This window comes from Daucus carota, chromosome 1 (genome assembly GCF_001625215.2).
Source record: "Daucus carota subsp. sativus chromosome 1, DH1 v3.0, whole genome shotgun sequence".
NCBI lineage: Eukaryota > Viridiplantae > Streptophyta > Magnoliopsida > Apiales > Apiaceae > Daucus > Daucus carota.
Genome location: NC_030381.2, coordinates 18,313,290 through 18,383,277, shown reverse-complemented (window position 1 = coordinate 18,383,277; position 69,988 = coordinate 18,313,290). Strand labels below are relative to the sequence as shown.

Genomic DNA, 69,988 nt, shown 5'->3' with positions numbered 1-69,988 from the left:
GATAACGCCTTCAAACCTTCGATTGAACTTCAAGAACGCGAAGAACGAATAACTAGTTTCTCTCGATTCTCGTGTATTGAAATGATAATTATGAAAAATAAAATAGTAATTATCCTATTTATAATTACGAATAACTGGCCCCCATTTGGATCATATCGGATATAAAATACACTTCTTAATCATTAAGTATTAATAAAATTGATCCGTTCGGGACCGACTTTAAAGATAATTATCAAATACACACATTACGAGAAACGTATGGGGCTCCGAGCTTTGTCTGGCACGAAGTACGAGAAATATAATGCTTTAGTCAAAATAATGTGGGGTTAAAAATATCCGGCGTACACGTTTATCGATAATAATAAAATATTCATAAAATCGTTCCGAAACTCTTTCACGTAAATCCGTACACCAGATGGGAAAAGTTAAAACACGAAAGTTGTTCAGAATATCTCAAATAACAAACCGGCAAAATTTTCCCGGAAGCCCCCCGGGGTTTAATTATCGAGTAAACGGGTTTAAAATCAATTTAATAATAATATCTTATAATATACTTAATTAAACCCTTAAATCAAATATCAAATCATGTAATAATCCATAATTTGCCAAATGAGTGCCTAAATTCTCCATATTTTGATCTGATCATATAAAAATTATCAACTCACAAGTCATAACACACATAGACGATCATACAGCAAGTCACTTAATATATAATTCACAATTAATTCACATAATATTCACAAAATATCTACATACTGGTATAAATGAATACATGCCGAAATCCCGGATATTACAGATTATACACAAATAATTTAATTGTTTATATATAATTTTTAGTATAACAATTTTTATTCTTAAAATGCAAATATTCTTACTAAGTTTAATTTATAAATATAATTTACAAACAGTTCTAATATGATTTTTACTCGATCAACATATGTACACTTATTCTCATCTTACATCTTTTTCAATCTTGTTAAGTTTAAAATGATAATGGTCTCTAATTTTTATAGAAATATTATCACTAGAACAGAAGGTTATACGTGTGATCTATTTTTCTCTCTGATTGGACAAATTTAAATGGCCGGAGAAACTGGCGACCTTGTGGGTTATCTCGATTTATAGACAGTCAAGTAAGACACCTCTCCTCGATCCTCAGTAGTCAGTCATACTCGATCAAGCTCTTTCAATGAAACATTCTACCACTTTCACACTGACTTGGCTTTTAGTACGAATCGAAGCTCGTGACCGTACAGTATTAGGTAGAATACGAGGAGACATTTCTAACATATCTAAAGCAACAGTTTCCTGTGATTGGATTACATAAACCCATGAGGTCTCATGTTGCATTACATTCTAGGACGCGCCCCACTACTATCGCCTAACAATCTTACATGTGCGGGCGGGCTTGGAACCATTCTACTGTTTGGTGTCTGTCACTATAATATTGTTGACAGAATTACAAAATATCACCAACACATGCAGAATGCATGCAAATCCTAAAGCCATTTCGAGTAACTGTTCGTGCAAGATTTTGCGGGGTTAAATGCTAAAGAATTAAACTAAGAATAAAATGAACAAGTAACGAGACAAAGATTGGTTACGCGGAAAACCCCCGAAGAGGAAAAAACCGCGGGAGGGTCGATGCCCTGCCAAATATGTGTTTCACTATGTAGATAATTTGCGTACAATGTTTTTGATATGAGGCTGCTTATTGCTTGCCCTTTACAGCTTGAATCTAAGCCCTATTTATACAAGTCATATTGTAACTACTACTCCTACTAATGCTCCACGTGCAGCTGTAACTTATCTCTCCTACTTATCCGCATATGACCACCTCAATGCTTATCTTCCGCCTTTGACTCGTTCTCCGCGAATTCAAACAATCGGCATGCCGTCACGTGCACACGTCCCGTCTTGTCACCCTTCTGTGATGTCAAGCACCTTCACGTCAGCCACAGTCATCAAGCACGCACCAACAATTAGCCCCATGATTTTGTGATTAATTATTTTACGTAGTATCTATAAATTTCGGATATAACAATAGCCCCAGATTTTATTAATTAATTTGTTTAATTAATAAAATCTCTCCAAATCATACGAAGCGTTTCCTTGTTTGACGTTAGCGTGTGTATCTGAATTCCGTCCAAGGTTGACAACTGATATGCTCCGGGTCCAACTACAGCGTCAACAAGGTAGGACCTCTCACATGTGTCAGCAAACTTGTCGGTCGTCATGTCCATAGTATTCTGAAATACCTCCCGCAAGACCAAGTCGTCAATGGTAAATGTCTTGACACGAACATGTTTGTTGTAAGCGTTTGCTACCCTCTGTCACTATGACTCTTTCTGTATCTTCTCCATTTCTCTTAGTTAACCCACAACGTCAATGTCATGTGCTAGTGCATCGTCATATCTTTGCAGCCCATATCTTGTCGTCGGTGTCATGACTTCTGGCGTCAGGACACCTTCAGTTTCATAGACAAGACTATATGTCTGTCCCGTCGACATCTTCAGTATTGTCTCGTCGGACCACAAGACCCATGGAAATTCCTTAGCTCAACGTCCCTTACATGTCGTCAGCCCCCTCTATAGATTTATTAATGATGATCTTGTTGCTTGACTCTGTTTGCCCGTTCGCTTGAGGTCATGTTGACAAATACCTCTCAAAGTTTTTGTGCACCTCTGAACGATGTGATACATGTAAGTTGTCATCTTCTCAAACCATCACGTGTTGTAGATTGAAGGCGTCGACCATATATGGACAAGTTGATCAACTTGTCAGGCAGTCTCATGAAATGTTGTAATGTTGGACGTGTCGATGTAATTCCGAAATCTTTACTCGTAGATGGCTTTCATAATGTGTGTAGAACGATTATTGTAGACGTCCATTATGTGTGTTGAGCAACGTGTTTTTTTTTTAACTCAGCCAACCCGTCGGACAGCCCCATGGTATCAACATGTCAATTAAGTTGTGACGTTGTTTTGCATTATATTTGTAAAGCCCCTTATAGATAATTCTGACATATACAAGATGTTGTATATAATCTTGTGATTGTCGGCTGCGTATTTCTATGTGTCCGTGACTTGAATTTGTTTCATGTGACCCCTGAATTTGGAGTGATTGTGACGCAATGAATAGGAGTACCAACACGTAAAGTACTTTGAAACATGTCTTCCATCCGTAACATGTAACTTGTAGACATGAAATGTATCTTGTCATCATAACGTGATATGTTTGTAAATTAATATGTCACTTGTAATTATAACGTATGACATGTGGTCGATGCAATATGTCGCGACACGTGTAAGTGATGACATGTAAGAATGTATGTTGTAGTTCATGTGTCCGACCAAGGGTCATGACATGTGTAATTTCGTAGAGCTTTCGTCGACATGTATGTTAAATATGTCGATGTATTTCAACTTGTAATATGCGTAATTGTAGTTGACAAATATATTTATTTTCAAACGTCGATGCATGCATTCGTAGGCTAGTTAAAAGGCCTTTCCCTCTTGAAACTTAGCTCGTAATTGTAATTGTGATTATGTAATGTTTAAGTACATAATGTTTAAATGCATCATTTTTCGTGGCGTCGTCAGTTATTTGTGTAATGTGTAGTATTGTCGTCATCATCTTTCGTTAATGTTCAACCGTAGTAGGATGGGTGATCAGCCCTTTAGATTTTTATGTAGAAGCAATTTAATTTTACAAAAGTATAAATTATCCAAGAAGGTAAACACATAAACATAAATATAACACATAGATGGCAGAAGAGTATGGACACGCGAACATCATGCAAGCATATAAGTCTTCATGGGCGAAGGTACGAGCATATCTTATTAATCAAAACCAACCGGAGCATGGTAGTTATAGCACACATCAAGCAAATCCTAGGTGGCGAAAGGCCAAGCAAAGACAATTCTCCTAACTTACTTACTGAAACACGACATAAAGAGGAAAAGATAGCAAGGAACATTACACGTGATATGCCTTCAAATGAAAAGCATTCCAGCTCCTTGGTACTTGCGACCCGTCCATTGTAGACAATTGATAAGCTCCATGACCAACCACTACGTCTATAAGGTCAGGGCCTTTGTAGGTGTCAGTTGTTGTCGCGTCCATGGTGTTTTGAACCGCTTTCAACACTAGATGATGTCCTGTCGTATGGTTTGTAATCTCTTATTCTGGCCGTCGTGATCTTTCTACTTGGACGGTAGTACTCCTCGTCGTCTTCCTCCAATCTTACATGTGCCATAGCCTTGGCCTGCACGTCCTCCATCGTCTTACAGGGGTACTTCGTCAGCTCATCATACATCGGTGAATCCCTCTTCAGTCCACGTCTGAAGGCCTCTATGGCCGTCGGGATGTCGCAATTCATGATCGTCACCTTTTCTTTGTTGAATCTTGTCAAGTAATCTCTCAACGGCTCCCTGTACCTCTGAACGATCTTGTATAAGTCACTTGTAGTTTTCTCGAACACTCGACTGCTTGCGAACTGGAGGTTGAAGGCGTCTACCAGATCAGCAAATGTCTCAATACTCCCGTTGGGCAGACTTACGTACCACTGTAGGGCTGGTCCTGTGAGTGTTGAGCCGAAGCCCTTGCACATGCATGCTTCTCTGAGTTCCTTCGTGATAGGCACAGTGAACATTCTTTGTTTGTACTGCGCGACGTGTTCCTGTGGGTCAGTCGTGCCGTCATAGGCCTTCATGGCTGGTACTGCGAAGCGCTTCGGGGTCTCGACCATAGCTATGCTGTCACAGAATGGCGAGTCTGCGTAGCTCAGGGGTGTGGCTTTTTCTAGGGGCTTTGGTACTCCCGGAATGCGCTGCACCAAGTCCTTCAGAGCTTGTAATTCCTTTCGCATCGTGTCGTGGCTTCGTGACTTGGAGGACTTGCTGTCTGTCTTCTTCTTCTTCTTGTTTCCCTTGTCGCCTCCCTTGCCTTCGCTTTGTCGTCTAGAGCCGTTTAAATTCTCACCGGCGTTATTGGCGGTTGGGACCTCTTGTTCAGGGTTCTCCACCTCAATCTCTTCGTCGTACTCCTCTTCCTCTTCATCGTCCATGTTCAAACGCCTGGCGACACTGTTCAAGACTCCCCTTGACGTAGGATTAGACTTCGACCTGGCCGTCGTAAGTTCTTTCTGTAGTGTCTCCCTCTCGGTCCTCCAAGCCTCCTGTTGTGAACTCATATCATCCTGCATCTTGCGGATTGTCTCCATCAGCTGTTGTATTGTGGGATTGTCTCCCTGGCTCGTAGAGCCGTGTTGTTGTTGATCAGCCATCGTCATGTGTTTCCTCGTAGAATCTTTAGCAAGTTTCCCACAGACGGCGCCAATTGTTCGTGCAAGATTTTGCGGGGTTAAATGCTAAAGAATTAAACTAAGAATAAAATGAACAAGTAACGAGACAAAGATTGGTTACGCGGAAAACCCCCGAAGAGGAAAAAACCGCGGGAGGGTCGATGCCCTGCCAAATATGTGTTTCACTATGTAGATAATTTGCGTACAATGTTTTTGATATGAGGCTGCTTATTGCTTGCCCTTTACAGCTTGAATCTAAGCCCTATTTATACAAGTCATATTGTAACTACTACTCCTACTAATGCTCCACGTGCAGCTGTAACTTATCTCTCCTACTTATCCGCATATGACCACCTCAATGCTTATCTTCCGCCTTTGACTCGTTCTCCGCGAATTCAAACAATCGGCATGCCGTCACGTGCACACGTCCCGTCTTGTCACCCTTCTGTGATGTCAAGCACCTTCACGTCAGCCACAGTCATCAAGCACGCACCAACAATTAGCCCCATGATTTTGTGATTAATTATTTTACGTAGTATCTATAAATTTCGGATATAACAGTAAAAATATAAGAGGCGGTTTGGACGGTAGACTGAAATGGAAATTGAGACTGACAATGAGCGGTATAAGAATGAAGGATATAAGATGGTTTCCCAAGAGGTGTCGAATGCATGATTTACCTATGAAATGGTAATGTGGTTCACATTCCGATCTTGCTAATTCAAACAACACGTGGGTTTGATTTTCTGATTCCTGTTTATTAGACTCATTAACATTGAACCAAACACCCTGACACCGCAAGTAAGTTGGAATGTGGTCCAGACGTCCAGCACGAACAAACTTTTGGCAGCAATCAACTTCAGTTTTGAACACGGAAATCATGCATGTAACTTATTTGAGAGGCACAGAATGATAATCCTTTAACATCAAACAGCTGCTATAAATATACATCCACATGCAGCAGCTGTGCTCAGATTGAGCATTAGTTATAAGTTTTGCAAACAAGACAGAATGAGTAAGAGTAAGATACTGATATTTGGAGGGACTGGATACTTAGGTACGTACTTGGTAAAGGCAAGCGCTTCAGCTGGTCATCCCACATTTGTTTATGTTCGACCCGTGAAACCCCAGCACGATTCCAATAAGCTCAACCTCCTTGAGGAATTTCAATCCATGGGAGTCACCATTTTCCAGGTATATAGAGATGCATGCAGGTAACCATGTATATATCCCCGACTAGAACATTCTTCTTAATTTGTACCATTATGATAGTAATGTTATATTAATTTATCATGGGAAGGCTTGGCTAGTTAAATCCAGAAGTAACACGTATATGAACAGGGAGAAGTGAATGAACATGACAAGCTTGTTGAGGTGCTTCGTCGGGTGGATATTGTAATCGTGACATTCGGAGTACCTTCATACCTTGAACAACTCAAAATAATAAGAGCCATGGAAGAAGCTGGTAACATAAAGGTGATAATTGAACTCATATATCAATGTGCTTTGCAATATCATAGATTTCATTAGCTACATATATAATGGTCTTTCTCTCTCTCCAATTTGCGCGGATCAGAGATTTATTCCTTCAGAATTTGGGAATGAGGTGGATAGAATTAGTCCACTTCCACCATTTCAAGAATGCTGCGACAAGAAGAAAGCGGTGAGAAGGGCAGCTGAAGAATCTGGGATACCATATACTTTTGTTTCCGCCAACACATTTGGAGCCTATTTTGTCAATTTCTTGCTTCGTCCTTACGATGAAAAGTCCCAGAAAGTTACTATCTATGGCACTGGGGAAGCCAAGTGTAGGTCTTTACTCTGTTTTTCAGAATGTAAGGACTTTATACGTCGCAAACTTTCTTTTCTTATATTGTTGGCTAGTGAAGGTTTCAAGCTTTGATTAATGGAGACTTGCTAATTTATGCTTTTTGTGATCAACCAATTATCTCCTTAAAATTTTAATTGTAGTTGTGTGCAACTACGAAAAAGACATAGCTGAATACACAGTGAGAGTCGCAACAGATCCGCGAACAGAAAATGGTCTAGTTATCTACAGGCTTCCCAAAAATATAATTACTCAACTAGATTTGATTTCAAGATGGGAGAAGAAAACTGAACGTACTATGGAAAAGACCTACATTCCCGAGGAAGAGATTATCAAGCTCTCTCAATGTAAGAGGCTACACACCAATTAATTTGATAAACTTACTTTTCTTGATTTCCAACTTTTTCCATGTAAAATTGCAGATTTATAAGAGTGCCTAAAACATTAAGCAACTAAAATTTTGAATTGGCAGCATTTCCATCAGAGAATGCTGTTGGGAACTCCATAGTTCATAGCATCTTCGTAAAAGGTGAACAGATGAATTATGAACTGAAAGAGGATGATCTGGATGCAGTCGAGCTTTATCCAGATTACAAGTATACATCAGTTGATGAACTTCTTGATATCTTTATGGTCGATCCGCCAAAACCAGGAGTAGCTGCTTTGGAGTAGTTAATTTTAGTTTGATTTTTGAAAAGATGTCCAATAATCTGTACCTCTCAAGTATTTTGTTTAGACTACTAATGTCTGTCTTACATGTAATCTATGATTACTGATATCTCCAATCATGTTTGAAGTTGCTGCTTTTAGTATTTTATTCACACATAATTTTGAAAACTTTGGCAATATATTTTCTTTAATCTTGTGCTGGCTTCTTTGATCACTTGTTGTGTTAAAAGCTCTTCTGCAAGAACTTTTTTGAATTGTGACACCGCTGGCTGGCATAGATTATGACACCTCTGGCCTCTGGCATGTGAAGAAAACAAATGTTGAATCAGGGCCACGGCATAAGTTGAATACTGCATTGGCTCTGAATATATAAGACAATGACACTGCATCTTAGTAGCTTCATTGGGTGATTGTAGATGTGTATGTAAAACCAGCTCTCTGAATGATCTGTAAGCAATGAAATACAGTTATAGTAACTGTTCTACTCGCCTTTTAGGACATGAGTAAAACCTAAAAGCCATGATATCTTTGTTTACAAAGTCAAATGTACTTCAAAGAACAAATATTACGTATGTTCAAGCTACATTTACAGTCAAGAGACACAACAATCTTTCACCATCTCTGTTGATCACAATCATCAAAATCAAATGTGAGATTTCGTTGTCATTAGCTTCATCTTTCGATTCAAAATCTTCTTCATCAAGTTCTCGCATAATCCTTCTAGTTACTTCACCAATCTCCTCACTTGTGATGTTAGAATCCTGAGAAAGCTCTTCTTCATCATCACCCCCGTCATACATCATTAGCTATTAATACATCATATATTTCTTTCATTTTCTTTTCCTTGGTAAAAAGTTTTAAATTAAATTGCACATATACTAGATGGCTCATTCTTGCATCATCTAATCCATTCCTCGTTTTGGTATGAATCTGTAAAAATAATATAAGAGAGCAGTCAATTAATCCTTGTAAGTTATAATTATAAGAAACTAATATAATAAATTAGTTCTATGAAATCATTCAACCAACTTACTCCATCAAATGTACTCCAATTTCTTTCACATCCCGAAGAACTTGAACTTAAAGAAAGTACTCCTTTCTTCCCTTTTTAGTTGTCACATTTGACTTTTGACCAGTCAAATTGACCAAAATTTTATTGAAATATATTAATATTTTATCAATTAATAAAATAAAAAAAATATGTCGCTGTAAATAATCTTTAATCTACTTTAATATGTAATTCTCATGTTTTTAAAATAATATAAAAGTGACTTATAATCTTTTGTAAAAAATTAGTCAATTTGACCAACAAAAATAGAAATGTGACAACTAAAAAGGGACGGAGGAAATATCTTCATGGCCATCATTTGCAAATTTGGAGTTTCAGCACCGTAATTTGGCCACTATCCAACTAAAATAGGAGATATGAAAGTATTAGTGAAAGATCAAATAAGATAGATATTCAGAAATTTAGAAGAGAATAAATATTTACTTACCAACATCAAAAGTATCATTATTACCTATTTTGGCTAATTTTTTTCCAAATATTCTTTTATATTTCAGCAACTCAATATTAGAAATCAGGTGCTGGAAATGGAAATTATCTGGGAAGAATGCTTCAATGCATGTTAAAATAGCTGTCGTACATGCCGGATCTTTTTGTGCCTCGTCATCTCGATAGTAGGAATAAGGATTTAACAAGGAGCCGGCTAAGTGTAAATGACTATCAAGTCGGTCCTTAGCCTCGAGTCTATGATTTGGATAATGGGCTCGTACATCTCTTTTGTATCTTTACAAAGTTTAATAATTTCTTTCTTGGCAACTTTGAATTCACCATATACAAAAACAATGGATGGACGCCAATCTCCGTCAACAAGTCTTAAAACCTTTACTAAAGGTTTGAACAACTCAAAACACATTGCAAGATTAGTCCAAAATGATTGATTAACAATTGTTGCATAAGAAGCCACACCTTTTGCACTAGTTAAGAATTTGCACTGACCCCATTCCTCCGAGAGAAACATAAATTTTAGCTTTTCTTTTTTCTCCAATATACTTTGCATCGTAAGAAAAGAACTTGCAAATCGTGTTTTTCCCGGCCTCACAATATCTCTTTTATTAGTATACTTTCTCGTCAAGGCCAAGGTCTTATGGTGCGCATAGATAAAAATGGTCAGAGCCTTTGCTTTGTCAATCACAAACTTAAATTTTGGAGTTTTTCCTGAAATAAGAAACAATAAACAATGAAATTCTGCTCAAATATGCCACAATTCTGCACAAAAACTGCAGGAAAAGTTTGCCACAGATTCTGCAGAAATTCTGCTCAAAGACAATTATGCAGAAACAAGGCAAATCTGCAGATTATTGAACAAAAACTGCCTAAATAAACCTGCAAAAAAAACTGGATAAACAACCTGCAGGAAATGGACTTAAACAGCAGCAAACCAGTGTAGAAAACAGGACACGAAATAGAATTGAATAGCACATGAAACTGCAGAAAACTCGAAAAAAAAAACTGTACAGAAAATGGACCAGAGCAGCACAGAAAGCTGGAAATTCTACAGATTATCGAACAAAAACAGCAGCAAACTAATGCAGAAAACAGGACACAAAACTGGTGAACAAAAACCTGCAGAAGCAATACTAAAATAGCACAGAATATTGGATAAAATTCTACAGAAAACTGAACAAAAACAGCAAGAAAAATATGCAGAAAACAGGAAAAAAATAGATCTGAATAGCACATAAAACAGCAGAAAACTCAATTAAAATAACAGCAGAAAAGTAAATAAAAAAAACTGTAGAGTTACCTATGGCCTCAAGCATAAGATTCAGTGTATGTGTAGTATATAGTCTAATATCAAAACATTAAGACACTGAAAGTTATCAGTAGATAATGTGTGTACAACTATTCACTTCCATGTTATACATTCTTATCTGCACTTATTAACCAGGTACCAAATCTTACATTACTTTCACAGGGATAGAGGCTGGCTTAGTTACTTTCACAGGGATAGAGGCTTAGAAAGGACTTCCCTCCAGAAAGAACTTCAGGCGAAAATCAGATGCACGCTGGCTTCCATAATTGCAGAACTGACATAAAAACCCCTTACCACTTATCAATTATACCACATCAAGTTATGAATTGTACTTCATTTTGAAGTGTTGATCTTCGTTTGATGTGGAAAGGTTAACATCCCAACGTCATGAAGCAATGCAGTTGTCATGGCTGCGGATGATCCAAGTCCCATTTTTGCTACTTCAGGCTTGCGGTTCTCTCCTTGGCCTTTTCTGACTGACTTCAGGGATGATCCAGGGAAGGCGGACAAGCATTTAAAATGATCACAAGTTTACAACTAAGGTAAATACCTGGTAAAGCTCATAATAATCACAAATATATATCCTAAGATTTACCACCGTTGTCACTAAAGAGTGAATATTCTGGACAAAAAAATGAAATGAACAGTAGTTGTTATATCATCCAATAATATTTTTAATTTGGAGTCTGATTTGTAAAGTTAAAACAGATTTCAACAGGCTGATGCAAGATGGAACACTATGTTGTGGTGTATCAACTATCCACCATAGAAAATGCGACCAAATATTAGTTTTACATAATAAAAAAAGATGATATAGAAATGAACTGATTCCTATTATCTAGGAAACAGGAAAGATCCATACTACAGATTAATAAATTTAGAGCATGTAATGGCATGAACAAAGCAATCAGTCAGTTAACGGCTCTGTTCATAGTACTTCTATCTTTTTCATAATATCCCATACTTTTCCCTCAAACATCCCAAACAAAGTTAGCTAGCTACTTAGAATGTACCAGTGATAATCCAAATCATATGTGAAAATCAGAAGCACGCACTTAGTAACTTTGAAACATTCATTCTAGTGTTCTGATAAGTACATGTACAAAAAAACACATAATCCATCTTTTTCCTTGGTTTTGTGAGAGCAGTCAATCATCCTTGCATGCGATCTGTTGTTACATTTGCATAATTAAATTCACGTTATGTGAATTTGAATGATACTTAATGTGCTCGCATAATAACAAGAAAACCTAATAATAATATAATAAGCAAGGCTGAAGCCTTGCTTACAAACATAAAAGGTTAGAAATATGGGAAATACATAGGTAAAAATTATTTCTTGTCACATTAGAATCATATATATCGAGATGCCTTTATTTATTAAGTATAGAGATTGCCACTCTCATCCATCTTACTGCCTGCGCTGCAGAGTTGTGTCTTCTGCCGCATGTAATCTGTTAATATGGGAAATAAATAGGTACAAAGTCTTTATTTTCACATCAGGATCAACATATAGATCCCTTTATTTAGAAAGTATAGAGATTTCCACTCTCACCCAACTTACTGCCTGTGCTGCAGAACTGTGTCTTGTGCTGCCTGTAATCTCTTAATAGCAACATTAATGTCTATGCGTTTTTGTGGCAACTCTTCAGAGCATAATATCCCTACTTCAAATATTGATGTGAGGCATACTTTCATGGAAGCCCTGCTGTATGATTGATTTACAGTCAAGCCATGTTCTTCTTGATCAAGTACAATCTGCGGATCAGCAATATCCATCACTCTTCGTGGGAGTGCTGCCCTCACATAATTATGAAGATTACTATAACCGTCTTTTAATATGCTGCTTTCAGTAGGGCATTTCCCTGAGAAAATTTCTAGTAGAAGAATTCCATAGCTATACACATCACCCTTTGTAGATACCTCTCCACCTATTCCATACTCTGCAAAACTAAAGATTATGAGTTTGGCAATAACATTTTACATATATACAATAAAGCCAATCTAAATATTAATGAAAAATTTGGCATCAGAAGCCGCACCTGGAGGAACATATCCAAATGTTCCATGTACACTTGTTGAACTCGTCTGTGTTTGATTGACATCACTTGTGGTACCATGAGAAAACCTCGCGAAACCGAAATCCCCAATATGAGCAACAAAATCCTCATCAAGAAGAATATTACTTGGCTTTATGTCACAATGAATGATACTTTCATGGCTGTGATGATGTAGGTAGTCCAATCCCATTGCAACATCGATGGAAATATTTAATCTCTGTAGTAGAGTCAAGTTTCTTTCATTCCGCTGATGGGAAGGGCTTGGATGCAACCAGTTGTCCACACTCCCATTAGCCATGTACTCAAAAACCAATGCCTTGAAGTCATTGCCCTTAAAATCAATGGTAGAGTATGCTGTAATGATCTTGATAAGATTCCGGTGTCGAATCTCTCTCAATGTTTGACACTCTGCCAAAAAAGTTTTCTTTGCTCGATGTATTTCAACGTTTAGTACCTTCACAGCAACTATTTGCTCCATTGCTTTGAGAACTCCTTTGTAAACTGAACCATATCTTCCTCTACCGAGCATATTATCTGGAGAAAACTCATTTGTAGCAAGCAGAAGATCTTGGTATGAAAGTTGGGGAAATTGGTTGTCCATCAATACTGGGATGAGGTCTTTCAACTTCTTGAAATTTCGACGTCTATAACAAATTAAGGCAAGACATAGTAACAAGAAACCAAAAGGTAAAAGAACCAAGAGTAATATTTTTCTCAGGCCAAATATTTTTTTCTTATTCCTCAAAACATTTGTTGGACAAGAATGCAAATGCAATGCTTGAATACCTCCACAGAGCTCCAAATTTCCAATTATTGAAAAAGCACTAATGTTTGAAAATAAACCGTCTTTGGACACTTCACCTTCAAGCTTGTTGTGTGACAGGTTCAGGAACGTAATTAGATGAAACGTGTCAAAAAAGCTTGGAATACTCCCAGAGATATTATTGTTCGAAAGATCTAGAAGTGAAAGACTTTTCAAAGCTTTAAAAGAAGATGGAATTTTACCTTGAAAATGGTTTCCTTCCATATGCAGTTTCTCTAGCATCACACAGGCCGCAAGATTGGCGGGTACATCTCCTGTTAATCTGTTGTATGAGAGGTCTAGTGTAGTCAAATGCTTCAAGCTTCCAATGTTTGATGGAAGTGGCCCAGTAAACAAATTTTTGGACAAAATAAGGAAAATACATTCAGAAGAAAACATGATTTCCTCAGGTATTATACCTATGAGCCTGTTGTTATCAACGGACAATGATTGTATCGTGGAGATTCTAAACAATTTAGCAGGAACGTTTCCTTGGAGCATATTATGACTTAAAGCCAGATCAATTAAATGAGTAATGTTGCTAATGGAAGTTGGAATCACTCCTGATATGTTGTTTTCTTGCAAATCTAAAATCCCTAAATTTGCAAGCTCTCCAATTGATTCTGGGATGCTCCCTGTAAATAAGTTGCGAAACAATGAAATTACTTTCATGTTGACAAGTTTTCCAATTTCGCGAGGTATGCTTCCGTATATGTAGTTTTCATACATATACAGTTGCTCTATACTGATGGAAAGATTCACAATGCAGCTTGGGAGCTCCCCTGTTAAACCATTATCGTATAATCCCAATTCATTTAGATGGGTACAATTGACCAAAGAATTGAAGAAGCTTAAGTCATCGGAGCCCAAATAGTTTCCAAGTGGGTTGAGACCTAAATCTAGAAGTTGAAGATTGGGAAGGCTACCCAAATTGTTTGGTATAGGCCCGGTAATATTATTTTCGGCCATATCAATTATAATGAGATTAGATGCATTAGTAATTGATGGCGGAAGCAGGCCTGAAAATCTGTTCCCTGACAAGGAAAAGTGTTCCAGCTGAGGGAAGTTGACACCGAAATCTGGTGGAAGTGTTCCTTTTAAGTCATTCTGGTATAAGCCCAATTTATACATGGATGAAATGTTGTAAAGTGGTGGGGGAACCGTACCTGACAAATCGTTCATTCCCAAGACGAGAGTCTCCAATTTAACAAGATGAGCAATTTCCAAAGGTATGCCCCCAGCTAAATTGTTTTCATCAAGATAAAGAAGAAGAAGGGATGATATGTTTCCTATTGAAGGCGGAATGGAGCCAGTAAAATGATTCTTGGCGAGGTCAATCCGTTCAATCTTAGGCCAGGAAGCAAACTCAGTAGGAAGTTTGCCTTCTAGATTGTTGTTGTACATACTAATTTCTCTCATAGCCACACAATGACTCAAATTGGCAGGTACTCCACCCTGGAAAGAGTTGTTCCTTAGAATAAGATATTGCAGACGAAACAGGCGACCAACTTCATTTGGGACAGAGCCGTGAAAGTTGTTTCCGTAGAGGTAAATTTCCCTGAGAAAGGAAAGGTTTCCAATATATGGAGATAATGTACCCACCACCAGATGTTTCAAGGTGAGACGTAGTGATGTTACCCTCTGTCGTTTGTGGCTGCATGTAACGCCTGTCCAATGACAGAAGTGAATGGAATTGTTCCATGAAGCCAGCACACGCAATGGGTCATCTGTTATGGAAGCCTTGAAAGAAAGCAACGCCTCTTGATCAGTGTCATTGCTTGGAGATGCAAATACATATTTTTTTGATGTTGTGACAACTAGTATAGAGAGAATGATGAATCGGGAAATCATGGGTTCAATCTTGAATTGCTGATGTACACTGAAACGAGAAAATGGTGAGGGGATGAATTACTGGTACTGGTAGTGCACATACATATAGTAAAACATTCCTTAAAACTGTAGGTGAGTGGAATTTTAATAATTACTAATCAAGTACAAGTTTCATGGTGTCTTTTTGCTGAACTCCACAGACTAAGAATATTGACTAAGAAAGCAATATCATGCACAATCTGCGCATAAATGGTCTGCGCAAAGATCTACAGACCATTTATGCACAAAGTTTATGTTGTGTTCTTGACACGTACCATTTGTAATTGGGTTGTTAGCCAGTTTCTTTTTGCAACTTATATATATATTCGCTAAAACCAGACAAACTTTTTTCATTGATACCAATATATCAATCAACCATCAATGCAATATATATTTAAAATAAAGGAGAAGACGAGGACGGTTATGTGGCACCTCTAGCTAATCTGAATCTAATTTTCTTAATTTCTAGAATTTCTGGCAAGCGTTATTGTCTATTGATATATTAACTTAGTTGATGATTTCCAAAGTAACCCAATTTAAATTCATAGGCATGATGCCAGTGTAAATTATCATCTTTTTATGTGAAAGTGTTCTCCCACTATAGCTGATATTGACTTATCTTTTATTTATATGCAGTAGTGGAAAGACTGGTGTTTGAATGACTAGGTTCGAGAACTTCTCATGTTAAATCTAAAGATTTCAGCCCTGCAAAATATGATCGCATGCCGATAGGTTATTCAGAATAAAATCCTAGATTGTGAAGTTTCTCTGGCTGTAAATCCTATAAATTCTTTATAGTTTTTGATGTTTTCCTGTTTGATTCATATATCTACTTGAAATGAAAGTGATATATTGATTGTGGGATAATGTGCTATTAGGTTATTTTGAATATATTTTCTGATTGTAGAGCTCATTTTGCTGGTATATGCTTTTAATTGTTGTTTGCATGTTTTTTCCCTTTTGTTTGACATGAAAGTGATTTCCTGATTGCAGTGTTTATTGTTTAAACTAGGTTTTCATACAAATTTCATTGTGACTGAAGTGAATGGAACTGTTCCTGAGGCCAGAACACCAAACGGGTCATCTGCTGTCGAAGCCTTATTAGAAAGCAATGCCTGTTGATCTGTGTCATTGCTTGTGCTGTCATATACAAATATATATATATGATGATGTTAAACCAGAATAAATAAAATGATAATGAATTTGAAAATATGATGATGGTAGTGCGCATAATTACTGTAGAACATAATCCTTAAAACTTCCAGGCGAGTGGATATTTTATGCTCACTGATCACGTACTACTTTCATAGCTAGTGCTAAACTCCACTACTCCAGAAACAATAACCTTACAAGTCAAACAAAGTCAAGCAGGCAGGCCTAAACAAGATCAGCAGAAACCAGGGGTACTTGATATTGATTGTGATGGCTGAGATGCAGGGCCGGTTTTTGAGGCGTGCAAGGTGGGCGACGGCACAGGGCCCCAAAACTATAGGGGCCTCAAAATTTAGTAATCAATGTTTTATTTAATAAAATTAAATTTCGAAAATGAAATTGAAAATTAAAAATTATATATTTATTTTAATTCTGTTTATTTATAGATAAATAATTACATAATCTAATAGATTAGTTTATTATGTCTATTTGCATTTTAAATCTTTTATGTTGTATCTTTACTTTTTATATAATAATTTCTCTTTTATTAAATGTTTTCATAATGTTTTTTACATATGATATTTTTTCATATGTACTATAAATTTCATTCTTTTCAATGACATATAGATATATCTCATATAAATTCATATTAATTTTGTTTAAAATATTAAAATTACTATTATTTAATAACATTATTTATCTTATTTTAAGTGACATGTTTTAATTTTATAAAAAATTAATATTTTTATTATTTATTTATTTTTATAATATACATATTTTTTATTATTATTTGAGGCCTACTTCATATTATAGCACAGGGCCCCAAAATTCTCCCAGACGGCCCTGCTGAGATGTCCACCAATCTGTGCTAGCAGCTACAGATAATTTATGAGCTAACAGTCTATGCTGTTTAGTGTTTAATGTTTTGACACCCTGAGGGGTGCTTGTGTTCTGAGCAGAGATCTCCATAGATGTGCGTCATTACCAACCAAGTCAAGACAAGTTGCTTTTCACATTCAACATTTCCTAGCCTCCGTTGGAGTATGGAAACCTCTTCAATATGAGACTCAAACTAGGAAAGTGTAGGACGACCAACTCATTGTACGAGGCTGCACACCAACTCATTTAATAAAACTTACTTTACTTGAATTCCAACTTTTTACAAGTAAAATTGCAGATTTATAAGAGTGCCTAAAACATTAAGCAACTAAAATTTTGAATTGGCAGCATTTCCATCAGAGAATGCTGTTGGGAACTCCATAGTTCATAGCATCTTCGTAAAAGGTGAACAGATGAATTATGAAATGAAAGAGGATGATCTGGATGCAGTCGAGCTTTATCCAGATTACAAGTATACATCAGTTGATGAACTTCTTGATATCTTTATGGTCGATCCGCCAAAACCAGGAGTAGCTGCTTTGGAGTAGTTAATTTTAGTTTGGTTTCCGAAAAGATGTCCAATAATCTGAATCTCTCAAGTATTTTGTTTAGACTACTAATGTCTGGCTTACATGTAATCGATGATTACTGATATCTCCAATGATGTTTCAAGTAGCTGCTTCTAGTATTTTATTCACACATAATTTTAAAAACTTTGGCAATATATCTTGTTTAATCCTGAGCTGGCTTTTTTCACTTGTTGTCTTAAAAGCTCTTCTGCAAGACCTTTGAATAATTTGATTCTAGCTGCCAAAAAATTGGTCATTATACTAATTAGTCTAATAGCAGAAACATCAAGACACTGAACGTTATCATTAGATAATGTGTGTACAACTATTCACTTCCATGTTATACATTCTTATCTGCAATTATCAACCAGGTAGCAAAACTTCTACTACTTCCACAGGGATAGAGCCTTAGAGAGTAAGAGAGATAGAAGCCTGATCTAAAGAAAGAACTTCAGGCAAAAACCAAATGTAACGTTGCATGCGAATACCAAAGTACTTGGTAATTTTTGAAGATTTATTGTTATCCATAAAACCAGTTGGTGTAGAAAATACAATAATGCTACAGAATATGCAAAGACCAAGTATGAGAAAAAAGCCGTTTAAATAGAAAGCAAAAGTAGCAAGGTTCATCAGACCTCTGCAAGATTAAGGGGTGCTGCAATGTGTGGATTCATATGCATATTCACCAATTAAATAACAACCTAATGTATTTGTGTGCGGATTATCGTATAAAAATAACAATGTACACCTATTACTTTTCGACATCTATTATTGTATAAAAATAATATATTTTGTTTATAATAATTTAAAATAATAATAATATATTATTTTTTTAATATAGCCAATCAATATTATCAATATTGTCAAAGTTGAATGTGTTAGGCAAATTTTATACAATATAATATGAATCGAATTTAGCCCACCATTTCTAGGGTCAGAGATATTACGATGTTTATTAGTTTAGCTAAATGACAAGAATATATTCCGAGCAGCTAAAATATCTTGACAAGGCAACATAATTTTTTTATTTTACATGCGGAGATAGATATGTTTCGGACCTTTCCATATTTTCCCAGAGGGAGGGAAAACAAAAATGTGAAATAAATTTTTCTCAAAGATAACCGAAGATTGGAAGTATCTTTGAGAAAGACAAGTCACATGTACACTCCTTTTTCTTTACTCTTTCATCAATATTCTGGCTTCTTTGTCTTTCGTTGAAAAAACTCCAGAAGGTGGTGCGAAAATAATCTACGACTCATGTTAGCGACCATAATAAACAGAATGTCTGAGGCGGAGCTATTGCGTAACTATTACGCTGTCCGTCCCATTCATTTGTATACAGTTTCCTTTTTGTGACGTCTCACCAATTGTATTGTATACATATCAAAACTAGTAAACTCTACCATTATACCCATTTTTCATGTTTTTATTGGTCTTCATGTCCCAACCAAATGTATACAATTGGTTGGGACGGAGGGAGTACCGTATTTCCAAATAATTCGACTAACTGGTTCTTTTATATATTTCAAGAACGGAGGTGCGTAGAGATTTTAAACAAGAGCAGGAGGTTGTTTGTAAAGAGAATGGGAGACATTGAGAAGAAGAGCAAGATACTTATATTCGGAGGAACCGGATATTACGGTACATACCAGGTGAAAGCATGCGTCGCAGCTGCTCATCCTACTTATGTTTATGCTCGACCCGTGAAACCTCCTCATGATCCCTCCAAGCTGGACCTTCTCAAAGAATTTAAGTCCCTCGGAGTTACCATTTTTGAGGTAAACATGCACCGTTAAAGTTCTCATTTGATCCTCACCCTATAAAATGGGGAGAACTCTTCATGGTTGTACATCTGATACATTTTTTCGTACAACAGGGAGAACTCGATGAACATGAGAAGCTTGTGGAGGCGATTCGTCAAGTTGATATTGTTATTGTAACGCTGGGACTCCCCTTGATCATGACTCAACTCAAAATAATAACAGCCATGCAAGAGGCGGGTAATGTAAAGGTAACTGCATGTTAATTAAATACTAGTAGCATGTTTAAAGTATCTTTCAAGATAATTTTGACTTATTAATAACTTGCAGGTTATTAAAAATTATAATAATAAAATTAAAAATGATTTATGGTTAACTTATAGCTTATGGGTATTTTTATATAAAAAAAGTTCAAAAAATTAAGTCACGCAAAAAAGTATCTTAAACCAATTTCCGGTTTTAAGTCAATTTCCGGCTTATTTCTTACTTTAAGCCGAATTCTGACTTATTTTACGAACATATATTTTTCAGTTTAATGTCAAAAATGACTTAAAACCCGGACTTTAAGCCCCGGCAAACAGGCTGTAGTACTGTTTCCTTGTTTTAGTCTAGTTTGCGAAACTAATGACATTACTGTGTTTCTTAGAGATTCATTCCTTCAGAATTTGGTAATGAGTGTGATAGAATTAGTCCACTACCACCGTATCAAGCTGCATGCTGTGGCCCGAAGAAGATAATCAGAAGGGCCGCTGAAAAATCTGGAATACCGTATACATTTGTGATTGCAAACACATATGGTGCATATTTTGTGAATTATCTGCTACGTCCATATGACAAAGAAAGCAACAAAGTTACCATCTATGGCACTGGTGAAGCACAGTGTAAGTCTTCAGCTCCACTTAATTATACAACCATTCTAATTCAATTTTTCGATGGAGTGGCTTAAATATATTAATTAGTTCGTTGTGAATTTAGTCAGCCTTAACTATGAAAAGGATATAGCAGAATATACAGTGAAAGTCGCAACAGATCCACAAACAGAAAATGGCTTAATCATCTACAGGCTTCCCAAATGTATAATCTCACAGTTGGATTTGATTTCAATGTGGGAGAAGAAAACTGGACACGCCATGGAAAAGACCTACGTCTCTGAGGAGAAACTGATCAATCTTTCGGAAAGTAAGATTTACTGATCAGAAGCGAAATTTTCAGTTGTCATTTGCATATAGTGAAAATACATACTCCCTCCGTCCCAAATTAATTACATGTACCTTAACAACCGAATTACATTTTTTACTTTTCGAAAACCGAAAGGGACACATAATTTGAGACGGAGGAGTATTACAGACGAATCACATTTTTCTTAAATGTGTATATGCAGCCTTGCCTTTCCCAGAGAGTGCACCAATGGCGATACTTTACAGCCTTTTCGTAAAAGGTGAGGAGATGGCTTATGATCTGAAAGAGGAGGACTTGGACGTTGTTGAGTTATACCCAGAGTACAAGTACACAACAGTTGAGGAACTTCTTGATATTTTTCTGGTTGATCCACCGAAACCTTTTCAGGCTGCTTTCTAAGTTTTAATTCTGGATTTTGCTTGCGAGAAAAATGTAATAATCTGTTATTGTATCCATGACAATTAGCATGTACTTTGTTTGCACCAGAGCTCCCAACTGAATCAATGAGAAGCAAATAATATTCTCCAGAAGATTTCTTCAAATGAGTAAGGGATTACAAGGCACGAGATAGAATTAAGTAATAAATTTAATTAATATAAGTAGTAATATCATTAAAATTGATTTCATTTATCTTCTAATTAAACACACTCCACACTCATTTTTTGTCTTTCAAAAGATTCAATCTCAAGCCTCACAATGTAGTAAAACAAGAGGTCATTGGTGTTTTATTGAACTTCTCTTTAAAAATTTCCTTTAAGAGTGTAGATTTGATTGATGGCACAAATTTTCAATGGCCGGAGAAAGTCGTGAATCATATACATAAAAATACTCGGGCTGAGCTAGTGTCGAACCCTGGGTGTCCCGAGACAACAGCGGATAAACTCATCACTGGGCTATCCAATCGTGCTTAAATATTTCTAACAGTTAAAGCTACACTCCTGTGGAATATACAGTTAAAAGTCGCAACAGATCCGCGAATAGAGAATGGTCTAGATATCTACAGGCTTTGAAAAACGTAATTACTCATTTAGATTTAATTTCATGCTCTTTGGACTTTGGAGTAGTTAACTTTAGTTTGGTTTTTGAAAAGATATCCGGTACTAATCTGTATTATCACTCAAGTATATTATTTGGCTTAATGACCTTTTAGCCCTTGAAGTTTTGGTGGAAGTTCCGATGCGGCCTCGAAGTTTAAAAACGTTATTTTTACCCTCAAAGTATCTTTTTCGTACCTTTTAGCCCTTATGGCGCATACCGGTATATAACAGTGTGGACAAAGTTGACATTTCACACGTGAGGGTTAAAAGGGACATTGAACATTAAGGGTTAAAAGGAACATCTAATGTATTTTAATGTATTCTTTAGGGTTTAAAAGGAACGAGATGTATACTTTAAGGGTTAAAAGGTACACCCAAACTTTACCCCGAATATGAATTGTCAAGTTTATCCTCCGATTTATACCGGTATTTTTAAAAAAGCGCTAAAAGGTACGACAAAGATACTGAGGGTCGAAAGATACATTTTTAAACTTCGAAGCCGCATCGGAACTTTCACCCATACTTCGAGGGCTAAAAGGTCATCAAGCCATATTATTTAGACTATTAGGTCTGACTTGCATATAACTGAATAATGAATACTGATCATCTTTCATAATGTTCAAAGTAGTCTAAACAATATACTTTAAATGGCGCGAGAATTTTATCAAGATGGCTCTCTCCCTCCAGGCCTCAACTCCTCATTTGTCTCTCTAATTCCAAAGAAAGACTGCCCTCTTGTGGTAACTGACTTCCGCCCCATTAGCCTTATAAATTGCTCACTGAAGATAATTCTCAAACTATTAGCAACCCAGCTAAGTAAATTCTTCCTAATATCATCTCGGAGGTTTAGTTTGGATTTATTAAAGGCAGAAATATTTCAGAAAGTTTATTAATTCTCCAAGAAGTGGCCCATAGTTTGAAAAAAGGGGAAGTAGATGGATTGATCCTAAAATTAGATTTTGAGAAGGCGTTCGATTCTGTTAAATGGGACTTCCTTTTTCAGGTGTTGGAAAATTTTGGTTTTGGTAATAAATGGAAAATGTGGATTAGTAGAGTGCTCAAAACCTCCAGGGTATCGATCCTCTTAAATGGTAGTCCGACAAAAGAATTCACTGTAGAACGGGGGCTTAGGCGGGGGATCCTCTCTCCCCTCTTCTCTTCAATCTGGTCGGTGAAGTGCTTCATCTTTTGCTAAGCAAAGCTGAGGAAGTCGGGCTAATCTCAGGTCTTTCTATAAGTTCTGGCCCTACTTTATCTCACGTTTTATTTGCGGATGATACGGTCATTTTATTGAAAAGCTGTTGGAAGTCATGTAAGGGAATCAGGGTTGTTCTTACTCTCTTTGAAGTTCTCTCGGGGCTAAAGATTAACTACTCCAAGAGCAGTGTGTATTCTAGTAACAAGTCCAGGTCTTTAAAAACTTATCTTGCTAGCACTCTAGGTTGTTGTAGTGGAGAATGACCAATGACATACCTAGGCCACCAGATTAATTCTTCTCCTAGAAGGAGAGTGTTCTGGGGCCCTCTAGTCAAGCGAGTACGTTTGAAACTAAGCCTCTGGAAAGAACAAATGCTTAATAAGTCTGGGAGGACGGTGCTTATCAAATCAACTATCAACAGCCTTCCACTTTACTGGATGAATTTGGCAAAAATTCCAAGAGGTGTGATTAGAGAAATTGATCTTGTTCGAAGACGGTTCTTTTGGAAGGAGAATGCTTCTGGAACCTCACAAATTAAGAAGATGCATTCTATTAATTGGAGGGTAATCTGTCAACCAAAGGAATTGGGTGGTCTTGCATTGCATTCTATTCATGATCGAAATGTTCTTCTGCTCTCAAAATGGTTGTGGAAGCTTAAAAAGGACCGTACAAGCTTATACTCACGAGTCTTGGTTGGCAAGTATGGTGAAGAGCTGATCGACAGTATCTACTCTGGTACATTTAACGGTCGGTTAAATTCATTATCTGATTTTATTAGGGATCTAGCAAAAATCCCAGGAGAATTCAGAGATGGCACATGGGACCATGCTAATTTTAAGTGGCAAGTACAAAATGGAAACACAATCCGTTTCTGGACAGATTGGTGGATTGGCTCGGAGTCCTTGAGCGCAAAATTCCCAGAGTTATTTGGAATATCAAAGTTTAGGTACATCTCAGTAAAGGAGATGTCTGCTAAGTGGAACCAGGCAGATTTTGATTCTTACTGAAGAAGGGAGCTTTCAGGTTTTGAGACCCTACAATGCCACGAGCTGACGGACATCTTGAAATCAATTAAGTTCTCACCGGCTGAAGATCATCTCCTATGGCATAATAATGATAATTTCTCTACTAAAATCTGTGCAGATAAATTACATAATTTTTGTTCATTCCCAGGCCCATGGGTTCAGCTGTGGAAAGTCAAGGTTCCCCATCGTATTAAATTTTTCTTGTGGCAATGCGTGCATAATATTCTCCCATCTCTTGTGTTTCTCTGCAAAAAGAATATAGTCACATATTGACGCAGAAAATTCAGAATTCTGAGGATATTTTGAGTCAACTTCGAAGAATAAACTGATTTTATCTAGGACGTTCTGGGTGCAGTGTGATATATCATTGGAAAGGTATTGGAGTCTAGTTTTCAACAAATTTTACGGATCAAAGAAATACATTTTCTACAAGAAGTTATCTCATTTTTAGTCAGAGGTGGTCAAGCTGTCCAGCAGGGTACATTCTGAGTTAAAGTATTTGCATTGAGATTATTTTCTGGTATTCATATCATTTACTAGGCTAGTTCATGTATTAGCAAGTCCCTAGGAATGATATCAGTTATATCTTTTAATAGTCCAAGTCAAAGAATATCAAAAGATTAGCATTAATCTCATGTTCATTGCACCTACCTATGGCAGAAGGGATGTTTCTGGCCAAGTCTATATAAAGACTATCACAACTATGTACCTATAAGCTGAAATTGAAAATACAAAAATTAAATATTTCTTTTGTTAAAAGAATATTGATCTTTATACTCTTATCCCTGGGGTTGGGTTCCTTTGGGTGGCGAGTTTGCTCTTATCTCTAGGGTGGATTCCTTAGAGTGGCGAGTATTAAACCCTGATCTACTTGTTTCCATTGCTTCCGGTGTCACATATAATAAGTGTAAGAGGTGTCTAACTGAAGATGAAACGCAAGATCACATTTTATGGGAGTGCAGCTATGCTAAGGCAATATGGAGAGAGTGCAGTCTCTGGCTAGACGCAAAATTCTCACTGCAAGCGAGATTCAGAATTGAGGATTTCCTGAGCAGTAAACATGTGAATCATAAGGAAGGGTGGCATATATGTATTGTGGCGTTGTTATGGACGTTATGGAGGTTTAGAAATTTATTAGTTCACGAACAAAGAATCATGTCAGTATCTCAAGCTGTTCATTTCATAAAATCAACCTCCTTTAGCTGGGCAAAAAATTTCAACCTCACTTCAGATAATCTCAGTAATCTCTGGTGTGTAAGTCCTCTTGCAGCAGCTGATATTCACAGGAAGAAGAGGTTATCAGACCTCCTCGCTCATTGGTTTCATATGGTGGATTTTATTGGCCTCATTGATGGGTCCTAGAAATGTAAAGAAGGTATTACTTCTGCGGGTATTGGTGGATTTATTCTTAATAATTCCAGAGAAGTATGCTTTATCTTTTCCGGCCCAACAGCGCAACAATCAGCCCATGAGACGGAACTTCAAAGTTTAGTTTTCCTTCTACAGACCTTTTATACCAGTGTTCATGCAAAGTCCAGGTTGGCAGTGTTCATGGACTCCAATCTCTTGATCCATCAGATCCAGGAGAGCAGATCTAACACCAATGGATCACTAAGAAATTGGACTCATAATATCTAAGCTGTTTACATTTCTCGAGAATTAAATTATATAGCTGATTACCTAGCTAAAGAAGGGCGCTCCCGGCACCTAATGATTTTCTCCTGGCTTAAGTGAAGGGTACATTTATTAAGCAATTCATTTAGCTTTCTGTCTTGACTTTTGAGTTTGTTCCAGCATCAAAATTATATGGCAAGATTTGTAATCCTCCTCAAAGTCATAGCTTGAATGGTGATTGGGTGCATGGCCTTCTAGCATTAATTTCGGAAGAAGTAAAATCTAAATTGCTTCATTGGTAGCCTCGGTCCGAATCAGTCTCTCCTTTCTCGTGAACCCCCCCTTCAGCGATCTGGTTTAAGGATGCATGCATGGTTAGCTGCTGCAGGAGTCTATAGTAGTACTCTCAGTTAGCCTGCTTCTTTAGGTTTCTGTTTAGTTTGATGTTTATCTGGCTTCTATCATGGTCATGTTCCCCGTTTAGCCTGGTGTTAACCCCCTGTATGGGATTAATTTTGTATCCGCCTGATGCAGTTATTGATAACGCCAATCTCCGATCCCGGTCCTTCCTCCTCCTTGACTGGTGGTTCCGTGGTGCAGCTGCTGGATGGGAGCCTACAAAACAACGCCGGCGGGGGGGTTTTGCCCCGAAGCGCCTCCGGCGTGAGAGTAAGCGTAGGTTTCGGAAGGATAAAGACTAGAGAAAGTGCTATCTATGTGTGGTGGGTGAAGGTGTATGGTTGGTGGTTGCTGGTGGCTGGTGGCTGAGAGTGTTTGAATATATGCTGAGTGTAAGTGTGTGTGAAAATGAGTGTAAAGAGAGAGTCACCCTTAGACTCTTGATCCTTGGTCTATTTATAGGCCAAGGATTAGGGTTTAAGGGTGAGTACCTGGATCCTGGTCCTACACGCGTAGGGGTTCGATCCCCTACACGTGTCCAGGTGTCAGCGTAGGAGTAGTATTTTGGAATGTTCCCTGGCTTGTCTCTATCGTCAGTAGTTGACCGTTACATTTGTCTTCATCGTGTCAGTCTGTGCCTTGTGCAGTGGTTGTCGGCCGGTACATGTGTACCCGGGTAGGGTGGATTAGGTGCCTACCCGGGTTGAGTCTCCTTCCAGGGTTGACGTCCTTGGTTGTAAGCCGGCGAGGTACCCGGATAGTGAAAGTTGGTGGGTCCGGATTGACCTATCCGGATCTATCCTATCATTTGCCCCCCACTCCCTTATACAGGTTCCCTGTGTGAGGGAGTAGAGTTTGTCTGTTTGTATGTCCGGGTTTGTTGCTGTACTCTGAGGTGTCCGGGAGAGAGGTAATTGTTTTTTAGCTTTGCCCCCCTATCCGGCTAGATTGCTCTGTCTGGGTAGATCGGCTTGAATCATTGCTATTCGCTTCTCTTCCGGGTTGGACCCGGGTAGGGGGTGTAAGATTTCTTGTGCAGGATGCTCGGTTGAGGTGCCCGGGGATTTGATGAGGGGACCCGGGTGGAACTGCCCCGTGTTTGGGTTTGGTTCCCGGGTTGTGTGGTATACCGATCGCTTTGGAGTCCCTTAGGATCTGAAGAGTCTTCTTAACTGCCTATTTATTTTGAAAATTGAACCGTCGAGTTTCCCCATGCATAATGATTACAGTTGTAATGAACGGCTGGGGCCAATGGGAAATTGCCACGTAACCTACCATGCTGCTGCTATAAATAGGGGTCTAACTCCACTTGTTTTCATTTTCACTTCTTAGCTTCTCCATTTTCTCTGTTTCTTTCTTGCAAAACCCATTTTCGAGTGCTTTACTGCTTTTCACCGGAGTTCGGGCGTCGTCGCTTCTTCGTTCTCTCCGCTTCTCCGTCGTTGCTTCAAGTAAGTTTATTCCCTTTTCGTCTCCCCTTCTTTATTATCCTTGTCTTCCTTTGCTGTACTTCGAATGCCATGCTTAAGTTTATGAAAACTTTGTTGATTTTGGTTGCTTTTTGTGTTTCGATTTCGACTCGGTATATAAGTGTATTTGTTCGACTGTTTATAGTTGTGGGTTTTTGAGTTTCGGATGCGTAGATGTGATGATTGGGAGTGTATAAGTGTGGGTTTTGGTCGTCGAAGATTTCGGGTTTTGGTTGGGTTTTTGGATGGCTGTTCTTGGGTGTATGTGTATGTATATTTGTATATGGCGAGGGGTTTGAGTTTGATCTTTGTTTTTGATTTGAAATAATGAAGGAACTGTTTGTGGCTTTTGGGTTTCTCGGGGGTTTGAACTGAGCCCGGGTAGGAAAGTTTTACCCGGGTTGGGTAGCTTTAGGATATGGTTGCCTTGGGTGTTTTGAGGCTTGTATATATGATTGTGAAGGGTAGGGTTTGAACTGAACCCGGGTAGGAAAGTTTTACCCGGGTTGGGTAGCTTTAGGATATGGTTGCTTTGTTTTCGTACTTGGGGGAATTTTGTTGTGCTGTAGTATGTATGTAGGACCCGGGTGTGCTTTTTAATATGTAGTATTCATCTCCCACATAAATCTGAAAAAGGAGAGGACCCGGGTTGGTTTATAGGATGTGCTTGAGTGCTTCTTTCCGGTTGGTATTCTTCACGTAGATTTAGGATGGGATCCGGACCTTAATAAAACGTGGAACAATCTTTGAACTCTTAAAATTGACCCGGGTTGTTTCTTTGTTTAGGTCCATGGTCCGGATCCCCGAGCGGCCAAGACAAGAGGTTGCTGCTCGTTCCCTATCTTCTGGGGAGTCTTCTAGTGATAGTGAGTCCGACGGGCCTCACGTCCTTGCTTATCGTGCCCGGGTCCGTGCTGCTAAAAGGCCGAGGCAAGAAATTGTTGCATATTCGGCAGTACCCGGGGAATTTTCGGGTGATTCTGAGTCCGACGAGGTCCGCTCACTTGCTCATCGTGCCCGGGTAAGGATGGCCGATCGTGAGGTTGAGGAGTCCGGGGTGGTTTCTGCACGCCAGAAGGTGGTGGTGTCGGTCGGGCGACAAGTTATTATGACCCCGGAGGGTATTTGGGGTGATAGCAAATCGTTCTTCATCACCAAAGGCCCGCTTGTCGAGGAGAAGGGCTTCTATGTCAATATGTCGGGGTTTTATAGGTCCAAACATCCGAATGGAAAACTGGCACCTTATAATAAAGAGAAATTTGATGAGGCGTTCCGAGAGTTTCCTGGGATCCGGGCTCCGTTCCCGGTGAGGAGTTACATCAAAGAGATGGCTCCGGATATGGCTGACCGGATGATCCGGGCAGCTTTTCAGCTTCCTCCCGAAGTCGAGTGGAGGTGGCCTGAGCCCGGGGAGATGATATATCATCGGCCCGAAGATGGTTTTGTTCCGGTATGGATGGAGCACCTTCGATCCGGCTGGAACCCCCGGTGGCACATTTTTTTCAAGCATTTGTGCAAGTACGAGTGGAAGATTTCTCCGATGCAGCTGACGCCGAACGCGGTCAAATGGATGACCTGGTTCTTGTGGGCGTGCAATAAGATGAACTATTATCCGACGTTGAAGCTGTTCCATGTTCTGTTTCAATTTAAAAAGTCCGGGGTGAAACCTTTGTACGAGCTTCGTTTCCGTTCAAAGGAGTGTGGCCTGGGGTCCGGGCTTGTGAGTCCGGTAATCCACCAAAGTTCGCTGAAGCTGTGGAATGGTGAGGTGCTTATGCTTAAGGGTTTGGATCTGTCCTTTATGCCTTATATAGAAACTGACGATAAGAAGGTGAGGACCGACTTTGGTGCCCCGGGTGCTGATGGGGAGTTCCGGGCGCAGTTGGTCGAATTCTGTACTTGCATCGGGTTCCAATTAACCCGGGACACATTTATGCAGCATGATAAGCTGCACGAGGGTGGTTGTGAGTTGTCTTCTCTTATTACTTTCTTACTTTGCTTTTGTAGTGTCTTGTCCGGGTCCTTCTGTTTATAATTTGCCTGTTCCTCTAGTCATGTTTCCTTAGTATGATATTGTTGCCTTTATATCCTTGTTTACTTATTTTTGACCCGGGTGTTCTTCTTTTTGTCAGGTCTTCCATACTTTGATCCGGAGCTTTGGGCTATTATGTCTGCGAAAGATTCTTTTGCTTCTGCTCTTCGGAATTTGGGAGGCGTGCATGTGGCCCCGAAGCCTCAACCGAAGAAGAAATCAGGGAAGAAAGGGGACTCGAAGAAAGGGGAGTCCGGGTCGAAGAGAGGGGAGTCCGGGTCTTCCCGTCAAGGGACGGAGGGTACTGGGCATTCCAGTGCTAACCTGGGTGCAACTCCGGATCCGGAGTTGATCGCTGATGCTGAAGAGGTGGAGAGCCCGGATCAGGGGCCGAAAAGAAAGAGGAAGAAGACTGATGCTGATTCTTCTGAAAGGGAAGTCATTGATATGACAGTGGAGGGTCCGGGTAAGGCAGCTATGGAGGTTGTGGATCTTGGAGTCGATGTTGGGGGCGGTTCCCGGCCGGCTCCTAAGTTTGGCAAGTACCCGGTTAAGAAAGTGCTCGGGTTGATGTCCGAACTTCCCTCTGACCAAGACTGGGAAATGATGGAGGATGAGGGTCTCGCCACCAATTTCAAAGAAATCGGGAACTTGTGGGGTCAGGTATCTTACAATCCGACTCCTCTCTGTCTCTCTTCTTCTTTTTTTTGTACTTTGCTTTTCTTCTTCATTTTCGTTATTTCCGGTTTTATTGACCCTGGTGTCCTGCTTCTTTTTCAGCTCGGTGGTCGTCTGGCCGGGTTCAATACCCATGCTTTGAACAGCTTGAAGCAGGAGAGGGATCTTTCCGTGAAGAGCCTCGCCCGGGTCACGAAGCTGGAGAAGGATCTGGATGTGGAGAAGTCAGCCCGGGAGGCTTTGGAGTCCGGGGTAGCCTCTAAGATCAAAGAAGCTGAGATCCGGAAAGAGGCTGAGCTGAATCAGAAGATTAAGGATGCTGGGACCCGGGCTGACAGCGCTGAGAAGAAGGTTTCCGGGCTGGAGAAGGAGGTGGCTGATCTGAAGAAGCTCTTGGAAGGGAGAGAGGAACCGGAGAAGGTTATTGCGGAATTCCAAAAGTCCTCTGCTTATGCGGATGCCTTGGCCGCCGCTGGAGCTCTTGAAGTCGTCCGGTGTTGGCATGTTGCCGAGCGGCACATCAAGACTGACCCGGAGGCTTCCTTGCAGAGTTTTATAGAGCTCTATCTTGCTGCTAAGGATGAGATCAAGGCTGGCAAAGGAGAACCGGAGCCTTACGAAGGCCCCTCTCCTAGCTTTCTCCCTCCTGCCAATCCGGGTGCTGATGCTGATCTGGGCTCTTCCTCCGATTCTGAACCGGTTGATGGGACTCCGGTTGAGAAGACTCCGGCTGATGAAACTCCTGCTGATGAAACTCTTGCTGACTGATCCTCTCTTCTCCAGTTTATTTGATTCCAAAAACAATGTCTTGTAATTTAATTCTGTCTGTGTCCGGATTTGAATATTTTGTTGCGGGTCTGGCTGCAGTACTTGTTAAATATTGCTTATGAATGAATGCTTCTGTTTGTTTCATATGTTTCTTACCCGGGTAACATATGCCCGGGTATGATTGTTTAGACAGCTTTTGCACTTAGAAATTTTTCTAAGCAAGTATGCACAGGTGGACTCGGGTAACGTCTGCCCGGGTATGATTGCTCAAATAGCTTTCATACTTAGAAATTTCTTAAACGAACCAGATGGATCCGGGCAAAGTGAATCCGAGTCTGATTGCTGAGAATATTTTTCTAAGTACATAGAATAGATGGATCTGGGTAATGCTTACCCGGGTTGATTGCTTTTAGATGTGTTTGCCTTAGAAAACTTTTCCAAGTAAATTAAATAGATGGACCCGGGTTGATTGCTTTATATGTGTTGGCACTTAGAATTTTTTCCAAGCAAAAGAAATGGATGGACCCGGGCAACTTCTACCCGGGTTGATTGCTTTAATATGTTTGTACTTAGAATTTTTTCCAAGTAAACGAAATGGATGGACCCGGGCAACTTCTACCCGGGTTGATTGCCCGGGTTGATTGCTTTAATATGTTTGTACTTAGAATTTTTTCCAAGTAAATGGATGGACCCGGGCAACTTCTACCCGGGTTGAGTGCTTTAATATGATTGCACTTAGAATTTTTCCTAAGTAAATGAAATGGATTGATCCGGGCAAAGTCTACCCGGGTTGATCGCTTTGTTGCCTTTGAAATTTTGGAAGTAGATAATAAAGCAGATTCATGATCAGCAAAAGACTTCATTGATATTTAAAATGATTACACAGCTTTGAGATTGATCAAAATACATGGTTGCTTTTTAGGTATGCGTAGCTGTTTTTCTAGGATTCTTCTTTCTCGTCTGGTCTTTACTGATAGAATTTCCTTAGCCTGAGTCCGTGCCATGTGTTGGACACTTCTGACCCGTCCATGTTCTCCAGTTTGTAAGTACCCGGTCTTAGGACTTCTTTCACTTTGTATGGGCCTTCCCACTTAGGCATCAGCTTGCCAGTGTTGGTGGGATCAGAGGCCTCGGTGTCTCGTAAGACCAGGTCTCCTACTTGAAAATTTCTAACTCGGGATTTCTTGCTGAAGTGATCCCGGGTCTTCTCTTTGTATTTCTCCATTTTTGCGATTGCCTGGTCTCGAACCTCATCTACCAAGTCCAAGTTGACCCGGAGTCCTTCTTCATTGGTGATCTCGTCAAAGTTGATTGCCCTATGGGAGGGTGACCCGACTTCAATTGGAAGCATTGCTTCAGTTCCATAGGCTAACTTGAATGGAGTCTCGCCGGTGCTTGTCCGGGGACTGGTTCGATATGACCAGAGAACATGTGGCAATTCTTCTGGCCATTTGCTCTTGCTTTCTTCTAACCTTTTCTCAATTCCTCTCAGGAGGATCCGGTTGGTGACCTCTACCTGGCCATTTCCTTGAGGATAGGCGACTGAAGACTTCTTGTGCTTGATGCCTCTTTCGGCCAGGTAACTTTCAAAGTCCGACCCGATGAACTGGGGTCCATTGTCTGAGACCAGGACTCTTGGTAGCCCGAATCTCATCAGAATGTTGTCCATGAACCGGATGACATCTTGTTGATTGATCGTCCGCATTGCCTTGGCTTCAACCCACTTGGTCATATAATCAATGGAGACAAGCAAGTATCTGAGGTCTCCTTTAGCCCGGGGGAAGGGTCCCATAATGTCTATCCCCCATACAGCAAAGGGGATCGGGGATAAGACCGAAGAGGGTAGGACAGGGCTTACCCGGGGTACGTTGCTGAATAGCTGGCAATTTTTGCACTTCTTAACAAACTCGACGGAGTCTTGATGAATTGTTGGCCAATAGTAGCCTTGCCGGATGATTTTATAGGCCAGGCCTTTTGCCGACATGTGATCTCCACAGATCCCTTCGTGAACTTCCCTCAGACAGTATTCGGCCTCCTCCGGACCTATGCATTTCAGGATTGGGGATGAGTAGGTCCGGCGGAAGAGGATCCCGCCTTCTACGAAAAACTTTGCTGCCTTAGCTTTTAGTCTTTGAGCTTTTCCCTTGTCCTCGGGTAACTCTCCTTTTTCTATGTAGTTGATCAGGGGAGTCATCCAGGTAGGGTCGTTGTTGATTTCAAAGACTTCTTCCTGCTCTATTGTGGGTTTGTGCAATTCTTCGAAATACACTGAGCTATCCAGGTCTGCCGAATTTTGGACCAACCTGGAGAGGTTGTCCGCCTCCGCGTTTTCTTCCCTGTTGACTTGCAAGATTTTGCACCCGGGGATCAGGGTAAGGTAGCTTTTCACCAAGGCTTGATACCTGGTCAGAATTGGGTCTTTGGCGAGGTATTCCCCGTTTGTCTGCCTGACCACAATTTGTGAGTCGCTGTAGATGGTCAGGTTCCGGATTGACAGGGTTCGGACCAACTTTAACCCCGCCAACAGGGCTTCATACTCTGCTTGATTGTTGGTTGCTGCGAACTTGAAAGAGATTGCTGTTTTGATGGTGAACCCATCCGGGCTCTTCAGGATTAGCCCGGCTCCTGACCGTTCGGTTGTTGAGGAGCCGTCAACATGGAGTATCCAAGACTCCGGATTGGGTTCTATTGGGGCTTCCGGTTCGGTTTCCATAGGAGTTGACTGGTTTTCTGGGAAGTTGCATTCCACAACGAAGTCTGCCAGGACCTGGGCTTTGACTGCTGTCCGGGGTAGGAAGGTTAGGCTGAACTGGCTAAGTTCAATTGCCCAGTTCACCAGTCTCCCGGAGATGTCTGGCTTGTGAATGATTTTCCTTAGCGGTTGGTCCGTGACAATCCTGATTTCTCTTCCTTGAAAGTAGTGTCTGAGCTTCCTGGATGCGGTGATCAGTGCAAATGCAAATTTTTCTAAGTTGGGGTATCTGGTCTCCGCATCTTTGAGGACTTGGCTGACATAGTAGACAGGTTTCTGTTGCCCGGCTTCTTCCCGGATCAAGGCTGCCCCGACAGCAAGGGGACCGGCCGACAGGTACAGGTATAGAGGCTCTCCGGGTAAAGCCTTTGTCAGGATCGGGGGCTTGGATAGGTATGCTTTGATTTCATCAAGGGCTCTTTGGCAGTCCGGGCTCCATTCTACTAATTTCTGGTTTTTTGCCCCTTTTAACAATTCGAAGAATGGTAGACATCTTTCAGCGAGCTTGGAGACAAACCTTCGGAGTGCCGCTAAGGACCCTGCTAGCTTTTGGACCTCCCTCTGAGTCCGGGGTGGTTGCATCTCCTGCACAGCTTTGATCTTCTCCGGGTTGGCCTCGATACCCCGGTTGCTTACCATAAAACCCAAAAACTTTCCAGCCTCTACTCCAAAGGTGCACTTGTCCGGGTTGAGCTTGAGCTTAGTTCTTCTCATATTCTCAAAACATTCTCTAAGATCTGAAATGTGACCCGGGACCGAAGTGGATTTGGAGATTATATCGTCGACGTAGCATTCTAAGTTCCTTCCAAGTTGGTCTTTGAAAATTTCATTCATTGCTTTCTGGTATGTAGACCCGGCGTTCCTTAACCCGAAAGGCATCAGTTTGTAAGCATACACTGCCCGGTGAGTTATGAAAGCTGTTTTGGCTATGTCTGCTGGGTTCATCTTAACCTGGTTGTACCCGGAGAAGGCATCCATAAAGCTTAACATCAGGTGTCCTGAGGTGGCATCGATAAGCTGGTCTATGCTTGGTAGAGGATAAGGGTCCTTCGGGCATGCCGCATTCAGATCCGTGTAGTCAACACACATCCTCCACTTTCCGTTTGCTTTCTTTACCATGACTACATTAGCTAGCCACTCCGGGTATTTGATCTCGCAGATGATATCTGCCTTCATTAATTTGCCAACTTCCTCATCTATTGCCTTCTGCCTTTCTGGTGCGAAGTTTCTTCGTTTTTGTTTAACAGGCTTCTTTTTGGGATCGACGTCCAGGCTGTGCATTGCCAATGATTCATCCAGCCCGGGCATGTCGTCCGGGCTCCAGGCGAAAACATCTGCATAGCTCCGGAGTAGTTGGATGAGTTCCTCTTTAAAGACAGTATCCAAGCCTTTTCCAATTTTGATTTTTCTTGTCGGGTTGTCTTTTCCGATCAGGACCGACTCGGTCTCTACCGCGGCTTCGACCTTGGTTAGTTCTTGTGCCGAGATCATCTGCTGGATCCGGGCGTCAGTGTTCTTTTCCGCAAAATCTTGAGCGGAGCTTATGGTTGCTTTTTGGTTGCTTTGTTCGGGATCAGCCGATCAGGGTTGGTTGCTCCCGGGTTAATGTTACCCGGGTTGAGGTCGATCACCTGGACCTCCCCTTTGGGATTTGTTTTCGGGTAAGGTCGGTGTTTTTTGTTGCTCTTCTGTTTTTGAAAAACGGTTGCCTTTCTCTTGTTGTCCAGGTGTGTTTCTGCCATGACCAGGGCTTGGCTATAACATACCCCGGCTGTCTCCGAGTCTCCTTTGACTTCTCCTATCCCGAACGGGGTTGGGAATTTGAACTTTAGGTGTGGAATGGATGTGATGGCTTCAATCTTGTTCAGACCTGGGCGGCCGATGATCACGTTGTAAGGGGAGGGTGTATCGGTGACATAGAACTTGATTGTATGTGTGACTTGGGTTGGGAGGGTTCCGAACCGGACCGGGAGGTAGAGTGTGCCCAGGACCGGGACGATGCTGTTCCCGAATCCGTACAGAGGGTCTTCCCTGTAATCGTTCATCCGGATACTCCCTAGCTCCATTCGGTCCATGGTGTGTTTAAACAGAATGTTGGCTGAAGAGCCATTGTCCACCAGGATCCTCCTTACTTCGTTTTCGGCCATGTCAAGGGTTACTACCAGGGCTTGATTATGACCCCGGGTGACTCCTTCAAAATCCTTGCTGCTGAAGGAAATCACTTGTTCGGGGTAGGCTTGGATGGACATTACTTCTTGACAGGAGCCCGGGCTAGGGGGAGGGGAACAGGATCCTCCCAGCACTACGTTGACAATGTTTTTCTGCTTCCCGGATCCTCCTGTTTTGTCGGCTGTGTTCCGAGCTACATATTGCCCCATGTTTCCTTTGCTGATCTGTTCTTCGATGAAATACTTGAGGGATATGCAGTTCTCGGTTTTGTGACCATGGGTGCCATGATAGTCACAGTGCCTGTTGGTAGGTCTGCTTTCAGGAGGAGTTTGCATGGGTTTTGGTGGGTAGTAGAAGGGTTTGTCCCGGACCTCCTTGAGTATATCCTCGCGGGACCTATTCAGAGGAGTCCAGTCAGGCTCTGGTTTCGGTTCCCTGGTTGCTTTGTTTGGACCGTGGTCACTTCTGGACCCGGATCCTTGTTGGCTGGTTCTCTTAGAACCTGATTGCTGGATGAAGTTGGTCTGTCTGTCTGGTTTGAATTTCTTATCCTGGTGATATTCTTTCCTGGGTCTATCTTCGATTTGTTTTCCTTTTGAACTGCCCTGTCGGGTCATCCTCATTGCTTGGAGCACATCGGTCTCCTTAATGAATTTTGCGGCCATGGCATAGGCAGCTGCCAGGCTCTGGGGTTCTTTGTTGATCAATTCGACCACATATCTCTCATTTTGTTCCGGGTCCAGGTTCCTTCGGAATATGCTCAGAGCCTCACGCTCATCCAGGTTGGAAATTTTGTTGATTGCTTCCTGGAAACGTTTCATGTAGTCTGAGAGTGCCTCATTGTCATACTGTCGAACCGTTTCCAGGTGACACATATGAAGTTCATGTGTCTTGTTTGCTCGGAACCTTCTGAGGAAGGCTTCCCTGAAGTCTTTCCAAGACCCGATGCTCCGGGAGGGGATCCGGCTGAACCATCTCTGGGCCCCTCCCTTGAATGTGGATGCGAAGAAGCGGCATTTGGTCAGATCATTGTAGTAGTAGATCAAGGCTATCTGTTCAAAGTAGTGCAGGTGTTCCTCCGGGTCTCCCAGTCCATTGAAAGATTCAAAGTTATAGTGTTTCATACCCTTTTGTCGGGGTATGGATTCCAAGGAGTGGCTGAAGGGAGTCAGGGTTCCCCCAATTTCAAGCCCGGCATCATTCCCGATTTTCCGGTTGAGTTCATTGATCATGTCTCTGAGGTTGGTTTGCCCCGGTCTCTCATCCTCTTCATCCGAGATGAGTTCGGGTGTTGTTTCCTTCCGGTAGCGCTTGGACCGGGATCCTTTTGTCAACTTTTCCTCCTCGAGTTGGATCCGGAGGGCGATTTTTTGCTCAAGTTTTTCTTCTTCCTCTTTTCGGATCTGTTCTTTTCTTTCAGCCAAAATTTTCAACCGGGTCTCCTCACTCTCCTTTTGTTTCTTCTTCTTTGCTTTGTCTCCGATCCGGTCGAAGACGGAACCCCGGGATTGACGGCTGTTCCCGGAGTCCTCGGACTCACCGATGTCCTCAAGTCTGCGGTTGCTTTCCCGGCGATCATGGTACTGCCGGATGGCCTCGGCCAACTCTACATTGGTGAGCTGGGACAGGTGGAGGGTGGTGACCGGGACATCGGTGTACTTGTACTGGTTTGCTTCGATCGTGACCCGGGCATCATTGGGGTTGATTGCTTGGTTCTCGTCCGGGTTCACATGGGTGAAGAGGGGTCCTGAGGCATGATCCTGGTTCGGGTTGTCCTGGTCTGTCTGAGGGTTGTCCGGGTTCTGGGGAAGACCCAGGTGGGAGCGTGTCCTTTTTGTCATGGTTTCAAGAACTCACACAGGGTGTATGGTTGCTGTTTTTGTGACAATGCTTGCAAATAGTATAGATAGTGACAGGGTGACAGAAATAGTGTGTACAGGTAGTCAACTCACTATTTTCAGAAGTATCACAAATAGTTAAGTGACAAAATGTGTGCAGGTGTGAGACAAAAAGATTTTATGTGCTACAGACAAGATTAGGGTTTTGCTCAGACAGGGCTTGCTATCATGCACACATCAAGAAAAACCATGGCTGAAGGTTTTGAGGAGCTGGGTGTTTTACAGAAGCTTACTGGTGTGATTTGGACCCCCGTTTCGGGGGTTTGTTGAAGAAGATGAGTCCAGTGGCACCGTGACCACAGGACAGAGGACACCTTCCCCTCCTTCTAGCGCCAAATGATAACGCCAATCTCCGATCCCGGTCCTTCCTCCTCCTTGACTGGTGGTTCCGTGGTGCAGCTGCTGGATGGGAGCCTACAAAACAACGCCGGCGGGGGGGTTTTGCCCCGAAGCGCCTCCGGCGTGAGAGTAAGCGTAGGTTTCGGAAGGATAAAGACTAGAGAAAGTGCTATCTATGTGTGGTGGGTGAAGGTGTATGGTTGGTGGTTGCTGGTGGCTGGTGGCTGAGAGTGTTTGAATATATGCTGAGTGTAAGTGGGTGTGAAAATGAGTGTAAAGAGAGAGTCACCCTTAGACTCTTGATCCTTGGTCTATTTATAGGCCAAGGATTAGGGTTTAAGGGTGAGTACCTGGATCCTGGTCCTACACGCGTAGGGGTTCGATCCCCTACACGTGTCCAGGTGTCAGCGTAGGAGTAGTATTTTGGAATGTTCCCTGGCTTGTCTCTATCGTCAGTAGTTGACCGTTACATTTGTCTTCATCGTGTCAGTCTGTGCCTTGTGCAGTGGTTGTCGGCCGGTACATGTGTACCCGGGTAGGGTGGATTAGGTGCCTACCCGGGTTGAGTCTCCTTCCAGGGTTGACGTCCTTGGTTGTAAGCCGGCGAGGTACCCGGATAGTGAAAGTTGGTGGGTCCGGATTGACCTATCCGGATCTATCCTATCAGTTATAATATAATGTTGCTTATAAAAAAAAAAGTGATATTAATACTGGAATTATTTCTTTTTAATTTATGCGAGTGCAACATGTAAAACTTAGATTTATTGGAGTCATTACAAATTTCTGCTTCATTTAGTAACTTGTTCTTGATCAACATGTGTTTCATGTTTGGGTGCCTGCACACCTGTGTGGGTTCTGATTCAAATAAAGTTATGCTTAAATCAGTGTTGTAAAAAACGCATTAAGCGGCCGCCTAAGCGGAATCGGACCTGAAACGCTTCGATTTTGTATTAAGCGGGTAATTAAGCGTTTTTGAAAATTAAGCGGACTACTAAGCGGATTAAGCGGTCAAAATTATGTTGACTTGCAAATTTTTATTTTTAAAATATTTTTTTTATTATATAACTATAATTATATTAGAAAATTATAAATATATATTTTATTAAAAAATTTAAATTCTTACCATAACATTATATTATTTTTAAATATATTAATATTATAACTAAATATTTAATTATATTTTAGTAATCCGCTTATTGACCCGCTTAAAATTCCGCTTAAACGTCCGCTTTACCGCTTAAGCGCTAGAAGGTTTCTCCGCCGCTTGGAACCGATTTGCGCTTTTCACAAACACTGGCTCAAATCATAATCGGGGTACCACATTCCAGGCTTCCTGCAACATTTTTTCCGCTAAGGTGTGCTATTTATACTTTTGTTCATATACCTCTGTTAAAGCAAACAATCGGACTTTAGCTATATCTTCAAATGTTAACAAGAGTAGAAAGAGCATTGCATGAAACATGTTTAACTTATATTATTTTTTAAAAGTAAGTCATTTATTTCTCAAAAAAGTACGTAATTATATCCTTTTTGGGAAATAAATGACTGATTTATACAACTAAAAAATCTTAAGTATCTATTAAAATAATTATCACTAAACAATTACTATATAAATAAGATTTTAAAAATAAAATAGGACTTTATTTTCATCAAATAAAAGGTGTGTCAGACAAACCCATTATCTGTGTATTGTGAATGTATCTCTGTGTAAATATGAAAGAGACATAGCGAAAAATTTATGGCGGTTAACGAACAGAGTCGAGTCGAGTTTTGACCGAGCCGAGCCGAGCTTTCTTATAGAACAAAAATTGTGTTCGTGCTCGAGCTCGTTAACTAACGAGCCGAATACGAGATTGTTCACAAGCTTTAACGAGCCGAGCTGAGCTAGAAGAAAATAAGGTCAAACCGCTATTTGACTCTTAAAATAACAAGCCAAATAAATTTTATTTTTTTTTGAAATTTTGGTCATTTCACTAAAATGTATATATGTTAACATCCATGCGGTTGAATAGGTAAAAAGTTTTTTTTTTAAAATCAAAACACTAAATTAGGATTAAACACTTGTTAGCCATACTAGTCAAACCTCCATTTGACTGTTAAAATAGCAAACCAAATAAAATTATTATTAGCTGAAACTTTGGTAACATCACTAAAATATATAAACGTTGACATCCATACGGTTGGATCAGTGAAAAATATTTTTAAAAAAGTCGAAATACTAATTTAGGACTAAACACTAGTTAGTGGTAATAGTTAAACTAATGCTTGATGCTTGATGATAAATTTGTAAACCAACACTTAGTACTTGGTGTGTTTTGATGGTCTCATATTATAGTTAATATTCTCCTGATCGATTTGATATACTATATGTTGAGTATTAATACCGAGTTTCATAATATGTATATATTATAAAATTATCCTGAAAAAATTATATTTTTCAAGCTTTAACGAGCTGAGCTTGAGCCGAACGAGTTCGAGCCGAAAACATTAAAAGCTCGGCTCGAGCTCTTTTTCTTAACGAACACATTTATGTGTTCAAGCTCGAGCTTGAGTTCTTAACAAAACGAACCGAGCCGAGCCGAGTTTTTATCGAGCCGAGCTAGAGCTTGTTCGCGAATAGCTCGGTTCGTTAATAGCCCTAGCGAAAATTGCAGTGAAAGTACCAAAAGATCCGCGAATTCAAAACCGTGGGCTCCGTCACATTTATAATCAGAACATTCAACCACTTTTCAAAAACAACCAGTTTTTTTTCGAGTTTTCAAAACTAACTAGTTTAATTGTTTTGAGTTTGGGTGACCCAAACTGAAATTTTGGATAAGTGAGGGACGCCCTTGCTAAGGGCGACCCATACATGACGCTAAGGGCGCCCCTACCAAAGGCGACCTGTATGGGTGTGGTTTCCCCCCACCCACAGGTCGCCCATGGCAGGGGCGACCCAAGCTGGACGGGTTAAAATTTTATATAATATATATATTAATTAATGTTTATAATGTAAATAATATATATATATATATATTAATATTTATATATCTAAATATATAATGTAAATAATATATATATATATATATATATAAATTCCCGATTAAATAATATAATCTAAATAATATATATATAATATATATATATATATATATATATATATATATATATATATATATTAATTAAATTTTATTTTGAAGAGTGTGAAAAAAAATTAAAACGTATGGTCAAATCATCTGTTTGCAGCAGCTTTTGCATCTATATATAGCTCTTGCACTGGAGAACAAGGAGGTGAAATTACACACCTAGAGGGGGTGAATAGGTGTTATCGCTTATATACCCGATTTTTATAAGTTACCAAATAATTAATCTGTCAAAGACAGCCTGCTGTTAAGTTTCAGAATAGACAGTCAGCTAGCTAACAATATAAATGCAATGCAGAGAATATAAAGCAGTATGCTAGCAACACCAAAAATTTTAGCCAGGTTCGACCCCTAACCCTAATGGTCTACGCCCTGGTCCCCTACCAACTGGTAAGAGATTATATTATTAATCAATAATATCAACTATTACAAGATTCAATAATATAACTCCCTTCAACCCTTGTTCCTGTTATCAGCCTGCTGAAACCCCTGAACCACGAACCAAAAGCCTACCAAGACCTATACTTCCAAAGTATATTCTCATAGCTAACTAGTTCCCTATTTCCCTTGTTTCACAAGCTGGATACACAACAACAAAACATTACACCTTGAACAATACAATGGATAAGTGTAATACAACCGAAACTATGAATTCTTAATATAGATATATATGCAAATATAAGCACTAGAGCTCAATGAAAGATTTAGCAATGTAAAGAATTGTATTTCAGAAAGCTTGGTGTGTTCTCCTTGTTCTCAAAACCGAAACCACACACAAGTATATATACATCACACTAACGGTCATAATCCAACAAATTTCCAACGATCTTGGTAACAACCTCACGTTTAAATTTGATTTGAATAATGAGCGTTTGCAGGACATATGTTTACTGAGTAAAAGATAATCCACGTTTGAAATCATCTCAGTAAAGTATTTAAATAAAATCCGTTTGAATCAAAATAGGAGTTGTTAAAAGATAAGATTTCTTTGAGAGAAAATCTCCTATTAGTTAGGAAAATGTTTTTGAATGAAAACTCTTTATAAACTGAGCTATAATATTTATATAAGATATATACAAATATTAGAATCCTTACAATTCGTTCCCTATTAAATCTCCATGAAAATAGACTTTGATCTTTATCCGATTGTTCTCTGTTCACGCTGTTAGCCTGCTGATAGCTTGAAAATATCCCTGTAAGCTTGCTGACAGTTATAATCATGCTAACATCCTGAAATACTGTTAATCCGCATAAACAACCTTTGATAGCATGCTTACACATATCAGTTTCATGTTATTAGCTTGCTGTTAGTGTCATCATCAAAACCTTGAGAGTATCAATCTCCCCCTTTTTGATGATTACACTATATTAGGAAAAGTAGTAAACTCCCCCTAAATATAGCAATCTAATACAACTAAACTTTCACAAATATCACAGAATAAAGTCTAGCAGATATTCACAGATATGCAAAAATTTATCTAACACAGAAAACAATTAATCAAAGCAAATTGCATAGATAAACCAGGATAAACCACCTGGTATCCAAAATATTATCCAAAATAAATCCTATCAGGATAAACCACCTGATTAACCAACCAAATTCAAACCAAACAACTTAGTCTTAAACAAATCAAGATCAAAACAAACTTAGGGCCAATAATGTACTTAAGCAGATAACACATAAACTTAAGTAAAGTCTTATTTTCCTAATTTCCTCCCCCTTAATCATTAAAAAGGTGAGAAAATCAAGCTTCTTCATTGTCCTTCTTAAGCTTCCCCTTTGCAGCCACAGCCGCAAGAGACTCCGCAACCATCACATTACCAGCAGCATCCGTAGGAACTGGTCCAGCAGCCTCCTTAAGCGCATCAAGAGCTGTTCTTGGCCTTGGACTATCAGTTGCATCGTCCTCAGAAGTGAATGTGAACTTCACATCGGAAGAACCGCCAGAACTGAACATCCGCTTACGAAGCTCATAAGCAAAGCTCCCAGAGCTGCACTTGTCAGGAGAGTTCCCAGTCTTTCCTCCAAAAACAATGTCTTTCCAGAACTGGAACTGATTAGCAAGCTCTTACATCTGTTCAGATAGCTGCTTTTGACCATCCACCAGCTGCTTGTGGTTTGAACGTAGCTCTTCCATGTAGTCATGAATCTCTTGAGCAGAGATTCCCAAATCAACCACATTAACAGACTGTGCTGGAGGTGGAGGTGGAGGAACTTCAACAGCCACTAAGTTCCCATCCTTGTCCAGTTTCAAATTGGACTGAGCCAAAAACTTAACATCAAGAAACTCTTTCGCAGTAACAGTCTCTTCATCAACAAACGAGACCCCAAACCACTCAAACACCCGAGTTAACAACAACCCATATGGTAAACCACCAGATGACTTACCCTTAACAGAATCCAACATATTCTTCAAGATTAAATCAGGCAAATCAAATTTCCTACCAGCCATAATCATAGAAACCACAACAACGTCTTGCGAAGACAAATTCGAACGAGTTCCAAGCCTAGGACTAACATTTTCAGTTGACAACTTAAATAATGCATGAGCCAAAGGAATCAATTGAGTAGTAGATGGAAATGCATTCTCAGGAACATTATCAAGACCCGTGAGAACCTTTAACTGATCTTTATGAGTAAACCCTTGAACATCTTTAGGACCTCTCTTAGTGTGGATAGTGAGTGTGGAGGGTGGGATTTTAAGAATAGCCCCCAAAAACATGGAAGACAAACATATCTTAACATCCTACACATAAGAAACATACTGATCAGACCCAATCAACTGTAAATTCGCATAAAACTCTCTAACTAAAGCAGGGTAGCAAGTTTTAGGCAAATCTAACAAGAACGACTGAAACCCCAAATCTTCAAAAAGCTTAACAATACCGCAAGTATAAAAAGCTTTCCCAGGAATAGGCTTACCCAAAATGACCTTGCGACCGGCGAGGCCACGAACAGCAAGAACCTCTGGTCTGGGCTTCTTTTGAGTTGACTCGATCCCGACCTCATCACGATTAACCCCAGATAGCTCATCGCCACTGTCAACAGTCACCAGTTCATCATCATCTTCGTCAATCAACTTGCGCTTTTGAGATGTAGGAGTAGGCTGAGGAGTGTGAGCCTTGACATTTGCCCTAGTCTTCTTCCTCATCGCGAGTCGCAAACCGATTGATGCTATTGTGATAACGAAGAGTTTTCGAAAGAGGAGAGATAAAACCCTAGCGTCTCGGGGAGGAGAATATATGTAGCTGAACAGTCGTGGTGAAAGGATTTGTTTCAAACACTTTTTAATAATTATCAGGGGAGTAGTTTTAGGAATAAAATTAAACGAACTAAAATGCCTAAAATAATTTATGATAATCTATTAGATCTCGAATGATTTAAAACTACTGAACACATATCACTTATCATACCTTTATATACCCATTGTAACTAATTTGAATTTTAAAACTTATCATAAATTTCACAGATAAGCACATAATCACGTATCAAAATTTAACACAAAAATCCAACTTTCTACGCACACAACGGTAATATCATTTATGAACATAACTTTCAAATAAACACTTAAACTAACCGGCATGCAAAATAAATAAAAATTATGTAAAATTCTAGGAGTAAGCTGATAGTACCCGGACCATGCTTAAGAGCCTGCTGACTGCACATCACACATACCCAATTCCCTTCTCAGCACAATATATCGTTCTTCAGGAAGAGGTTTTGTGAAGATATCAGCTAGTTGGTCTGCTGTAGCCACAAAAATTAACTTGACAGCACCCTTGGCAACATTGTCTCTCAGAAAATGATGTCTAACATCAATGTGCTTTGTCCTTGAATGATTGACTGGATTTTCTGAAATGTTGATTGTACTTGTGTTGTCACAAAAGATAGGAGTTTGCTTGCATTTGATTCCAAAGTCCTTCAATTGTTGTCTCATCCATAGCATTTGAGAGCAACAGCTACCAGCTGCTAAATACTCCCCCTCAGCCGTAGATAGAGCAACTGAAGTTTGCTTCTTGCTTAACCAAGAAACTAAGCTTTGACCCAAAAATGCACAAACACCACTTGTACTTTTTCTATCAGTTTGACTACCTGCATAATCTGCATCACTATACCCAACAAGATCAAAAGCATTTGTGATAGGATAGAATAAACCCAAAGTAATGGTTCCACTTAAATATCTAAATATTCTTTTAACAGCTTGTAAGTGAGAGTCCTTTGGTTTTGCTTGAAATCTAGCACAAACACAAACACTATACATAATATCAGGTCTAGAGGCTGTAAGATAAAGTAAACTTCCAATCATACCTCTATACATTCGAACATCAACATCTTTACCATTTTCATCTGCTGTCAGCTTGCTGACAACGCTCATAGGTGTTGATTTCGCCTTGATATTCTCATATCCAAATCTTTTGAGTAGATTCTTGATATACTTGGATTGATGCACATGGATTCCTTCAGGAGTTTGCTTAATTTGGAGTCCCAAGAAATAATTGAGCTCTCCCATCATGCTCATGTCAAACTCACTATGCCTGCACTTTGAAAACCACTTACACAAAGAATCATTAGTAGATCCAAATATAATATCATCTACATATATTTGAACAACTAATATATCTTGACCTTTAAAGATAGTAAACAAAGTAGGATCAATTTTACCTCTAATGAAACCATTTTTGATCAAAAATTCACTTAACCTTTCATACCATGATCGAGGTGCTTGCCTTAACCCATATAGTGCCTTCTTGAGCTTGTAGACACGGTTAGGATATTTCTCATCCTCAAATCCTGGTGGTTGCTTGACATAGACTTCTTCTTTTAGATATCCATTTAAGAATGCACTTTTGACGTCCATTTGATGTAGCTTGAACTTCTTGTAGCATGCAAATGATAAGAGCATCCTAATAGATTCCAATCTTGCAACCGGAGCATATGTTTGATCAAAATCAATCCCTTCTTGCTGATTGTATCCTTGTGCAACAAGTCTAGCTTTGTTCCGAGTGATAGTACCAAATTCATCAACTTTATTGTTGAACACCCATTAGGTTCCAACAATTGAAGCATCCTTTGGTGGATCTACAAGTTCCCAAACATCACATCTTTCGAATTGGTTGAGTTCTTCTCGCATTGCCATGATCCAATTTTCATCTTGTAAAGCTTCTTGAACATTCTTTGGTTCCTCTTGAGCTATGAAGGCAACATAAGCACAAATGTTGGCTTGAGCTTTCCTTGTCTTGATTCCAGCTCATTTATCTCCAATGATCAACTGAGGAGGATGATTCTTCACTGTTCTAGTTGATTTTGGTAGATTATGTTGAACTATGACCTCTTCATTCCTTGTAGTCTGCCTAGGAGGAGTCTCATCAACAACATTTTGGCTTGCTGATGAAGTTTGACCTCTTGATTCATCCAATGTGAGCTTAGACATCTTATCCAAAGTTTCTTCAAGAGATGGAGTGGATTCTGTTGCCTTATCTCCTTCTGATGTTGTGGCAGTTGACTTGTCAGCTTGCTGATTTCCAGTTTCCTTCACTGTCAGCTTGCTGCCAGTACCTGTACCTGCACATTCTTCCTCATCTCTTGCAAGATCATCAGTAGACTCTTGAAATGAAACATCAATAGACTCTTCAACAGTATGTTTAGCAAGATTATACACTCTATAAGCACGACTTGTTAAAGAATAGCTCAAAAATATAGCTTCATAAGATTTAGAATCGAATTTACCATCCCTATCAATGGTTTTGAGTACGAAGCACTTAGATCCAAAAACTTTGAAGTAGCTGATGTTAGGCTTCTTTTTCCTTAGCAATTCATAAAGAGTCTTGTTGAGAATTGGCCTGATAAACACTTTGTTAAGAACATAGCTTGCTGTGTTGACAGCTTCTGCCCAAAAGCTTCTTGGCAGCTTGCTCTCCTGCAGCAATATCCTAGCTGTTTCTTGTAAGGACCTGTTCTTACACTCTACAACTCCATTTTGCTGAGGTGTACGAGGTGCTGAGAACTCATGTGAGATTCCTCTTTCTTCACAATAAGTAATGAAGTCTTTTTGGAATTCCCCACCATGATCACTTCGAATACCTATAAGTCTTGTATCTAGTTTGTTCTCAAGCAACTTGATTAGTTTCTCAAATTCACTAAAAGCACAATCTTTAGTACGCAAGAATAATACCCAAGTGAATCTAGAGTAATCATCAACAATAACAAAGGCATATTGTTTACCTCCAATACTCTTATAAGCTTCGGGACCAAAGAGATCCAAGTGTAGAAGCTCTAAAGGTTTAGAAGTAGATACCATTTTCTTTGCCTTATGTGGAGTCCTTGTTTGCTTTCCCAATTGACAAGCAGAACACGTCTCCATCTTGACATACTTAAGCTTTGGTAATCCTCGAACAAGCTTCTTTGCTGACAGCTTGCTGAGATGATCCATATGAGCATGTCCAAGCCTTCTATGCCATATTTCTGGATTATTATCCACAGCTGCTAAACAAACACCTGCCTCCTGTTCTTCAAAGTTCAAAACATATATATTTCCTTCTCGTTTTGCAACTAGAGGAGTTTTGTTAGCACCAACAAGTATAGTACATTTATCCTTACCAAAGTTAACAATATGACCATCATCAAATAACTGACTTATACTAAGCAAGTTATAAGTAAGACCTTTAACATATTGTACCTTGTTAATAGAGATGATACTATTACCTATAGTTTCTTTGCCAAGAATAGGAAGAGTTTTGCTATCACCAATTGTGACACGACCACCCTTCTTCATCTTCAAGCTTAGAAACTGAGATTTGTCTCCACTCATGTGCCTAGTGCATCCACTATCCAATATCCATTGATTTGGCTTTACTTTAGACACGAGACAAACCTACAAAACAAACACAAAACACTCAACGTTTTGGTACCCATATTTTGTTGGGTCCAGCAGTGTTAGATGATAAAACATATAGAACATTAAGATCAGATTTCTTGATCCACATTTGGACCACTTTAGAACTCTTCTTCCATGTTCTGCTGGTCTTATCAGCATACTGTCTCGGAGCTGTCTTCTGTCTGTTTCTGTTGTCAGCATACTGTTTGTGAGCTGACTTCCTTCTCTAGCTTGCTGATTGAGTATTCTTCATTGGACAATTATTAGCAAGATGGCCCATCTTTCCACACTTGTGACAAGTCACCCAAGGCATGGCATAATTATATGGAATGCCATTTTTCCCTTCATATCTCATTGAAGATGTGGATGTAGAAGCTGCACCAATGCCTCCTTTGTCATGAGAACCTTTAGCTTGTTTCATTATAGACTTGAGACTTTCTTCTCCTTGAACAAAATTTCCCATGGCTTTCTGAAGATCTTTGACTTCTTGCTCCAATGATTTGATCTTTTCAGCTTGAATAGAGATTTCGGCTAAGCTTTGGGTTTTGCTTAACTCGAATGCCTCCAAGCTTGCATCCTTAGCTTTACGATCTGCTCTCAGCGAGCTGAGTTCCTTCATGAGTGTATCATTCCTTCTTTGGATTTGCATGTTGTTCCCTTCAAGTTGTGAGATTTGTTCCTTGAGAGTAGCAATGATTCCACTACTTGCCTTGGCACTCTTTTCATTCAGGAAATCACCTATGACTTTCTTCAAATGAACATTTTCTTTCTCGAGCTCATAGTTCTCATTCTTTAGATCAATGAGTTCCATAATTGATAGACAACTCTTATCCTGCATGGTTAGTTCACAAGATGTTGTATCAATAGAATGTAATTCAGAATTAATAGAATGTACCTCACTATTAGTCTCTGAATCTGAATCAGTTGTCTCTATTGAGCCATCGAGACCAACAAGAGCCAAGTTAATCAACTCATCACTTGAGACATCAGAAGCTGATTCATCTTCATCATCACTCCATGTGAGAAGTGCCTTTGATTTCTTTTTGTTCTTATAATCAGCTTGCTGTTTAGGCGTCTTAGACTTGTTTTTCAGCTTGTAGCAATCCCTTTTGAAATGTCCTTTCTTGCCACATTCGAAACATGCATCATCTTTTGGATCTTTCTTTGCACCAAAAGCTTTGCCCTTTTCTCTTTTCATCTTATTCTTCTTTTCGATCATTCTTTTAATTTTTCTGGACATGAGAGCTAGATCCTCATCTGATTTTGTTTCCTCATCTAATTCCAGCCTGCTGGCAGTAGAGTGAAGTGCAAGATTCTTCATTTTCTCAGTGGGTAGCTTGCTGCTTTCTGAGTTGTTAGCTTCAATTTTAGCTTCAAATTGTTCCAACTCAGCAAATATAGCTAGGTGATCCATAGTATTAATGTCGACAACTGACTCCAATGCTGTGACCTTGGCACCATATTCGAATGGAGCTGCATTTAGAATATTCATGTTGATTTCCGATTGAGGAATCTTTTTGCCAAGTCTTTCAAGGCTGTTAATAGTAACTTGGAATCTAGCTTGGCTTTCACGAATGGATTCTCCCTTCTTGATACCGAAGCTTCCAAATTCTTTCATGAGCTTTCCGAGCTTGACCTTCTTTAGACCTTGTGAGCCTTCATGATACGTCTCCAATGCATCCCAAATTTCCTTTGCTGTTTTGAGAGAAGAGACCTTGTCATATTCAGCTTGATTCAGCCCATTGATCAATGTACTCCTTGCTTTTCCACTGGCAGCAACCTTTGATAGCTCGTCCACTGTGAGAACATCAACGTCCTTGACTTTGCCATCTTTATCAAGATATTCATAAGGACCTCTTTGCACAAATCTTTGCATTAGGGGATCTCTGGACAGATGAGCCTCCATTTGGCCTTTCCACCAATTGTAGTTGTCGGAACCCGTGAGGAGAGGAGCTCTAAAATCGGACTTTCCCTAAAAGTTATCAGCCATATCGATCGATACTATTCCTGTTACAGAAGTATTAGTACAAACACAGCTCTGATACCAATTGAAATTACACACCTAGAGAGGCGGTGAATAGGTGTTATGGCTTATATACCCGATTTTTATAAGTTACCAAATAATTAATCTGTCAAAGACAACCAGCTGTTAAGTTTCAGAATAGACAGTCAGCTAGCTAACAATATAAATGCAATGTAGAGAATATAAAGCAGTATGCTAGCAAAACCAAGAATTTTAGCCAGGTTCGACCTCTAACCCTAATGGTCTACGTCCTGGTCCCCTACCAACTGGTAAGAGATTATATTATTTGTCAATAATATCAACTATTAAAAGATTCAATAATATAACTCCCTTCAACCCTTGTTCCTGTTATCAGCCTGCTGAAACCCCTGAACCACGAACCAAAAGCCTACCAAGACCTATACTTCCCAAGTATATTCTCCTAGCTAACTAGTTCCCTTGTTTCACAAGCTGGATACACAGCAACAAAACATTACACCTTGAACAATACAATGGATAAGTGTAATACAACCGAAACTATGAACTCTTAATATAGATATATATGCAAATATAAGCACTAGAGCTCAATGAAAGATTTAGCAATGTAACGAATTGTATTTCAGAAAGCTTGGTGTGTTCTCCTTGTTCTCAAAACCGAAACCACACACAAGTATATATACATCACACTAACGGTCATAATCCAACAAATTTCCAACGATCTTGGTAACAACCTCACGTTTAAATTTGATTTGAATAATGAGCGTTTGGATGACATATGTTTACTGAGTAAAAGATAATCCACGTTTGAAATCATCTCAGTAAAGTATTTAAATAAAATCCGTTTGAATCAAAATAGGAGTTGTTAAAAGATAAGATTTCTTTGAGAGAAAATCTCCTATTAGTCAGGAAAACGTTTTTGAATGAAAACTCTTTATAAATTGAGCTCTAATATTTATATAAGATATATACAAATATTAGAATCCTTACAATTCGTTCCCTATTAAATCTCCATGAAAATAGACTTTGATCTTTATCCAATTGTTTCTCTGTTCACGCTGTTAGCCTGCTGATAGCTTGAAAATATCCCTGTAAGCTTGCTGACAGTTATAATCATGCTAACATCCTGAAATACTGTTAATCCGCATAAACAACCTTTGATAGCATGCTTACACATATCAGTTTCATGTTATTAGCTTGATGTTAGTGTCATCATCAAAACCTTGAGAGTATCAGGAGGAAGATGAAGATTATGGCTCAGAAAGAGCCATAAGCAGCAGTGACGATTCGGACTGGAAACTGTCACAGGAGGAGGTTGCGGAAAGTGAAGATTTCCCGGAGGCTGATTCCAATGAAGACCGAGAGGGAAACATGCATTTGTAAACACATGCATTGACTATTCATGAACCTAGAGCTTATGATTGTGTCCAACACGGACGCACTTATGTGATTGTGTCCAACACGGACGCACTTATGTCACTCGGGTTTGATCCCACCACGTATGATTTGACCGAAGGAGTTCTATTTGCTAGCAAGGAATTGCTCATATCTGCTGTGATACAGGCACAAATTAGGACAGATCGGAACTACATCATGGAGAAAAGCACCCCGCAGGTCTACAAAGCAAAGTGTGTGGTTTCAAACTGCAAATGGAAGCTAAGGGCCGCGAAGAAGAAGTCCCACGGCCTTTTTCAAATAACTAAATGTCCAGAGAATCATACATGCCTACTGGATAGGCCGACGCAGGACCACCGCAAAAATGATTAGCTATGTGGTTGCTCCCTACGTAAGTCGTACAACCTTGGATATCATTATATGACTGATTATTTTCGTTTATTATTCATCGTTAATTTTAATATGTTTTATTTCAACAGGTGTCCCAGACCCCTCAATTGAAGGTAAGCAACATCATCACAATGGTCAATGATGAGTACCAGCATTTAGTGAGTTACGTGAAAGCATGGAGGGGGAAGATGGCCGCCATGGAGAGCGTTTATGGTAGCTGGAAGACAACCTACAACGAGCTCTCTCGGTTCCTGAACGTCATGGCTAGTACAAATGTCGGAAGTATATTTGTGGTTGAGGTTGTTCCACATCATATCGAGAGGGGTACATCGACTTTTGTTCATGCATTTCGGTGCTTGAAAGCAAGCATTGATGGTTGGAAGAATGCACGGCCAGTTATTTCCATTGATGGTACATTTCTTAAGGGAAAGTATAATGGGAAGTTGCTCGTAGCGGTTGGAGTCGACTCTAATAACCACCAATATCCCATATGCTTCGCCCTTGTTGATGGGGAAACAACGGAATTGGTCTTGGTTTCTACGTCTTTTACGAAGACATGTATGCCGAGATAGACTGGGAGTCTGTATTATATCTGACCGTGCCACGGGGATCCTTGCTGCAATGAATGACGAACGGAGTGGTTTTACCCCGCTTGTAGGCTTTCACAGATTCTGTCTCCATCATGTTAGGAGCAACTTCTCAAAGGCATACCCTGGAAAGGAGCTCAAGATGTACATGTGGCTAGTCGGCAGTACGCCACAAATTAGGAAACATGATGCCTACATGAAGAAGATTGGGGAGCTTTCTCCTCAAGCCTTGAGGTGGCTGCAGGGGATAAATCCTGCCCTGTGGACAATTTGTCATGACACAGGCCACGCTCGTTACGGCCAAGCCACCACAAACATCACGGAGAGCTTTAATGGTAACGTGCGCGTGACTCGGCACCTACCTGTGACCGCAATGATTGAATTCTTATTTTATAAAACTGTTAGGACGGTCAACAAGGAGAGGAACGCAGTGCTTGAGGGCTTGAGCGAAGGTCATGAACTTTGTCTCAAGACGAGAAATCAGTTGGAGAAGATTGCAGCCAAATCGAACGGGCACCGGGTCGAAAAGTTTAATCGAGGAACTGGTTTGTTCTCCGTAAAGACGCAAAGGTACAGGTTAAAAGGGACTAATAAGGGCGGAAACACACAGGTGGTTGACATAACTCAGCGTACATGCACTTGCGGGAAATGGGCATGCCACTGCCTGGCGTGTTCACATTTGATTGCTGCTTGCAACCACAATCATTTAAACTGGAAACAGTGGATTGGCCCATTCCACTACAACTCCACTTTGTTGAAATTGTGGGAGCCAATGATATATCCATTACCAGCAACTGGGTATTGGGATATTGATTTTCCAGTCGAATAACGAATGTTTGGAACTGTGGTACCCAACGAGGCTCTGCGAAAGAGAAGGCAGAAACGAAGAGAAAGGGGTCAATCGGTCAGAATACGAATGGAGATGGACAGTTCCCGTACAGGTCACAAATGTAGCCGCTGCAAGCAAGAAGGACACACTAGACGTAGCAGAAGGTGTCCATTGTACAATGTTGACCCCTCTTAGTAATTTCCATTTAGGGGTGTTAATCTGTATTTTTTTTAGTGCTTGTTTTTTATTATTGTTAATCGGAATTCGTCAATTAATATCTTCTCCCAATGACAAAATTTTAATCAAGCGAAGACTTAATAATCGTCCATAGTGGGTACGTCTCAAGAGTCACATCATTCTTAAACCAACTATTTGTTTATGTCTCACTTTTTCCCACTTTGTACTTGTAAAAGTAGAGTATACAAATTCTTGATGCTCTAACCCATCTCAAATTCTTGAAGAAATCTCCTTGAGTTAGGTATTTTCTTTACAAGATCATCCTCATTACTATATATATATATATATATATATATATATATATTGTATCTTATATATAATGTCTCAACCTTTATTGTTCTACTATTCCCAATTTTTATTTTTAGTGCTTGTTTTTTATTATTGTTAATCCGAATTCATCAATTAATATCTTCCCTCCCACTGACAAAACACAACAAAGTTCATTCATAAAGGACATTACATAAACCTAAAGGAAACACAAGCATTACTAATACTGAAAATAAAATTACATTTGATTAAAATAAGAACATGACATAAGTTCGATTTGATCACTGTTCTCAATCCTGAATGATATCGACATACCACTCATCATCATCATCTCCACCACCACCACCATCATCATCATCATCATGTCCACCATCATCATCATCACCATCTTCATCTTCAGCTTCATCATTATCAGCAGCCACCGGGGCAGGCATTTCTACTTGACGCCAATTATAACATATATTGGGCACATCTCCCCACTCCTCCCAAAATTCAGCTTCCTCACGTGCCTCAAGTTTAGCCTGTAATGCGGTGCATTCTTTATCGATTTCATCTGCATAATATTCCCAGCGATCATCACCAAATGGGATACCCATCTCACGATGTCGTCGAGAATAGAGTTTGCAAACTTCAGGAAATTTTTTCTTCTCGATTTCAACCTCCTCCTCCGTCGGCACCTAATCTTTGCCCCTTCTAATTCTCCTATTAATATACTTTTGTATTTTACGGAAGTGAATCCTCCACTTCTTGCAGTCATAGTCATGTTGAGCCTGGAGGCGTTTCTCTTGTAGGATCTCTTCTCCCAGACTCATTGGAGCCCCACCTGGATGCTAATTCGTGGGCATCCGTCCCAACGGTGGACGACGCTTTTGTTGCACGACCGGTGGTGGTTTGCTTTTAGGAGCTACTTCAGGTTGTTGGTTGCTTTGGTTGTTGCGCATCCCTCCTAACAATAGCTCCGGCTGTCTTTTCCCTTGTTGCTGTTTCAGGCGTTTTTCGTAGCCGGGGGTCATTGGTGCTTTGCCCTTATCCATTTTCAGCTTAAGTGATGAATGAATTATGTGTTTGTTTGGTTGAATGTATGTGTATCAACCATAAAGAAGGCCTATTTATAGGTCAATGGATTATTGTTGAGCTGAATTTATATCAGGATATGATAATAATTCAAGAATTGACAAGTCCTTTAATTGTGCTCACGTGAATCTTTTCTTTAAATGCATGCTATGGTTTGGCAGTGTGTAGTCTAATCTATAGAGTGGCAGTGTGAAAACGTGGGTTCTGTATACTGAGTCAGTAATCTTTAAAGTGAGAAACTTTATTGCTAATGCAGCCTTTCTTTTTGCAGTGTCTTGTGAAACTTTAAAGTGAGCTACTGTTGATCATGTGAACCTCTGCATTATGACCTATTGTTGATCATGTGAATATCAGCATTATTTCGTTGCAATGTTATGTTATGCCTATAAATAGGTTCACATACAATATGCACAATGCACACACAACCATAGAACTCGCACAGAAAATATAGTCCATCACAAATCATGAATTACACACCAGGTGATCTGTTTGTTGCCATGGGTAGAAAATGGTGGTGTGATGATGACTTTAGGTACTCTTTAAACCCTAATTCACGCTGCTCCCCTGAGTCCATTACCACCATGTTGCATGAGTGGGAGTGGCGTGTGCGTACGCTTGAAGTGTGCATGGAATGTTGTGCACTACCTGGGATTCCAATTCCTAAACAAAGGGCTCGTACTATGCCTTGAGAAACGCCGCAGCAGATGGAGGCCGCCTTCTTCAGAGTGAGAGAAGAGGAGAATCGCATGAATCTGCGACTGCATCGTCAGAGCCTATACAATGATGCTAGGATGTTTCGGGAAGAAGGGGACTGGTGTAAGGAACAACAATATCTTGCTTTGGTCGCCAGTCCGGATGACGAATAAGTGGTATGTAGTAGCGTCGTGATTGTTTTCTGCTTTTTAATTTAAGTCGTATTATCCTTGTTTTACTATCCTTTATGAATAAACTTTGTTGTGTTTGGTAAAATGCATTCGGAACAAGATTTTACATGACGTTTTTATATTAACAATAATAATATATTACAGTCTATAATCTATAATATGAGCCTAAATATTTAAATATTACAATCTATAATATTATAAAATTATATCATCATATATTATAATATTATAAAATATGATAATATATATAATATATAAGAATATGCCAATGGCCAAAACATTACAAATATTCACTTTTTTTTAAATAAAGCAGGGTCGCCCGTGTATAGATCGACCCATATTGCCAAAATATATAGCAGGGATCGTCCGTGGGAGGGACGCCCTATGCTCTGTCCAAAATCCCCCTTTGGGTTGCCCAAACTCAAAATATTTAGGCTAATTAGTTTTAAAAACTCGAAAAAAAACTGGTTGAATGTATTGGTTATGATGTGACGGAGCCCAAAACCGTGTATTCACCTACAGGGACCTGGTAGAAAACCTAGAGGGCTCTGTGCTTATTTATTTTGGATAAATCATAGAGTATATGTAAATGTAACCAATCATATATGTATCCTCCTCAAGAATAAATATAAATCATAGTAATGTGTTCTACTTTAATAAAAACATGAATCATCTTATAATTTATAAGACAGACATAGGCGATAAATAATATTATTTCCCAAAAATAAAGATATATGAGATATGCAAAATATAATTTGAAATTAATCGAAAAACACATGATCATATATTAATATTAAAAAAATATTTACAAATAGATAATAAAGTTATTTATTATTTATACTCCGGGATACAATATAAAAAATTTATTGTAAACACTAAATTTTAAAGAGAAAAAATATTTAGTCGATCTTTATAATTTAATCAAACTTCAGTTCATTAATACTACTATACTAATAAAATGATGTTGAAATTTAAATGCCAAATAATAGGTTTTAAATTATATACTCATCTCTGACTATTTATTTTATAAAACCGAGACTTTTCATCATTATAAAAAAGTTCTCTATTTATAGATATTAAATTAAAAAATTTCAACTATATTAAAAATGATGACAATCCATTAAAAACCTTGATGAATTTTCCATTTTATTTCTAACAATTTTTAGAGTTTATTTAGTACAACCCTTTGAGACCTGTCAAAAACCTCTCCTTTCCGGTGCCCTACCTTACTTGATGTATCGAAGCACCCTCATATTTAAGTATCGTCAATTGGAATTCATATCAATCATTAATTAAAAGTAGTAAGAAATTGAGAATCAAAATTAATCGACTGAGTTATTGATTCATAAATTAGGAACTTTTAATAAAATTAAGCGTAATCAATACATCAGCAAATATTTTTTTAAGTATTAATTGTGAATATTTTAATAAATCCAAAAGTTTTAGAATAATAAATTTATTTAAGACATAACAAATTGTCATGTTATTTAAGAATAATGTTGGATACTACTTGAGAGCAATATTCTTATATTCCTCAATATCAACCAAAAAATCCCGGGATTTGATTAATATCCGACTGAGATCACAAGATGCGGACTTATCCACAATCTGTGCTACCTAATTCCCAAACTTGTCTCCATCAACGCATCCTGTTGCTGCTTAGGAAAGCAATCTTTTCAGTATTCATTCATTTTTGTAACAAGTCTTTAATCAAATCAAGATCCAGGTCTTACCAGATTACTACTTTCAGCTTTCATATAATTACTTTTATGTAGCTAACTCTGTTTCTTATCGTTTTAGAGTCTAACCGCAATTTTGATGGTTGAGTATGTTCAACTTTTTGTTCTTTAATAGTTATCTTTAGTTTGATTTGTTGATTGATCCGTTAGGCTGATTTTAGTTTGGATTACACAAAATCATGCCAAAACAATAGCCAAACTCATTTAGTGTTTTGCAAGTTGCGGACATGTACCCAACTTAAGCAACTATGACCGCTAATTTATTAACATAACCATTTTTACGTGGGCAGTGACGGACTATACTTTTAAGTTTGGCAAAAGGAATCGAAAGAAACATGGGGTTGTCTACATGCTAAGCACTATGTTGTGTTTGGTTGGGCAGACTGGAATGGAATGAGTAAGAAATACTTGAAATTTATAGAGATAGGAAGAAAGTTTTGAAAAAATTTGAAAGATTGCAAAATTGCTATGATAAGATTTGTGAAAAAATTGAGGATGGGAGAGAAGGGAGCATTCGGCCATCTCAAATGGAACGGGTGATATCTGATGTAGGGAATGGAATGGAGGAAAGAATGAAATTTCCTAAAAATCATTCATAAAATAGTTCATTTTTCATTCCATTCTTTACGGAATCATTCATCCCAACCAAGTACAACATAACGCTGTTTTCGCTTCATGTAATGAAATGAGGGGAGAATGGAATGAAAAATTATATAGAAGTTTTAAATAGAAAGAAGAAATTATGAAATAATAGTGACAAAATGTAAATTTAGTTAAATTTCTTGTGAGAAAGATTGTGAAGAAACATAATGTAGAAAAGGAATGAGCATTCCTTCAAAACATGTGGATTAAAGTTTAAAATAGTAAATTTGGAATGATTAAAGGATGAAAATTATTTACATTTTCTTTGATCAACACTATTTTAGAGTACAAGATTCATACCATTCTCCCTCCATTCCATTCACTCCAAGTGAAAACAACCTAAATTTTGAATTTGATATATTATGATTGATGTGATTGTTGTGATGCAGAACCAATATTGATAAAAGGAATAAGGATAAATATACAACGTTGGGTGGAATAATTAATATATATTTTTTTCTTCCTTTTCTACATGAAGTTTTTAATACATTATAAATGTTTTAATTATATAAATAGAATTATTATTTTTAATATTTTAGTTTAGAAATAAAATTATTTAGTTCAAATTTTAGTTTTTAAAAATAAATTAAAGTAATAATAATTTATAGTATTCAATCAGTTCATGTAACATCCAACTAACATAAAAAAAGGGATAAATATCAAGTAGGTCACTCGTTTCGTCCAAATGTATCAATTGAGTCACTGATTCCCAAATTGACTCAAATGAGACACTCATTAGAAAAATTTGTATCAAAAATATCACTCTATCATTAACCGAAAATTTGAAAGTATTATATATTGAGTTTCGTACATTTTTTATGAATGATATTACATCCAAATGAAATATTTCGAGTTCTATTATTTCCGCTAATATTTTCAGATTTTTAAAATATTATCAATTATTTATTTTTAATTTTTTGATTGTTTTATTTGATTTAAATAAAAATAAATAGGAGATAAATTTTTAAAAATCTAAAAATATTAGCGAAAATAGTAGATTTCGGAATCTTTCATTTGGATGTAATATCATTCATAAAAAATGTGCGAAACTTAATATATAATACTTTCAAAATTTCGACTAACGATAGAGTGATAGTTTTAACTATTAATACAAATTTTTTTTTTTTTTTTTTCTAATTTATTAATACAAATTTTTCTAATGAATGTCTCATTTGAGTCAATTATAGAATCAATGACTCAATTAATATATTTGGATGAAACGAATGACCTGCCTGATATTTATCCCTGTGAAGAAAAGAATTAAGTTACTCCATCGGAAACTAGTCAAAGCAGTGAAGACTCTTGAACAAAGAAAAAAAACCCACGTCGCATCCAGAGTAACAGACCACAGGGAGGTTACACAGACAGGAGTACAACACGTGGTATAATAAAAGCCAGAAGGTTTGTCATTGTCGAGTGTGTCCATAAACACCTACTAAAATATATGAATTTGGATGATTGTGATTAGTCTGGTTATTCTAAATGTAAGGGGATTTAACGTTTTTAAAGAATGTAAACCAATCAAAATAAGATAAAATTGTGAAATTTTGTACTTATTATATGTCCATCAGCACACCATTGAAAAAATCGTTAAAAAAAAAAGTATCTTCAATAAAATTTTAAATTAAATTTTAATTTCAAATTAAAACAAATTATATAAAATCAAAATTTTATTTATTTTTAGAACCTTTAAAATTTAACAATCTCTTCTCTTTTTCTTTTGAAAAAAAGTCAATAAATATTCTTAATATATTATTTTGGAATATAATATCTGTTTATTCAGTTACTTGAAATTTATCACCGACCCTTAGAGACATATTGAAAATTATGGTGATCGGAATGCGAGGAGTACGATTTTCTCTGCAACCGCAAACCAAATTTAAATACGGTGCGGCTTTTAAGAATAAATATTTTTAATTTAAATTAAGAATAAATTTTAAATATACGATAGATAAATTCTTTAATAATAAATTTATATGATATTTTTCATTTCAAAGCTAAAACAACTATTAAAATAATATAGACAAAAGTGCAAATATAATAAAAAAAATATGATTATTAAGAGACATATTATAATAATATAATAATTTCATAAAAATTGGTATAACAATAATGCAAGAACTATAAAATAATAATTAACCATAGTTTGAATAGATTTAACAAATATACTCTATATGAGTAAAGTTCTATGGAGACCGTGGAGATCGTTTCTGTTCTACAAGTAAAATATTACATAAAAACATTACAAAATACTGCAGAATACATTATTTTGTGAAGAAATATCACCAATTCATTAAAATTATTGATGAACATCTATGTTTAATAAGTTGAATGTGTATGTTCTGCAAATTGAACAAATGTTCTGCAAACTGAACATATTCCGCAGGATAAAATATTATATAATATTCTACATGCAAAACATATATGATATTCAAGATTTTAAATGATATAATTATCTTTATACAATATGATTTGCAAAATTATGTGTTTTTCAATATTTTTATACATATTTTACCTGTAGAACATAAACGGTCTCCACGGTCTCCCAAAAAAGTGGTTTCCATAGAACTTTACTCTAGTCATTAACTTTGGTTTGGATATGATTATTAGCATTGTGATAATTTTTTGTAGTATCATTAATACATAGTAATAGTATATAATATTTTGATAATGTGACATATGTTTATATCTTTATATATGACAATAATAACATAAAATGAGGCGATAAAATCAGGAAAAATCATTATTAGAATACTAAAAATTCATTAAATCACCAATATGGAATCAATGACTTCAAACAATTCATCCTCTTCCTGATAAAATAAAGTCTAATTGAGTGATACGATTCATCATCTTTCACTATTAAAATTTCAGTCGACTAGTTCAGCCTAAGGTCTCTCTTAAATTTATCTTCATAAATTTTAATAACTTTATCTTATTATAATTTTCAAGATAAAGATAAATAAATAGAGAGGTAAACTTAATCTTCGATAATTTATGAGATTTTCTTTTTGCGTATAAAAATTCAAACACTAATTTTTTATTCGAAAGAAAAAATAAAATAATTTATAAGACTACATCTTTTAGAAACCGTAAAATGCGTGTCAAACTCTTATCATCCAAGATAAACGAACGATCTTGGGGACATAAAAGTACTATATATAAAGATAGACATATATCAAATCATCAAAATATTACGGATTACCACTATATTTTAGTAATACTATAAAGAATTAATATAATGTTAATAATCAAATCCGAATCTAATTTTAGTAGCAAAAAAAAAATCTGAACCTAACATTAGTGACTAAAAGGAAAAAATAAACTAGTTGAGTGTTAAGTTTGTAAGAACATTATAAGTTCGGAGACAAAAAAATCTATTTCCTTATTTTAAAACTATTTTTAAACACACAACGATACAAAAAATATGTATTAGATCTTGAAAATCAGCATAATCTTAGTAGTTCCAAGATTCTATTTTAAGGATGTGTTTTCGCTTGAGCGTGACCTATAATATATATAGGTACATAAGCAATTTTATTTGACAATTACATAAGCAATTACCAATACTTAAAATAGAACCATGGAACCATTAAGGTGTAGAACCTTATTTTTTTACATAGATTTTCAGGATCTAAATCTAAATAGATTTTTTTTGCATCGTTGTGTGTGTTCAAAAATAATTTTAAAATATAATACATAAATAAGACATTTTTTTCATGTGCAGTTCTACTGCAGAACCCTACCTAATACTAGAAATAGGTAATAGTAGTTGTAAGGACGGATCGTTTATGTGGAACATGACCCTTACTAATATATCTATATATGTTATAATATTGCACTACGGTTTGAAGTACACTAATAATATGTCAAATCGCAATTTGCATCGCTCCGCGTGTTTGTGAAAAATTCAAATTGCAATTTTACCATAAAAATTAAAAATGATGTTTGTGATATGATTTGGTGCAGTGCGGGTGTTTTGTGATTTGGACAATTTTTTGATTACCTTGTTCAAAATGCTCGTGGATATAAAACTACTCTTTCTTACCCAATTATTTATATTGTGAGAGAGAATTTTATGATTAGCCAGATTACTTTATATTACAGAATTATTACTTTTAAAATACAAGATCAACTATTGTATCTATTTTTAAAATTTCAAAATAAAAAATTGAATAAAATGATTTAGGAAATGTAGGGAAGTGTGCGAGGAGATGTTTCTCCGAATTGAGTAAGGTTGGAAACGATAAGTATCTACAATAAAAAATAGTACTCCCTCTGTCCCATTTAATTGTATACGTTTCTTTTCAACTGTTCGACACGCATTTCAATGCTCTTATAAAATGTAGTTCCGTAACTTATTTTTGAGATTTTCTTTTTCTGAATTAAAATTTAACATCCAAACTTTAATTCAGAAAAAAAAATTTTAAAAATAAATTACACAACTACACTTTACAAGAGTATTAAAGTCCGTGCCGCGTCCCCGTCCCCCAATGTATACAATTCAGGAGGACGGAGGGAGTAGCTTTTTTCACGCTCAACAGATGTGCATCGAGACAACAAGAGAATCTTAATTATATGATTCTAAAAATGAGCCTGATCCTATGTGTTTGTTCAAAGGATTCATGATTAGCTAACATCAAGCAACATCAATGAATAATGAATAAAATATCATAACCACATAACACAAATCCTCTAGGACAGCGACAAAGTTAGCAAGCAAACAAAGATTTCAGTATCAACAGTTCAACAAGGATTAACATTAACTAAAGTCGGACTTTCACATCAAATTGATATATCATGAATTTGCAAAACCTTGTCCCAGCCTTGATGATAACATAGATTTTACGTACATAGAGAGTACTACTCCCTCCTTCCCATTTTAATTGTCCACTTTGCACAAATCACACAAATTAAGAAGTATTAAATGTGATATGTTGTTATCATTGCCATGCATTGGTTATACAAATATACTACTAAGTTTTCATTCATTTTGGTTAAAAGTTAACATAGTTTGCATTGTAAATAATGAAAATTGTGTGAACTAGTAAATGTTAACATTGAAACTTGTTATAATTTGTATTGGACAAAGAAAATGGACAAATAATATGAAAAAAATTTTCTTGACAAAGTGGACTATTAATATGGGAAGGAGGGAGTAATATCCACGAAATGGTCCACCAAATTCTTAAGATCACCAAATTCTTAAGAACTGTGCCTCTATTCCCCTTGAAATAAATGCTCCCTCCCCAAGTATACACCTTAGTTTCTGACTTTTATCCATGTATTTTCAGGTGGTCTAACCAAAATATATATATATATATATATATATATATATATATCAATTTTAAAAGTTTCGGTTTGCAGAATATTTTTCGTTTACAAATTTATTTTAAAGTAATAATTAAATATAATGATCAAAATTTAGTAAAAAATCAACATACTGACATATCTATATATAATGAATATTATAATAGTCAAGAAATTCGCTCGGGAGATACATAAAAAATCGTACAAAAAATATATAACATGAGTAAATGCTCGGAAGATTACGTTGTACATTAAATTATAGCATCAAGAACCAATAAAAATCCATACCGGTGCTCTAAAAATTTGTTTTTTTTTGGGATCCTTGCTCTAAATAATTTACATGTAAATATATCTTTTTCCTGAACTTTTTCTTTGTGTGACAGTGACAAACCTAATTAGAGGACGGGGGAAAGTTGGCAGGACCAGTCCATGGTGGGTGATGAAAATCAGAAGAACCATCTCGATATCGATTGCCGGGTGGCCACATGAAAATACTTTGTTGATCTTGCTGATGATAAGGCAATGAAGGCGCTAGTGTAGAAGAAGAAGAACCAAGCGAATGCGTTTGTACAGAAGCCATTGTTGAGGCTGATAACATCTGGTTTAACGAGTAGTGTTGATGTTGCAGGTGAAAATCAGCGCTGTTTTGCAACAACTGCGAGTATCTCCAGTAGTCGCTAGCCGCACTATCCGGACCCTGAAATTGTTGCGTTTGATCAAGTTGAGCTGGAGGAGGTGCCGAGAAAATGGTGGCCTGAGGAGCGGAAACCAGGGGAGGAAGCTGAGGGGGTCTCGCGAGTCCAACTTGTTCGGGGAAATTGAGCTTGGCGCGACTGCCTCGAAATCTCAGTGCAGCTTCATCGTATGCTCTAGCGGCTGCTTCTGCTGTCTGAAATGTACCTAGCCAAACTCTAGCCGCTTTGTGGGGATCGCGGATTTCTGCTGCCCATTTTCCCCATGGCCTCTGCCTCACTCCCCTGTATTTTCTCGCTTCCCCGGTTTCTTTAGGTGGTTCCGAGGGTACTGACGAGGTCGCGGCAATGCTTGTATCCTCCTCTGATACTGATACTGCACAGGGGAACACATTAATGTTATCGCCAAACGAAAATGTAAAAAATATAAAAATATATTATTACCTCTAAAGTGCCTGTCGAGTCGTGAAAGAAAAATGTTAAGAAATGACAAGTACAGAAATAGTAATTGAATACATCATATGGGTTACAACATTTGCACGGCATGTCTATCCTTATATTATATGTTCGTAACATTATTGATGTCTATCCATTCCAAACTGTGTTTTTAGCGACAATAATATATTCTACTGTGGCCGTGACATTGCATATATGTGTCAATAATATATGTAACTAAACAATTCCGCTGCTCAGAAAACAGATAACATCCCTACGTGTTTGGTTCATGATTAATAAGTTTTGTCAGCGGGAATTAAACCGGGACTTACAAGGAAGTTTAGGAACAGAGGACTCTGTACTTCTGCTATCTCCAGAACCTCCTCCATAATTAGCTAAATGAAATTGCTGACGTTGCTGTTGTTGTAAAGACTGCATGACACCTGTATCTTCCTCACGTCCCCTTTTTTGTCCTGTCAGTGATCCCGAGCTGGACGATGAGTACGCGGATGACGACGGCGAGTTACTCGTGTACATCCACGACCCATCGCTACCGCCACCAAACCGCACCATGCCTCCACTAAACTGATCTTGAGGCAGTGTATAATAATTCGAGTCGTTCAAATTTCGACTACTCTGGCCTGATACAACGTGTGTCAACGCAGTCACCATCGCAGACATCTCCCTAGCCTGACTAAACATGTCCATGGCCCCCGTAGCCGATGGTGGGGCTCCTCCGCCGCCTTCATTCGACGTCTCTCTCCCCGGAAACCTCGCTTGATCGCCGGATTGCTGTCCTGAACTCGCCACCTTTTTTATTACCATGCACATATATATACACCAACACGAAATGAATAAATCAAGCTCGGTGCGACAAACTAAGACCGACCCAGGTAATAAAAACCCGAAATATCAAGACCCTTTTCAAAATCTTGAAAATAAGAAACTATATAGGCAGATGAAGAATCTCAATAAAGAAAAAAGTTGTGAAAACGAACGGAGCCGTCACGGATACAGTGATCCGTTGATGTTAATTGAATCACCTTTTATTCATGCCTTAATAAAATTGCAAGCGAGAAATAAACCCAAGGAGAATAATAATATACAAAGAAGCAACAACTTTTGGGCTCGGAGATAACTATCATAAAGAGATGAGATGACAACTAGTTGACCCTTCAATATACACACGATCTTTGTGCAAGTATAGTTAAAAATAATGTTCACACACCGTTTTTTGAATAGATGACTGCATACAGAGAAGGTGGATGTATACTCTTGTGCTCAACTAGGAATGTCCTGCCGTACGAGCGAGACCGACAAGGGAATGAGAGAATATTATAATTTCTAGAGTTTAGATTTGAATTGAGTTTCGTTTATCTTATTGTTTTTTATATATATGTACATGTGCGTACCGACATCAGTTAAAACTTACAATATCGTTTATTCTCTTACCTATATCTCTCGAAAAGAAATGTTTGGAAGTAATACATTTATTTATAAATAATTTGAATCGGATTAAGTTTAAATTAAGAAACGAGTACCGTTCGACCCAACTCGTTCATTAGAAATTTTAAATATTAGTTATCTTTATTTTGATTATTATCTTAAAAAATTTAGGTGCTAATTCAAAACTATTGATTGTTACAGTAACATATGTCCTATGAAAATCTAAAATAAGTAAGGTTTTTGCTAGATGACACTACAATATTTGTATATACAGGTTAAGTTTTTTTTTTTTTTTTTTTTTTAACGTAGGAACCCGCAGCCGCTACCCTTCGGGTGCGCACTGGGTAAACCCACGAGCTCACGTAATAGCCCAGGTTAAGTTAAAAACTTTTATACTATCAGGTTAAGTTTTCTGCTGATAGTATAAAAGTTTTTCATTTAATCGATTAATTTCGGTCGATTGATTCGATTTTCGAAATCTAATTAATCCTTTTGAATTTTTCCTAGTCGAAATATATATAATAATTTTTAAAATTTAAAATACTATATCACTATAACTATGAATAATTGTAGAATTTATGATATAATAGATATATATATTTGTTAATAAATAATTAATATAGTAATAATTAAATATTAAATAATATTTTAATATTAAAAAATATCTAATTTTTATTCTAATTAATCTTTTCAATTAATTTTAAATTTCTGATTAATCCTAAATCAATAGTTCAATCTTTTAGGTCCGATTTCTGATTTGAACCGAGATATGAACTTAAAGCCTTAAAGTAATACAGGAGGAGTGCTAAATTGGGGTTTGAGGAGTGCTGTGAAAAGCGCAAATCAGTTCCAAGCGGTTGTAGGACTTTATAGCGCTTAAGCGATAAAGCGGATACTTAAGCGGAATTTTAAGCGAGTCAATAAACAGATTAATTAATATAATTAAATATTTAGTTATAATATTAATATATTTAAAATAATATTATGTTGTGTTAAGATATGCATTTTTAATATTTATGATCAAATATATATTTTTTAATTTTATAACATAATTATAGTTATATTATTAAAAATTAATATTTCAAAAAAAAATTTAAAAAAAATTGGCAAGTCAACATCATTTTGACCGCTTAATCCGCTTAATTGTCCGCTTAATTTTCAAAAACGCTTAATTTCCCTCTTAGTACAAAATCGAAGCGCTTTAGGGTGGATTCCGCTTAGACGGCCGCTTAATCGGCCGCTTAATGCGCTTTTTACGACACTGGGTCGGAGGGGGAGGTATATAGCGGCTGAGCGCACGTACACATAAGGGGGACCTTTAGAATAGTGCTAGTTCATGAGACTGATCCAGTAAAGTCAAAGTCAAACTAATGTTTGCTCATAAAATGAAAATGGATATGTATCGAAGACTGATGTTGATGCAGTGCAGATTAAAAGAGAGAAAGGGCTGACCCAGTTTATAAACTTTGTTTTAATATTTATTTTGCGCATATTTCTTGTATGTACCTGGGTTCCGAGAAGCTACAAGCATTGAAATTGTCCTTGTCAACATTTGCACTTGGATGGTCATCTACTTCTCTTGGTTTGGGTTTACTTGACCCTTCTAGACTTCTAGGCCTCCACTCTGGCAGTCTGATTCTGATTTATTTTTACGAAATTAAGTTTAATAAATCATATGCGAGTGTGTGAATATATATATATATATATATATATATATATATATATATAAATTTTTTAAATTAATTTTAAATTTTAATTAATGAAACATGTAATTAGAGGGATAAAAACATCTTTAACCATATAAAACCCTTACCTAAAATTAGTTAAAAATTACTAATTATGAATAATATGTTAAAAATAGTTAGGGGCCGTTTGGGTGAATTTAAAATAAGTGCTTATTGCTTAAAGTAAAAAAATGAAGTAGAAGTCAGAAGCAAGTTAAGACTTATAAGTGATAAAAGTGTTTGGGAAATAAGTAGAAGCCGTGAGACAAAAGCTAGTAATCGTAGCTTTTTTTAAGTACTTCTTGACTTCTTACACAAACGATACAAATAAGTGCTTTTAACTTATAATTCAGAAGCCGGGCTTATAAGCCCGTGCCAAACACACACTTAATTCCGATGATACACTCTTTTTGGGTAAAAATTTAGTTAAAATTATTTGTCAAGTGACCGGACACAAAGATGCCGAATAACTCTAACAATTTATTCTCAAAAAAAAAAAAACTCTAACAATTTAAAATAACAAAAATATATTATTTTTATAAGAAAGTATATCATTAGAAATTAATCTCATTGAAATATAGTAAAATGTTATAAATTCACGAATTTTATCAAATCAATATTTTATATTATTTAGCCAAGAGCCATGTAGATTTTTTGAAAAAGATAAAACAAACATATATGTCTGTGTTAATGGTCTATGAATTACCACTTGCAGCGATGCATATCACAAGAATTAGTGCGGCAGGTCTTATACAGATAGAAAGTATATCTATGTTCATATTTGAACTGTATAGAAAATGTTCGAATCTACACTTTTCCTGGGACATCCAAATATCTACTCCCTCCGTCCCTATTTATCTGTCCATTTTGGAAGTAAAAATTTGTCCCTATTTATCTGTCCATTTATACTTTCAAAACTAATTTAATGATAGTTTTTCAAATATATCTTTATAATTTCAATTTTCAAGTCTTGACTTATTTAAAACTTGGTTGAATTCATGTTTTCAAGACATAAAGTAGGGGTATTCCACCATTTTCAAGATATTAATTAGAGGTATTTAATGAAAAAGTTCATACAATCAATTATTCCTTGGTATGTGTTTTTTTTCCCAAAATGGACAGATAAAAAGGGACGGAGGGAGTATATGAAAGAGATTTAGATGATAAGTACATCACGAATAAATACGAAGACGAAGAAAATCTATATTTATACATAGATAGGAGGATTCCAGGATGTTGAGGTGACATCTTTCAAATTTCATATTTTATTTGTTCTCAATGTTCTAGGATTTTACAATTAATTAATTAGTGTTTTGAAATCTTGGAATTTCATGAATTGAAAAAGTCTCATTTTTAATTATAAAATTTTACTATTTCAGTTATGTATCTGTGACCATCTCACGAATTTTAAGTGACTCTTTCTTAATCTCTTACTCTTTATCTCTATTTTTCTACGATTTCATTATGTTAGGTCTGATATGAGGATAATTAAGCTAAAGGGGGTTGAATAGCTTATTCACCAATTTAAAAATTTATGCGGTGTAATAAAAAGTTTAACCATTTTTTAAAAATTGTATCGAGAGTATGAGAAGTATATATGTGCGGAAGCAAAGAGCAAAGAAAGTAAAGTACCACACAGTCACACACAAAAATAGATCCTGGTTCGCGGTGGCTAACTCAACCTTAAGAGTCCATTCACCCCTACTCCAGTCCCCGAGCTCCTGCCCGGACTCGAGATTTTCTCTACTATAAAGATACTCCTTTACAGTAGGCGGAGAAGCCTTTACAAATATATATCTTGGAGCGTAACTTTCCATTACCTCCTCACTATAAATGTAAACTTACAAGACTCATCTTGGAGCGTCACTCCCCGTCACCTCCTCAAAGTCGTTGTACCCCGGGTGTAGTCTTTGAATTTCTAAACTTTTGTGGGTCTTGGACAAAGGTCTTAGGTCTTGGGTCTTGGGTCTTGGGTCTTTCCTCTTCCTCACGGTGCGAAGACGACTAACTCCCCGTTAGCACGCCTAGGACTTGGGTCATGAATTGAAGATCACCTCACTTCACTTTTCCTC

The 69,988-nt window shown here is 38.0% G+C and overlaps 10 protein-coding genes across 12 annotated transcripts; 5 read left to right on the top strand and 5 right to left on the bottom strand.

The window, feature by feature from the left end:
• The first annotated feature begins 6,316 nt into the window (after nucleotides 1–6,316).
• Nucleotides 6,317–7,805, top strand: LOC108218557 (isoeugenol synthase 1). Its single transcript, XM_064088024.1, has 5 exons — nucleotides 6,317–6,499; nucleotides 6,647–6,781; nucleotides 6,882–7,113; nucleotides 7,277–7,480; nucleotides 7,606–7,805. The coding sequence occupies exons 1-5, from the start codon at nucleotides 6,317–6,319 to the stop codon at nucleotides 7,803–7,805; spliced, it is 954 nt and encodes a 317-aa protein (XP_063944094.1).
• A 3,964-nt stretch (nucleotides 7,806–11,769) lies between these two features.
• Nucleotides 11,770–15,417, bottom strand: LOC108218546 (probable LRR receptor-like serine/threonine-protein kinase At3g47570). The gene is made up of 2 exons (XM_017391534.2): nucleotides 12,664–15,417; nucleotides 11,770–12,564 (listed from the first exon to the last, which is right to left on the bottom strand). Exons 1-2 carry the CDS (start codon nucleotides 15,332–15,334, stop codon nucleotides 12,182–12,184), a joined length of 3,054 nt encoding a protein of 1,017 aa, XP_017247023.2. The 5' UTR covers nucleotides 15,335–15,417; the 3' UTR covers nucleotides 11,770–12,181.
• Nucleotides 15,418–19,296: 3,879 nt separating this feature from the next.
• On the top strand, nucleotides 19,297–21,419 carry LOC108204849 (eugenol synthase 1). Its single transcript, XM_017374491.2, has 5 exons — nucleotides 19,297–19,730; nucleotides 19,829–19,963; nucleotides 20,359–20,593; nucleotides 20,688–20,891; nucleotides 21,094–21,419. The coding sequence occupies exons 1-5, from the start codon at nucleotides 19,404–19,406 to the stop codon at nucleotides 21,288–21,290; spliced, it is 1,098 nt and encodes a 365-aa protein (XP_017229980.1). The 5' UTR covers nucleotides 19,297–19,403; the 3' UTR covers nucleotides 21,291–21,419.
• A 1,973-nt stretch (nucleotides 21,420–23,392) lies between these two features.
• Nucleotides 23,393–24,133, top strand: LOC108218536 (uncharacterized). Its single transcript, XM_017391522.1, has one exon. It carries the CDS (start codon nucleotides 23,393–23,395, stop codon nucleotides 24,131–24,133), a length of 741 nt encoding a protein of 246 aa, XP_017247011.1.
• Nucleotides 24,134–26,350: 2,217 nt separating this feature from the next.
• On the top strand, nucleotides 26,351–31,255 carry LOC135152325 (uncharacterized). Of its 2 annotated transcripts, XM_064092238.1 has the most exons (3): nucleotides 26,351–29,597; nucleotides 29,766–30,328; nucleotides 30,446–31,255. In XM_064092238.1, exons 1-3 carry the CDS (start codon nucleotides 28,424–28,426, stop codon nucleotides 31,109–31,111), a joined length of 2,403 nt encoding a protein of 800 aa, XP_063948308.1. In that variant the 5' UTR covers nucleotides 26,351–28,423; the 3' UTR covers nucleotides 31,112–31,255. The 2 variants fall into 2 exon arrangements, with proteins under 2 accessions (XP_063948308.1, XP_063948305.1); XM_064092235.1 differs by having other exon boundaries at nucleotides 29,766–31,255.
• An 823-nt stretch (nucleotides 31,256–32,078) lies between these two features.
• LOC108218528 (uncharacterized) lies at nucleotides 32,079–35,354 on the bottom strand. The gene has a single exon (XM_064079924.1). The coding sequence runs from the start codon at nucleotides 35,352–35,354 to the stop codon at nucleotides 32,079–32,081; it is 3,276 nt and encodes a 1,091-aa protein (XP_063935994.1).
• A 50-nt stretch (nucleotides 35,355–35,404) lies between these two features.
• On the bottom strand, nucleotides 35,405–37,873 carry LOC135147132 (uncharacterized). The gene has a single exon (XM_064079877.1). The coding sequence runs from the start codon at nucleotides 37,871–37,873 to the stop codon at nucleotides 35,405–35,407; it is 2,469 nt and encodes an 822-aa protein (XP_063935947.1).
• A 13,865-nt stretch (nucleotides 37,874–51,738) lies between these two features.
• Nucleotides 51,739–53,466, top strand: LOC108218520 (uncharacterized). The gene is made up of 3 exons (XM_017391498.1): nucleotides 51,739–51,879; nucleotides 52,140–52,608; nucleotides 52,709–53,466. The coding sequence occupies exons 1-3, from the start codon at nucleotides 51,739–51,741 to the stop codon at nucleotides 53,464–53,466; spliced, it is 1,368 nt and encodes a 455-aa protein (XP_017246987.1).
• A 794-nt stretch (nucleotides 53,467–54,260) lies between these two features.
• On the bottom strand, nucleotides 54,261–54,566 carry LOC135147121 (uncharacterized). Its single transcript, XM_064079831.1, has one exon. The coding sequence runs from the start codon at nucleotides 54,564–54,566 to the stop codon at nucleotides 54,261–54,263; it is 306 nt and encodes a 101-aa protein (XP_063935901.1).
• Nucleotides 54,567–63,807: 9,241 nt separating this feature from the next.
• On the bottom strand, nucleotides 63,808–66,067 carry LOC108204848 (ethylene-responsive transcription factor ERF110). Of its 2 annotated transcripts, none has more exons than XM_017374490.2 (2): nucleotides 65,079–66,067; nucleotides 63,808–64,687 (listed from the first exon to the last, which is right to left on the bottom strand). In XM_017374490.2, exons 1-2 carry the CDS (start codon nucleotides 65,575–65,577, stop codon nucleotides 64,011–64,013), a joined length of 1,176 nt encoding a protein of 391 aa, XP_017229979.1. In that variant the 5' UTR covers nucleotides 65,578–66,067; the 3' UTR covers nucleotides 63,808–64,010. The 2 variants fall into 2 exon arrangements, with proteins under 2 accessions (XP_017229979.1, XP_063948302.1); XM_064092232.1 differs by having other exon boundaries at nucleotides 63,808–64,681; nucleotides 65,079–66,065.
• Between the last annotated feature and the right edge of the window lie 3,921 nt (nucleotides 66,068–69,988).

What these genes read in the sequence shown, in the direction of transcription:
- LOC108218557 (XM_064088024.1), top strand. Translation starts at nt 6,317, where the DNA reads ATGAGTAAGAGTAAGATACTGATATTTGGAGGGACTGGATACTTAGGT. An exon ending in TGGGAGTCACCATTTTCCAG is followed by an intron (nt 6,500 to 6,646) that starts GTATATAGAGAT and finishes GTATATGAACAG; the next exon opens with GGAGAAGTGAATGAACATGA. An exon ending in AAGAAGCTGGTAACATAAAG is followed by an intron (nt 6,782 to 6,881) that starts GTGATAATTGAA and finishes TGCGCGGATCAG; the next exon opens with AGATTTATTCCTTCAGAATT.
- LOC108218546 (XM_017391534.2), bottom strand. Translation starts at nt 15,334, where the DNA reads ATGATTTCCCGATTCATCATTCTCTCTATACTAGTTGTCACAACATCA. An exon ending in ATTTGGATATGTTCCTCCAG is followed by an intron (nt 12,565 to 12,663) that starts GTGCGGCTTCTG and finishes TTAGTTTTGCAG; the next exon opens with AGTATGGAATAGGTGGAGAG.
- LOC108204849 (XM_017374491.2), top strand. Translation starts at nt 19,404, where the DNA reads ATGTATACAATTGGTTGGGACGGAGGGAGTACCGTATTTCCAAATAAT. An exon ending in AAGAGGCGGGTAATGTAAAG is followed by an intron (nt 19,964 to 20,358) that starts GTAACTGCATGT and finishes TGTGTTTCTTAG; the next exon opens with AGATTCATTCCTTCAGAATT. An exon ending in ACTGATCAATCTTTCGGAAA is followed by an intron (nt 20,892 to 21,093) that starts GTAAGATTTACT and finishes GTGTATATGCAG; the next exon opens with CCTTGCCTTTCCCAGAGAGT.
- LOC108218536 (XM_017391522.1), top strand. Translation starts at nt 23,393, where the DNA reads ATGACATACCTAGGCCACCAGATTAATTCTTCTCCTAGAAGGAGAGTG.
- LOC135152325 (XM_064092235.1), top strand. Translation starts at nt 28,424, where the DNA reads ATGGTCCGGATCCCCGAGCGGCCAAGACAAGAGGTTGCTGCTCGTTCC. An exon ending in TAAGCTGCACGAGGGTGGTT is followed by an intron (nt 29,598 to 29,765) that starts GTGAGTTGTCTT and finishes TCTTTTTGTCAG; the next exon opens with GTCTTCCATACTTTGATCCG.
- LOC108218528 (XM_064079924.1), bottom strand. Translation starts at nt 35,354, where the DNA reads ATGATCTCGGCACAAGAACTAACCAAGGTCGAAGCCGCGGTAGAGACC.
- LOC135147132 (XM_064079877.1), bottom strand. Translation starts at nt 37,873, where the DNA reads ATGACAAAAAGGACACGCTCCCACCTGGGTCTTCCCCAGAACCCGGAC.
- LOC108218520 (XM_017391498.1), top strand. Translation starts at nt 51,739, where the DNA reads ATGTCACTCGGGTTTGATCCCACCACGTATGATTTGACCGAAGGAGTT. An exon ending in TGGAGAAAAGCACCCCGCAG is followed by an intron (nt 51,880 to 52,139) that starts GTCTACAAAGCA and finishes TTATTTCAACAG; the next exon opens with GTGTCCCAGACCCCTCAATT. An exon ending in TACGTCTTTTACGAAGACAT is followed by an intron (nt 52,609 to 52,708) that starts GTATGCCGAGAT and finishes CCCCGCTTGTAG; the next exon opens with GCTTTCACAGATTCTGTCTC.
- LOC135147121 (XM_064079831.1), bottom strand. Translation starts at nt 54,566, where the DNA reads ATGGGTATCCCATTTGGTGATGATCGCTGGGAATATTATGCAGATGAA.
- LOC108204848 (XM_017374490.2), bottom strand. Translation starts at nt 65,577, where the DNA reads ATGTGCATGGTAATAAAAAAGGTGGCGAGTTCAGGACAGCAATCCGGC. An exon ending in CTCTGTTCCTAAACTTCCTT is followed by an intron (nt 64,688 to 65,078) that starts GTAAGTCCCGGT and finishes TCCCCTGTGCAG; the next exon opens with TATCAGTATCAGAGGAGGAT.